Source organism: Platalea leucorodia, assembly GCF_965183815.1.
Source record: "Platalea leucorodia genome assembly, chromosome: 1".
NCBI lineage: Eukaryota > Metazoa > Chordata > Aves > Pelecaniformes > Threskiornithidae > Platalea > Platalea leucorodia.
Window position 1 is genome coordinate 91,071,379 of NC_138823.1, and position 72,089 is coordinate 91,143,467.

The following is a 72,089-nucleotide window of genomic DNA, read 5'->3' on the forward strand; positions in this document are numbered from 1 at the left end:
AGTTTGCAGGATACCGGGTGGCCAGGAGAGCTCTACGTTTGTGACAACTTAGAAAGCTGAAGGAACCTTACAGAAAGCTTCTCACATTTCTTCTTTTAAACCTTAAAAGTCATATCTACAGCAGAGGAATCGTAAGACACCACGCTCTAACCAGAGATGTTATGTTGGACCATTCCAGCAAGAAGAGTATTCACAGCGTGTCCTCACGCGGGCATTGTTTCAAGAGAGGTGTGTAGTGGGTCACATCCATGTTCCACCGGGTTCAACACCCACCCCAGGACACCTCCTCCTGCCTTGGGCCACCGAGCAAGCACAGCGGGGGCGGACTGTGCCGGGGTGATTTAACTAAATTCCTGCCTTCCTTTGGCAAAAGTCAGATCACTGACCCAATCAAGGATTTAACAGTATCTCTTAAGGAGACGGATAATTTGCCCTCAAAATTGGTAAATATCTCCTTATCAAAGGCTGCTTGCTTTAGATCTATAAAAGGAGGACTGCCACTGCGTATAGCACATATCACAGAGACCCTGAGAGGCCGAGTCCACTAATGGCTTTAAATGAGGCATAAGACTCGAGTTTGATCTCGGAGAACTGACAGTCACAACTAATTCCACATATAGTGCTCTGTGTGCTCAACACCCAGAAAGTCCAGGCTCTGCAAATTTCAACAGGCATTTTAAACTTAACAGGCAGCATGTGACATTTCATTAAGATTTTGGTGCTACTGCAGTTTTCAGCTGTTAGGAGGTTTATGAGGTATTACAAAACAGAAGCACATACATACATTTTGAAACTCAGCAGACCTAATCCTAGCCATGAATATGGATTTTCTTCTTCCTTATCTCCCTCTCTCACCAAAGGAAATGGAATCACAAAATTAATGTCACTGATACACTGAATAAAAAAAGAACAAAGCTGTTAATGAATGAGCTTATCTTAAAAATCAGATTGTGCAAATACTTTCTAGTCACCGAGTTGTTTTCTCTTGTTTTGCTATTGCTTTTTTTCAAAAATATTAGGGCTATAGTAAAGAAACAATAATCCAAAATACTCATTTAGAGAGGACATATGATAGTAACAGCAGACAAAGGGGTATTTCAAACAAGACTCTGTATGAAGCCCTGGAGATGTTCCTGTTTCTGTGGAGACTTGTTGCCCTTTTCATCACTGAAAACGCAGTAGAAATTTGCAGTCGCTCATATATACAAAAGCAAGTTTCTCCTTGCAAATCTGCAGGGAAACAGGATGGGCAAACGATGGGCTGAAGAAGAGGAAGCAGGAGATGGCATGCTCGTAAGGAAGCAGTACACAGTGCTTTTTAGGCTTCTTGTTACAGAGGACGAAAGAATCCAAACCCAAAGATGTCAGGCATCAGCAATAACAAACACAGACAGTATCCAGGGTATTAAAAAATATCCTCATTTACCCACTACTCCTGACAACATTTCTGTCGATCCCCGGGGTTTGCTGGAGTTGCTGCATGCTTGTTCTGCCTGGATGGCTGCCCAAAGACATTCAGTGTTGCAATTCTTTCTTTATCACAAAACCACGTTCCTTGCTGGTAACATTTTACAACTCTTATCACGCTGTTCAATCCAGCTACAGCTGTCCAACTCTTGTCTTCTCTAAACCAGAGGAGGTCAGAAAGGAAAAGAAAGAACATTCTATGTATCCATTGCAGTAAGCCAGTTTAGCAAATATAATCATTAAGCAGGGATTCAGTTTTATCAACCTGTAGGTTTAGCAAATCCCTCAGCATTTCAGCACAGCAGGAAAGAAGCGATTAGAATTCAATTTATTTCTCCTGAGTTTTTTAAATCATCATCGCTCTGGATTCCTACGGTGGGTTTTGGTGTGGGTTTGAATGGCAAGCTTCCCCCCCCCCCCCCCCCCCCCCCCGATTTAAGTATTCTCAGCTACGTACAATGCGCAATTAAGAACAGGAGTTTCAGAAACACAGGTTTCCACACTCAAGTGCTTGAAAACAGCTGCCTTGGAGTATTACAGAGCCTCTCCTAGTCAATATGCTTTCAAATTTCAAAATAAAACCCCAAAGCAAAGCTTATCACTTCAAATGTTCTTCAAGAATCGTGCAGACTAGCCCAGTATCAAGAAACAAACACGTAAGTATAAAGTCCACCTCTATTCAAGAAAGCATTTAATCATGTGTGACCGAATCCCTTCAGCTTCCTTAGATTTAATGCCTTAGTGCTTTGTCAGTTAGCATATTTTCCTGAATCATGTTCCAAATATTTCAATACATTCCTTAAGCAAATCTTCGAGAAACATCTGTGACCATTATTCCATATAATTTAAGCAAGAAATTATTCATTTGCAGTTCAATCAGCAAATTGTCCATGCTTGGGAACCGAGCTCCCTTTTATGCTCGTAGTCAGCCACACGCGTCTACCACATGGCACGCTGCTTTGAAAGTATTGTAAGATCCACCACCGTTCTTAAGTTCTTCACAGTGAGATCACACGCTTTACAATCACAACCTGAACTCAAGCCACCTTGCAGGGGAAGATTTTTTCAGATCTTGAGGCAGACCCAGATTTCTCTCAAGCAGATGCAAACCCCAGTGATTCAGACCTAGCCAGTGCATGCAGGCACCGATAGAGCAATGCTTCCAAAACCGATCAGCAGAGTGACGATACACATACATCTTTTTGTAATTCTCACGATAGGCAAGTAAATAACCTTCAGCATGAAACCACTCAGGTTTCTCATTTCTTTTATTTACACCATCCTGAAAACCAAGCCAGAAAGCTACAGACCCCTAACCTAATCCTACTATTTCTTTTTAAGTAAGTTGAGTGCAATAGCTGTACCAAATAGCCACTTCTTTTGTTGCCAGCTTCTCAGATCGAATAGGTTCAATAAATACTGTCTTTAGCTGTTTGGCCTTGCCAATGCCGTTAACTTCATTGTTTGGCCTGGGAGATGGCCACCTGCTTTTGTACATCCCGCCAACACACATGCAAATAAAACAAGTTTTTATTTTAAACAATATGTGACACATCTGCACACACCGAGAATTCAAGGCTTTGCTTTCTTTTTTGTCCCAACTTTTCCTGCTGAATTCCTGTTCAGCTTTTGACTGAGTCCTGAGCTTCAGTGATGATTCAGCACCCTAAAAAATTTCTGCACACCCATCAAGTTTTTCAGTTAGGTGGAAAACGGCACTTTTGAAACAGGCAGCTTCCCAGCTCAAAGGTGTTGAAGGAAAAGCAAGATCTGGAGTTTCACTGCCATTCTTGAGATACAATTTGACAGAAATGACGTGTGCAGGCACTGCGAAACATGCCCAGTAGACGTTTTTGCACATACAGATTTGAATTTTCAGGCTGCTGCCTAATCGTTTGCTCATTTCCAGGTGTCCTTCTCCTTCTGCACCCTTTCTTCACTCTTTCAAACCAGTTCAGGCCAAGTCTGTATGCTACCTTCAAGCTTCCAGGAGTGCTTAATGCAGCTCTTTTGAAAAAGACCTCCACTTGAACTTACAGACCCCTGATAAACTAAGAGCCCAGGCATCTGGCTGTTCCCTTTTGGGTGGACACCCCAGCCTGGAGGCACAGAGCAATGATGTGGCTCCTCACCTGAACCCCAGACGAGGTGACCTGCGGAGCAGCGAGTCCCACCCAAGAGCAGCAGGAGTCGGTTTGCAGGAGACAGCTCAGAGGGGGCGGCAACTCATCCCACATGAAATCCAGGGAGCAATACCTAGGCTTCACGCTACCGAGCTATCTCCGCACCTCATCGTCCCAGCACCATGAAGTACATGACCTTCCTGAGATACAAGAGCCCGAGGCCCTTTTACTAATCCTCTTGGCCTCTCTCTACTACATGTGAGCATGTGCTGTGTGCATACCCCTCCCCGAGCATGGAAACATGTCCCTGTGCTCATATGTATAGGGGCTCCATGCATGCCCAGGAGTCCCCATTTCATCCCCGTGCTTAGGTGCTTCAGTGTGGTACCGATGAGGAGCGAGAACAGACTTGTGTAGATCTGAAGGGGACTGTGGGATGGATAGGGAGGTAGGAAACATTTTCTTCTGGCTGTGGATTTTACCTAATCCCCTGGAATTGCCTCTGATGTTCAGGAACATGCTTAGCACAAAAAATACAAGAATTATTTAGAACTAAAACAAAGATGTATTGAAGCATAAATAAATGCTTGAAAAATGCATTTGCCGAACATTTATTAAGCACTAAATTTCACTGAACTTGGAAGGTAATTTTTTCCATTACAGATGCTCAGGGTAACTTAAGAGAAGTCTGTAAAATCGTTCAACTTGAGGATGAAGCAAGCAGCTTTGCTTGTTGACACGAGCATGCAAGAGGTAAAGTGACAAAGATAAAGCACACAACCGCCCCAGCTGTCAGGCCTACGGACAGCGTACAGCACCAGAAAGGTCACTAACACACCGTAAATCCATTGCAGCATTTCCAGACAATCTTGCCCTACTGAACCTCTTGCACAAAAACCTTTGCCTTCAGGGCCAGCAGATCCTTCGACAGCCTCCCAGATGATGCTGGGACTCACTTGCTGCCGCGTACCTTCTTCCTCCGCACCCCCTCCATCCACCCATAAAAAACTCTGGAAAAAACAAATCTCAAGCCGTGCTTTCTGTGCAACTAGGATAAAGAAGCATTTAAACCCCAATGTTTACTTGAGATGTGTTCACTTGACATGCGACTCTCCTGCAGTGCTCACGCAAGCACATCTCGTGCCAGCAGGCCACGTTCCCTGGGGGCAATTTAGCTGTGGATGGTGGGCACGGCCCCCTTCTATGACCGGGAGGAGGGAACATCCTCCGCTTCACGGCATCGCTGTGAGAAGATCCAGGGAACACAGAGGCTTGGAGCAGTTTACACAGTAGATTGGTGCCAAGAGCTTTTGATACCGGGACACCTACAGAAGAGCTCAAATCGTGTATGAATTGTTTGGGTTTGGTTTAGCCCTGTTGTGAATGTGACAAAACCAGTGCAACGTCAGCCATCTCTACTCCAGAAAAGCACGTGCAGTATTAGAAAGGTTGGCTGCCCAGGGCTCCAGCAATAATAACGTGACTGGGAAGGGGGTCTCAAGGGGAAGGGGGAGCAGGAGTGCCAGTCTGTACAATACATGCTTAAGTCAAGGCCAATAATCCCTTGCTTCCATAAGCAAAAAGTTTACTTAAAACTTTCACGTCATCCGATTAAAACAGAAAAAAGAAAAAAAAAATCTGTTGTGTGTCTGAGTAGTCATCAGCTATAATTCTGTACTCCAAGGTAATTAAAACATGAAAAACCTTTATACTATTTACCACAACCCACACTTAACACTTTGCCTTACAACTCTGAGAGTCGAATTTCAGCCACCCCCTCATAAAACACGGAGCAATTCACCCAAATTCCCTTCCCTGCTCTTCCTTTGATGGCAAAGTAACAGAGGTACCATAATTCACTTGATATCATTCTTTTCCTGGTAATGTTTTATTCAGACTGAGCTTCATTAATAAAGATGAAACTTTGGACTCACGATTGCTCCATGTTTACAAAACATCCAGGCTCCTTTACATCTTGGTTAAGCATGAACAATCACTGAACACACAATTTCCTAAAAAAATCCCGCATACCAAAATTGCATATTCTGAATTTTTAAAATTCACTAAATAAAATTTCACAGAGTGAACCCTAAAGTCTGTTTGCCAAGAAAGCACAAGCCAAAAATGGAAGTTGGGATCCTCGACGAAAAAAAACAAACCTGGACCCCAACACACACATCCTTCCCATTAAACAAGCAAATAAATACACATTCATACACAGTAATTTGCTCTGAAAATGCAGGTGCTTGAGTAATTACCCAAAAGTTTTAGCATAAATTTTGGTTGCTCAAACAGTACTGGAGTCACAGTAAGTTTCCTTCTTTTTTTTTTTTTTTTTTGGTGGAACTGGGCAGTGATTTCTTACTGGACACCAGAGAACAAAAACTAGCCCAGAACCTGATGATTTTGACACAAGTCCAAATGTGTTTCTCCACAGAGAAAGATTACAAAGACAAGGCTGTTTTTAAAAAAAATTAAATAAAAAAAAGTTAGAGGTGTATATATAGCAGTATCACTTTTTAATGCCAGGTATTGGACCAAAGAATGGGACAGACTGCACTGCATTTTTAAAGCAGTATGACTATCGACATACTTGAGAAACATTTTAACACTGTACATTACAACAAACTATTTAGTTCACTTCTACGCAAGTCAGCAAAAAGCTAGGTGATCCAACATGATATGGCAGCTGCAAATTTAAAATGATAGTCACAGTCTAAAGCCAGAACAAAAACATCTCCAGAACTCCTATTTATAAAAAGCAATGAACATACACACCGCACGCGCGTGCATGCGCACGCAGACAAAAATCTTGAGGTTTTACTTATTGCTCTTACACAAGGCTGTGAGCAGGCAAATGTCTCGATCAGAAATTAGGTCAAACATGCATTTCAGCAGGCACGAAAAGTACAGGAAATTCGTATTAACAAAACAATGTACTGTGTCACGTAATACAGGATGGTATTCTGCTAATGTAATACTTACGTCATTAATACCGGATAAACTCCAGGTCTGCCTGTTGTATAATGTGTTATGCAGTGTGGTATTTTAACCTAATTTCTGATTTCTCTTTCACACTGTACCCTCCACGTAGGGACAAAGAGGGGTGGTTTTCAAGACAGCCATTTTCTGCAACGCCAGAGAAACCTTGGCCTTAAGAGCTTCAGTCGGGCAGGTACGGCCAGAAGGAGGTTAACACTATCAGCACTGTATCTCCAGGACCTGTTCTTTGACTGCCTCATGTTTTTGTGCAGTCACTGACAACTCGGATAAACAAATGCAGAAGTTGGTGCAAAACGCATCAGCGCTGTTCTGGGAGCATCTTCCAGCTATGCTATACACTCCTGGTACACCCAGCAATTGCTACAGGGGATAAGGCAGTAGAGGGTTGAGTCCTGTATCTGGTCACTTCCTCAAGAGTCTTATAAAGGCAAGAATTTTTTTTGTGAACTGGCTTTCCTTCACATGATAAGCGGCCTAGCATGGATGTCAGTAGAAATCTGGCTACCTACTGGCAACAAGAGACTAGCGCGTTCACAAGACGCATGTTGGAATTCCTGCTGCTCCCTGCTGCAACCAAATTAAACATGCTGCAAAAGAGGTGTCCATGTAAGTACAATACTTGTAAGCCAGGTTCAAGGCAGACTGCCCATGGGCCTTGCATGAAAAAGGCATTGAATGTGTTATCTGAGGATTTTTTTTTTTGCTGTGCTATGCATACATATAGATAAAAATCAGCACAATGGTTCCTTTCCATACATGACCCACCACACACCATAACATAACAATTAAGCACCGTATATGCTATTCTTCAGTTAACAGGAATCAAGGAAGAAAATGGTGGGAGGGGAAGAAATCCAGCACAAAGTTAGAGGTATGTTCCTGATAGAAGTCCTAGCTGAGAATGTTTATTGTGAACCAGCAACTGGATTTTGTGACATAACCAGAAAACCACCGACGTCTACAGGGCCAACTTGGGCACTGCATCGTCAAAATTACGTTCTCTGGTGTTATAATATGGCATTGAGCAAGCTCTAATTAATTATTAGAAGGAGCAGCAGGTAGACAACAAGAGGTCACGCTTCAGGGAGGTTACGCTTTGTACTTGCAAAAAAGAACCAGTGCAAATCAATAGCTTTTTCTGTCTTACTAAAGGTCTGTCATGTGCCCCTTGATCCAATCCCTAAATCTCACACAAATTTCAGCTTTCAGACTTGCCAAATACCCAAATTCACACCGAGCTCTATTTTACTTACCAGCAGTACTACTCAAGCTAGTGGGAATGCTTAGAGCAAGGCGCTACTGCAATGAAGGTTCAGGAATTTGGCTCTTTCCAAGAAGTGAACTGCAAATGACTGGGGTTTCATGACCCTCACAGGCGGAGGGAGACAGTTCCTGTGGTTTTTTTTTAATCTGTCCTTACGACCACCAACATTTGTAAGACTGAAATGTGGGAAAAGGCTCTGTTATGCTCACCCAGACATTTTGACACCAGGACAGCCACAGTGGTTTAGGAGGGGCAGCCCACCCAGTAGAGGGTCAGGCTGGCCTGGGTTCTCCTCCCAGCTATGTCACTGCCTCTTACTAGATGACTGCACATAAGGGTCCTTGGTCTCAGCTGGGACGGTGAGGCTTCCTTAGAGCAACTCCTGTGTTACACCATCCATGGGTGCACAGTTGCATCTCCGAGGAAAGAGGGAGGCAAAACAGGTCTAAATTCTTTAAAAACAATTAAGAAAACCCAACCTCTAGAAAAAGAAGAACAATTTTCTATCACGTCCTTGCAGGAAGGAGTCCCAGGACTTCTCATGACCCACTTCTTCACTAATGGCTATGAAGGCCAGGTCATTGGGAAGCCCTGCTGCCAGATCAGAGGTAAAACAGCATGTCCAGTGTTTACTGTTCAAAGCCATCCTTTGTGTGAAGCCAGTTAGGCAGAAGTGTTTTGGCTGCATTTTTAGGTATTCCTCCTAGCCCACTTTGCTTCCCTGCTCGGAAGCTCCTTCAAATAAAAGATGCTGGAAGTGCCACTTCCCTGTAGCTGAAAAAATGAGGAAAAACAGAGAGGCAAAAAACACACACCACGGAACAAAACGATCGTTTGTAAAACGCTTCCTTTTAAAAACTATTGTACAACTCCCTAACTTGGTTTAATTAATGTGCAGTTTAAAACATATAAAATGCCTTACCAGCTAAATGATTTCTTGGTTTTACAAGTCCCCCTCCCTCCCCCCATTAAAAAATAATGCATGTGTGGACTGGTATTGAACACCTTGTACAGAGTTGCGCGCCAATTCTTCTTTAATTCTACATGGAGCAGTTTTGCTTTTAATCTACTGTGTTTAGAGAAGAGCTCATACCGTATACTTTACAGTATAACCAGCTACATAGATGACTTTAATCTCGTAACACGATTAAAAAAAAAAATCACTGTAACTTGCAGTCCTTTTGATAAATGATTATGGTGATGCATGCAGTCCTCCTCAGTGCCGTTGCCGCCAGACACGGGACGTGATTTTCTCCACACGCTGCCGAGAGGCCTGACGGCGCACTGCCGGGGGCCGCGGCCGGGCCAGCGCACCGCTGCCCCGGTGCACAGCGTTCTGCAGTCATTGGGCAAAGCTGCGGTGAATTGTCTTGCTCGATACCACCATCACCACCACCGACCCGACCCAGCCCGGTCCCCGGGGGAGCACACGCCCTCCCTGCCTCAGCCGCAGGAGATCACCGTGAAGCGCTTGGAGATGCACGACATGTTGTGGAGGACGATGCCCAGGAGAAAGACCAGGACGCAGGCCACCAGGATCACAGTGCAAACCCCTGACCAGGTGGAGCTTTTCACAACACCTCTCCGGTCCGGCTCCTCTGCTCCCCCCTCGCCGGGAAGGCCACCCTGCAGCGGCTGCTGCTCCGCCGGGATCGTCACCACCGCCAGGGACTTCTGCTGGCTGCCGGGCAGGAGGCGGCAGCCAATGTCTCCTGGCAGTAGAGCCCTCTCCTTGGAGAGGGGCAAGGGCAGCATGTAGCACCCGTTGCTGGGGAGTTTGATGAATACGGGGGTGTGCTCCGAGGTGTGGGGGATCGCAATGACGGCGATCACCTCGGGGTCATCGGGTAGCTGTGACACAGAGTACCCCGGTGGCAGCTTGGTGATCCCGCGGCACCAGGGGCACCGCAGGTCCTTCTGGCTGGTCCTCATCTGCTGCAGGCACACCGAGCAGCAAGTGTGCTTGCAGTCCAGGAGCTTGGGCCGCCGGCGGGGGCTGTAGTAGTTGAAGCAAATCTGGCACTCCAGCAGGGAGTCCTGGGACAGGGTCTCCATGGCGGCCGGTGCAGGGAGGCACGGCAGGCCTCGCGAGGAGCCTCACCCCGCAGCTGAGGGGCAGCGCCCGCCTTCCCGCCGCTTCTCCTCAGGGCAGCGCCCACCTTCCCGCCACTTCTTCTCCTCAGGGCAGCGCCAGGCGGCAGCTAGGGAGAGCACAGGAAAACCTCTGGCCTGAACCTTTCAGTACCTGAGACAAACAGAAAAATGTGAAGGAATAGGTTACTTACAGGAACCAGTGGGAACAAAAGAGCCCAGCTAAGGGGGAATGAAAGCTTGCGCTGACCTTGTAATCTGGCGGGAGAAATAAATTTGTGACCCTTAACAAGGAAGCATCTTCCCACTGGCTTCAGCAAACTGCCCAGCAGCAAACCTTCAGGTCAGCCATCACCAGATCTCCCCTTTTTTTTTTTCCAGCTATAAAATCCCAACCAACCCACCAGTCCACCACTAACAGTTATATTTATACCGTAACAGGGGAGGCTGTAGTTCGCTAAGCAGTTCCTTCAGCATCTACCTCCTGTCATATTTTCAGGACTTTTCAGCCCTTCCTGCACCTTAACAATTGTTCTCACTTAATCCTTTAAACCCCTAAGGATTTTTAGCTATTTGGCTCAACCACTAAGTCTGCATGAAAGGTGGTGGAGAGAAAAAATATGTTTAAACGGATGCATTTCCGCAGGCTCCTGAACTTGTGCATGAATGAGCAAGCAAGTAACTAGACTGAAACACCCACATTTGTGCACAGCGAAAAGGAACGGCATGGTTTTCAGTCAAATTAACTGTCTGCCTCGTTACACGAGCAGCTTGTTGAACACGGCCCTCTGAAACATACACCTTCTCACTGATGAAAACTTCACCCCAGACAAAAGGCTTTGTTTAGACCCAGGACCGTCAAATGCCACAGAGAACAATCTATTAATGCACTGAATTAAAGGCAAATTGTTACTAACCTTGTTCTAAACTATTCATTATAAAGGGATTCTTTGCATTTCCCTACTTATTTCTTATAGCCATGCAAAAAAAGGCAGCTGTGTTTACTTTCAGAGTGAGTTGTTTAGGTTTGTTTGATTTTGGTCACTCCAACACATGATAAATATGAACAGGTGACATTTTTACAACTTTTTGCATTGCCTTCCTTGCTGTATTTGAAGTATCAGCCTGAATTTGCATCCAGAGAATACGATAAAGAAAACCCAAAATATTTGCATGGTGACCTTTGATCTTCTCTTATTGCAATGTTATTTCCAAAACAGAGTTAGCACCTGAGGACCACAGCTGTCGGAAGACTTCTTCCTTTCTATACAATTATTTCTTGTTCTCTTCAGATCATAGCAACTAGGTTGCAATACACTAATCGATAGGTGACATCAGTAAAACAGATATAACGTAGTTCAAGAAGAGAAGGCAGGCATAGACGTGGGGTTTGCAATGCAGGACAGCCCTCTGGACCACACTGTCCCATAGCCTGCTTCTGGCAGTTACCAGTATTTGAACAGGGAAAACAAAATACACGTCATCTCTTCAGATGCTAACAAGTGATATCACCAACATTGGCAGAACTGGCCCTGCTGCCGATTTTGTAACAGCAGCAGATTTTGGCTCACAAGGCACTTCAACAAACATGCAGTGACAATCCTGACTCAGGAGGGAGCAGAGGCTGCAGTTATGAAAGCAGGAGCTTGTGAAATGCAAGCAATGGCTGCAGGGGAAACGGCACGTGCCAGCCGCCAGAACGGCACTTTCAGGATGCTTTGCATGAACGTGGCCCAGAGGCCACTGCTGGGAGAGACCCCACCAGCGTGAAGCCAGCACGAGTCCGTGCGGTGCCTGCTCTGCACCAGCGCCGTATTACATGCAGCATTAACAGATACTCCGTGTGCAGAGGGAGCCTAACGCCGCCACGCAGGGGGCTTTGCATTCACTGCCTGCATGCAGGCCACACTGGAAGAAAGTGGAAGAAAATCAGTGGAGGTTTTATCTTCTTTATCTTCTCCTTCCTGTTACCATCACCACGTCCCTATGGTACAGGCAGGCATAAAGACCACTGTCAGAAAGGGTCATTAAAAGACTGGCGCGCAGCTGAGAGAGAAAAATGGAAGAGAGCTATCTACAATGCTAGGCAATTCCTGCCCGAAAAACATTAAGAGGCAAAGGCCAGATTAGAAATGAGTTATTAGGAACTCAGGAAGGGACCATTGAAGTCATCGGTTCCAGTTTTCGGTGATTAGCCACAAGCAATCCAATGGTTTTATATTTTGCACAGAAGTATCCATACAAAATCTTCTTCTTAATCACACACTGCCCATGCCAAACTTGAGCTCAAACATTAAAAGATGCAACTCTGGTCTGCTGTATCTGCAAATCTATTTAAAAAATAGGTATAACAATACTTCAGTATTATGAGAAAAAGCCCCAATGCCTGGAAATTCAAATGGTAAGGCTTATGTTTAAAACCAGAGTGGAAGTAGTCCTTCCACAGATGTAAATCAGTATCTCTGCATAGAAGCTCTGCCCTTCACATTCTGGATGTCAATGAACTAACTGACTGGTGAAGTTCTCTGACCTCATTTAGCTGCCACCTACAACCATCTCTCTCCATTTACAGTGCTAAAGGTAAACCAGTTTCTATTCGTGAGAACTTGATTGGGATGAAGATCATTTTTCTGACCGCATATCCTTGTCCAGGAGTCACATACTAATGCACTATCAAGCCCCTCAACCCTGTCCCAGTGACATCCTTACAGTAGAAGATTAGTGCTAGGAGAGAATGAGCTGAGGTATTCGGAGCTGAAGAATATGCAAAAGTCACCTCCAGGCAAACAGCGCCCTAAGGAAAAAGAAGAAAATCCATCCCAACAAGAAGATCTCAGCTGGTCTGAACGCCAAGTAATGCTGGGAAGCATTTCTCCAGGAGGTCAAAGTTTTAAAGCGTTAGTGCAATCTATAGGAAGAAAATGGAAAAGAACGGAGCCAAATTAAAAGGTTAAGATAAGGCTTACCACCTATGTGACATACATTGTTCAGATATGTGCATATATATTTCAGAAGCTGTAAATATAGTGACAACCCCATTTTGATCTGGTGCTGAATCAAGGACACAGTCACTTCCAACTGTATGTCTTAAAGTTACACTTTTTTCCTTTTCTTTTTTTTTTTCCCCCTCCAAAACAACTATAAACATTGTTTCAAGTAACAAGGTTGCATTGTGCATACACCTATACCGAATTATGACATTTCTTACTTTCCTAAAATGTCTCAAATAATGATTAGAGGTGTATTTTGACAGATCAGGGGTAACAACCGGTAAGCAGAGAGGTTAGTATGATTCCTTCAGAACATGTCTAAAGACAGGTTAAAGAGTAGCCACAGCCATCTAACCCCTCAGCCTCTGCTGACACTGCCTTGTTCAAAGGTTGGATATCTAGCTTCATGGGTGCAATGTAACTTTATTCCCAGCCTTACTGAAAGCCCCACAACCCTCCTGCACTCTGCCACAGTTTAATTTGGGGATAAAAGAAAGTCAAGCCATCACCTACAGTCAGAATTAAACTGCGTAATATCTATTTGATTCATTTCACAGCACGTAGTTAGGAAGGAAAAAGCCACAGGAGTTCCTTCAGTACTCTTCTACCACTTCACTTAAATAACTATGCCAAGATTTAACACTGCAGCAGACCTCCTCTTGGACAGGAGACTGAACTCTAGTTTGTGCTCAATGCACCCCCATACCAGTTGGAAGAAGTACTGAGCTATCACAGGTGAACACCTCGCTCAAAGCTTGCTCAGACTGGACTCTTCTTGGCACTTTGAGCGCGAAGACCAAGGGGCAGCCGGGCTGCACGTGAAGGCACGGCTGACGTCAGCATCAGACAAAAACACTGTCATTATTTGCTCTCGTCACCCAGAGATGCCCAAGGGGGGTGAGGGGACTTTTGACAGGAAAACAGGGGGAAAAAACATCAGAAAAGACTCTCAGGGATATCTGTAGGTCTCCACAAAGAGACAGCATATATGGATGGATGGATGGATAGGGGCACACGTATGGAAGGGAGGGCTGGGGACTATGACAGTGAAACCATACACACCTACAGAGGCAACTGCGAGTAGCGACTCTGCCTGGCACAAACCTGACAGCAACTGGAAGCTCTTCAGGGCTGAGATCTAACTAGTAACACAAATAAAAACTAACTGGGTATGAAAATCCACAAGGTCCAAAACTCAAGTGTCAGAAAGGTGCAGCAGGAGCAAAGGAAGCAAAAACAGACAGGCCTTGCAAAGAAGCATCAGGAGACCTCTCTGCCTCCCCTGCACCGTCTTCCCCTTGCTGTGAGTCTGCCCAGCATCCACAGGGCTACCACCGGCCGGCAACACGAGAGATTCCAAGTGGTTACAGAGACCCAGGGAGGAACCTGCAAAGCTGATGACCCCTGCAGCAGAAGATCAAAGTACAGCCGGGTGGCTGAGAGCACGGCACAAAGGTCCTCCTTGCAGATTTGGGCTGCCCTCTGCACGAGCCAAGAGTTTTTAAGATTTGAGAAATGATCATGTGACTCAAGAGCAAGAAAGGTCTGGAGAATAAAACAGGTATTTCAGCTGCTTGTCAGTCACGCTATCTGTTCTGGTACCTTGTCGGAGGCCACAGCAGAGCCCCAAGCTCTCTTTTTTTGGGTGAGCAAGATGCCAGGAATGCCAAGGCATCAGCTTCCCACTCCCCAAGAAGGAGAAGGGGCATTTGTTGCTCTCTTGCAATTTGTAGCTTCCCAGCACAATGTAGGGAGGTGCTGCAGGAGGTGAACAGATGAAGGTTGCTGCAGCTAGTATAGCACAGCTACAGACAGCGAGAAGAAGAAAGCACAGGTTTGCTGCGGACAAAGCTCTGCACAAACCCTAACTATAAAGTGGTCCCCAACTGGCCAGGTCAGAAAAGACAGCTATTTTTGGAACCCAGTGCAAAGAAAGACTTTGAACATCCATGACGGGAGTTGAACAACAAGTCAGAGAACAAAGCAATGGCAAATCCTTGCCTGTTGACATAATATTTTTATTATCAGCCCCAGTGATACTAAGCAATGGAAACCACAGCCCTGAAGGGGTGTTGCCTCCACTGGAGGACTCAGAACTATCTTCACACATACTTCCTAACTTATTAGGGCCCAAAATTCTATTAACTTGAAAGCCCCCAAAAAATATACTTTAACGATGCCTGTGGAATCTAAGACAATTCACGAAGATTAAACATCATATCATATTTTTAAAGACTGGCTTTGGGGCATGCTGATGTAGTTAGCTGATCACTGAAAGAAAGCCTCAAAAATTTTGCACAGTATTTAGGCATGCACAGTATCATTTTCGCACAGTATTTATGCACTTATTTAGGCATGCTGTATGGCAAGGTTAATAAGAGACTTTGAGCAAGGCAGTGCACTGACGATACTTCACCCTTCTCAAGGAAGGTTCATTATGTAAACTCCCCAAACACATTACCAATTCTTTGACAGCATTACTGAGTATGTATGATTTATGATGAAGAAAGATCCATTAATTTCAGGTGCCCTTAGGCTGGAAAGGAGATGGGTGCAAGGGGAGGGGTACCATTCTCAAAAGGGGAACTAATTGCAAGAATCATCTGCCCACAGATACGGAAAGGAATGTGTGCTAGGGTCACTTCAAACTACCAGTGAGGAGGAAGGAACATATTTAATATTTGGAAGCATTTCTGCTACAAAATTCAGCATCCGTGTATGCTTTCAACAAATTCATGTTTGGACAAAACACACTGGGGCTGTCGCAAATGCCTGGGACGTACTACCTGATTTCCCCAGAATATCCTTCACTAAATTATCCTATTTATTTTTAGGCTGTTCTGTAGCACTAATTACCATAGTAACTGAGAACAGCACAACGATTAATTAATTTATTCATCACAACACCCTTGTTAAGAGAGAAGTATTATCATCATTATATCCTTTCATCATCTAAGAAAAGAAGTGCTGAGAGATGAAGCAGTTGGTCCAAGGTCACGCAAGCACCACCCAGACTGTCTCAAAGCTCCTGGACAACTTCAGCACAGCTCCACTTTTCACCTCATGAGCTACCATGCAGAGGCGACAGATTGCGGACAGATTCTTTTTTGCAACAGAGAATCAACAAAGCTCAGAAAACCACCCGTTTCTCCCCATCTCTTCCAGCTGGGAGCATCTCCATGGTATGCCTGAGATTTTTTGTGGCTTTCATTGAACATATGAGCTTTTCCACAGACCGTGAAAATCGTGAGAGCCTGTGATCCAAAAGTTAAAGTATCTCCGTGGACACAGTTCATCCACCATGTAGGTTACAACTGAGAGACTACATGCGTTTTGAGGGACATAAAGCTAACAGTAAGAAAACAAAGTTAATCCATTCTTCTCTCCAGAATTAAGTATTTTCCAGGCACCTTCCTCTAAGTCAGGCAGCCTACACTCACCATCCTTTCCATTTAGTTATTCACAACTGCACAGAAATATTGCAGAACAAAAGCATTTTAAATTGGCCAAATCCTTAGCCAGTGCAAGCTGGCACTGTCCCTTTAGCTTTAGCCCAGCCCTTGCCAAGATGAGAATCAGGTATACAGACTCCTGGGTGTATAAAGCCACAAAAAATAAAGCTGAGTGAAACTGTGATATATGAGCCTACAACATCCTATGAACCAGTGCCAAGGGATCCATGCTGATGGAGAACCTGCTCTGGATGATCTCAATGGCACAGATCAAAAAGGACAGCAGCTGTCCTGCCTCCCTGGCAGCTGAGCGATCGGGGGTGGATCATGAAAAAGGAGCCTAGTTGCAAGGTACCACCATCCCACAGCATTTACCTAAGAAATTGTCACCAGCTAGCCCTAGCAACAGGAGACAGAGGCAGAAAGTTCACCCACAGGAATGTAACTAGATGTAGAAGTTTACATTTTTGGAGCAAAAACAGATCAGATGAAAACACCAGCCTTTGGTGTTTATAGAAAACAGAGAGAAACTCACATGCCATTCGTTGTTCCATCTCACGTCGCCAACTGCACTGCTCCCTCCTTTTATCTGCAAACTTTGACACGTCCACATTCCCTGGCTCCAAAGACCTTATTTTGGTCAAATATGACCAGGATAAGCTGCACTTTGTTCCAACAGCAAACACTACTAATCACCTGCAACATGCCAGGTCAGCAAACGACGGGTACAGTTTCTTACTGCTGAGTCAAAACAGTACAGCTACGTTCATCCGACAGTTTCACGCGAGGTGCTTTACCAGTGAGAAACGCTATTTGAAATGGAAATATTCCACAGAAATGTGCCCATTTCAGACAGGCAGAGACAGAAAGCAGACAGCTTTCCTGCCCACCCAGCCCCTTGGCAGCCCTCTGTGCAGGTGGACCTGGAGCTCAGGCTATGGGAGCCTGACCTGCTCCTCACCAGCCCAACTCTGCCACATCTGTAGGTTTTCGACAAGGTCACTCGTCAAGCTGCCCCAGAGCTACGGTTCCCTAAATCTCCCAGGCTCCCTCCAGCCTGGCAGAGCACAGGGGACCCCCAGGTGCAGCTCTACCCTGCTAGGAGGAGTCTGAAAGTACTCCTCACCACTTCTGCCGTCCATAAGTCCTAGCGTTTCTCTTCCTGCATGAGGGGTGCACTGATAGGATGAGAGACCTGACTGTGGTCCTAAGACATCCCAAATCTGACAATTTCCCAGTACAGGATATTAAAAGGTTCCCTCCCGATTTGCAAAATCTCCACCATTCAAAGCATCCCAAAGGGACGGTGCTAATTTCTACAGCCCACTCTGAGCACAAGGCTTGCAGGGCCATTAGCACTTCTTCAGTTTTGTTGGCTGCTCTTAATTATGCCTGACTCACTCCTAAACCCCAGGGTGGGAGAAATTAAAAGCCAGGTTTTCCACTACCAAGTGAGAGACCCATTTGCCATTCAAGCTGACAACAGGAATGGGGGTGGGAGGGGTGGTGTGAAAAGAAATCTACCCCTCACCCCCTGAATAAAAGCAGCACCTCTAGATATTTATGACCAGGACACAAGTAGCATGTGGTTGGCAAAGACAGATTTAGAAGTTGCTTCCCTAACTTAAAGTGAGTCACTAAGGCCAAAATCCCGCAGCCTTACAGGAGGAGCTTTGCCCAAGCAAAGAGTAAACCTATGAGCATTAAACTCACTCTCAGTAACAGCTTTTAAATGCAATGCAACATCATCTTTCAAAGACATTTTCATTCATGGCAACATGACAGAATTCTGTGGCATTCAAAATGCTGAGAGGGAGAGAGGCATGAAGCACCTGATCACTTAAATGACAAATTTTGCCTTCCCATTACAGCCTTATGCTCCATCTGTCATTGATAGAATTTGCCTGAGACCTGAAGAGAAACTTAATTATGATTCTTCCCTCCCTCCCCTGAGGTTATGGTATTAGACTTACAAAATACACCATCAAAAAAAAAAAAAAAAAGTTAATTTTAAATAAAGCTCAAATGCAGATGTTTCTCACTGATACAGGTCAGTGGGTGATTGAGTGGGAATCAGCTTGAATTAGTGTATTAACACACCAATCTATAATTACAGGAGAGAGTGCTACAGCTCTCCAAGGTCATTGAGTGGGTTTTGATAAAACTAGGTCAAAACCTACCCGCCTGTGGGCCCAAACAGAGGAGGAGAGAAAGGAATCGATACTCGCACGTTCATACATTGCCTATACAATGCAAAACCTGGAAATTCAATTTCACGCTTACCTCAGGAAACATAAGTCCTTCAAATGAGAGTTTTAATTGTTGCAACCCTGCTCTGCGCTCCCACCTTGTACGCCCCGCCTGCTTAACGTGCTCTGCACTCTCCCAGCGTGGCTTCCTGAGGACGTGATTCAGAGAGCCACATCACTCAACAGGTACCTTCACACGGCCGCTCTCAAGGACTGGGATGGTTTGGGGTTTGTTTTCTTTGGGTGTGGGAAGGGGTTGTTTCTTTTTTTAATTCAGAAGGGAAAAAAAAAGGCAACCGACCTAGGGGAATCAAAATAATTCATCCTTTTACATTGAAATAGATGAGATTAAGAAACTGGAAAATATTTTTTTAGAAGCCACATAACAATAAGTAAGGAAATTCTCTTCTTTCATAGACCATGAAGAAGTAGAATAAGATTTGAAGGAGATTTGACCAGGGCAGGGGTGGGGGATTTTTTCATCTTTTTACCTTTTTCCTGAAATCTGCCAAGTGGGCAGCACAAGGGAGTAAAGTCCCCTGTTTATCAAGAGAAAAGGTGTAACAGATGTCCCAACACAGAAGAACCACTTCCAAGAACTTATCTTCACAAGAGAGTAGAAGGTAGCCAACTAATCTGCCTCCTCAAGGTCAACTATTATGTCGTTTCCTAATGCAGACAAATCGTGATCTTCATGCATTTTTGTCTCTGACAAGCGCTACAGCTACTCCAGGTCATGGCACTGGTCATTCTGGTTTGCAGACTACACCAAAAGGAACTGGAAACGGTCCAAAAGCTCCTTTTTTATTGGAAACTAATCATTCACCCTGTAACGCTCTGTCAGCTAGTAATATTAATGCCACCCTCACTTCCTGAATTTTGGGAACAGTCCAACTCTCACCGCGAATATGGATCACAAGCAGAGTTAGACCAAACCTGGACTGCATATATACTGATGATTTCCTATTTCATGATTTAACTGTCTGTCTTTACACCAGTAAAATCCTCCAAAAGAGATTTAGTGGGCTATACTGGATAAATAATTTCTTCCAATACTTTTCGAAACCACATGTTTCTACCTGTGACTATAAACACTCCACAAGCTCCAGTTCAGACAAGTTACGCCTATGACATTAGCCACGGAAGTTAACGGGATAACACATGCTCTCAAGATCAGTCACACATTTACATCCTTAACACAACCAACACAGAACCCGGTGTCAGCAGCTGCAGGCAGATTAAGGTAATCTCTAAGCGCAGATGCCTTTGCTTCCCCTGCACCACCCTGAACACATGCGACCTGAGGAAACACAACACAACCTTTCCAAACCAGCTGCAACTAAACCAACTGGTTGCACACCAGCTAACCAGACCAGCTCCACATCGTGGCTCGAAGACCCAGTACCACCTGGGAAAATTCCAGACAACAAACTGACACCAGGAAAGGCTCTCAGCTCTCTCCACGCCAATGGCCATGGGCACGCCCACGAGAGCAACAAGAAGACTCGCACGGATGGACTTCTAGGATAAAGCCTAGAACAGAGTGAGGGGATTTGCATTGAGTCTCTCCCTCATATGCACTAGCACAGTTTGCAGACAAAAGTAGTCTCACAGCTAAGCAATGCAGTGTTCTCAAGGGTGACGACCATAACTCAGGTTAGCACCACCACAACCCTCTCCGCTGGGCTGAGATAAATTACAGCTCTGGGAGACTGAGCGCAGAGCTGCAGAGCTGCTAGCCTCTCTGCTCCGGCAGCCACGCTGCAATGGGGACCGGCAATTGGCTGCTCAAATGCTCAGGCACAGGAAGATAAACTATTCTTGCCCATATTACATGAAATCTACTGTTGCTTTGCTTCACAGAGACGGTATTCAATTCTAAGAGCCACTCACCTTCTGTAGCTGCAAGAAGTTTATCAGACCTGCCAAGCTTTGTCAGGTTGTATTTCATTCTTTATAGTGAGTTTCAAAGTTCGGGCCAGACATCACCCATCATACTTCTGCCAGTCAAAGTCTGGCTGCTTAACATCCTGGTGTGAAAATACCCTCCATTTTGCAGCACTTAACTATCAGTATACAGCATTTTTGCTGTATGAAGTAGTGCAAATGCTCAGAAAGGACTGTGTTATGCTACATTAGAGCAAAAAAATCAAAATGAAGCAAACTGCTTTACCTCTTAATTTTGGGCCTAGTTCTGCAGTCCTTGCAATGTAACAGCAAAACAAACTCAGAAAAACTAACTAGCATAATATTGCTAATGCTCAAGACTTCACCACAATCCTGATAGTCCTCAGCTCACAGGATTATGGACAGTCAATTCAGTACTCAGTAAAAAGAAAGCTGCTAGCCCCATTTTTCTGAAGAAAAGCCTGAAAACATGAACTTCAGAAGCCCCAAATCCCAGTTCGGTAGAACCCCCTAAACTTCAGTTTGTGTCTTGCAAGCCAGTCTCGTGATTTCTGAATCTGAGTTAGAGCTAACTAAAGAAATGTAGTTTTGAGGTGAACAAATTCATTTGCAGGTTCAGATCAAATTAAGCAAATACTTTCTCCCTAGGCAAAAGTGGTCACTTCCATTAAAATGTCAGCTCATTTCAACTTTCATTTCCATTTGACTATTTTCTTTCAGAAGAAGAAATTTATAAAAAGGTAATGCAAAGGGCAAACAAAGCTTTTTGTACTGACTCTGCAACAATTTTTCCTCTGATGTGGTCAGCCACTGAGTGACTCGAGCCAGAAGTTTCTCTTACTCACATCACTCTACTGCTGAATGTGGAACACTGAAGTCTAGCAATACACCAAGATTTCTTTTTCTTTCCCAGTCTAGCAAAAGCAAATGAGATAAATACACTCCAACTATCAGCAGTAGTTTCATAGCAGCGTGTTCACAAAGACCATTATTCAGCTTTTCTTGGTTGTTGGCTTAAAAAAAAAAATAATCACAATGTGGGGCATTTTCAACAGACAGGTCATGTTTCATCATGTGATCGATGCCTGAAGAGGACTATGTGGTTGATAGGATTGCTGTTTTTTACAGATGTTTCTTGCCAAGGATCTAAAGGATCTTAATTTGAAAGGGCAGGTGGTTCAGGGCTATCTAAAAAAAGTCACATTCATCCCAAGGGTCTCAAGAGTACATCCCGAAGTCATTAATTGCTTTTGAAGACTTACATCAGATAAGCTTCACCACTTATTTCCAACATGTACTCCATGTAGCATCACACAGAATAGCAGTTGGAACCAAAGAGGTGGGACTGCTAAAAGAAAGGTAAAAAGGCCAAAAGTCTGTGTTGCCACTCTAGAAAGCGTCGCATTGGAAGAGATGATCTAAGAAGGCACGGTGTGCATACACACAGCTTTATGCATCTATGCAGGATTTGACCAGATTCCACTCACTTGAGGTCTTTATTCCATTTTCGTTATTTTATCTGTGTGCCTTACAGTGGTGCACTGAACACAGGCAACGTCAATGCACACAACCAAACCCATGCCAAGGAACCACACTGACTTATGCCCATTGACGATCTGGCCCACAGACAGAAAATCAATGTTACAAAACAGATTCAAAAATACCTCTTTTCTACTGCCAAAACAAGTTCTCGACTAGGATAAAAAAAATTTCAGCTCTGGACCCAGATTTGCATTGTGCCACAAACTACAACAGCCCTTGCTTTGCAGCCAAAACGTTTTCAGAATTATTTAGTTTACTGACATCATTGTTACTTTTTAGAGTTGGGTCAGTGTTTTCCTAACTTTTGTTTAAGTGACTTCACTGTCAGGTGTCTTTCACTTTAATGATTACTGCTTTAAAAAGCAAACAAACACTTTTTTATGAAAAGTAATTTTGGTCCTTTGCCAACCACAGAAACGATCAAAATACTGTACTAAATCAAGACGGAAAGAAAAAAATACTTCATATTTTGCCAAATAACTGCCTGGATTGGAAAAATCCTTTTCTATACTTTAAACCACTCCTTCGTACTGTGCTCTGTATTTTTTAAGCAGTGAAGCCTCTGCCAGTTTCTTTCACACTGAGTTTGCAGAACACCTGCCAGAGTGAGGTCTTTGCCAATAAACAGGGTCCTTAAGTGCTATGACAATCAAAAAAAATAACGTAACAATCAATACAAATAATTAGTACCGTTATTATTACTGTAACATCCATGGCTCTTTGGTCTGAGCTCTCATCTTCTAGAGCAGCTGCCTCCAGAAAAGAGAGCGCGAAGAGAGCAAGTGCCAGCAGGTGGCACTCCAGAATGTGAAGCATTAAGCACCAGGGCTTGCAGGACCAAGCAAGCCAGTTCTGCTTGGCTGTCCCACTAGCTTGCTTTAGCACCCATCAGGAGGTTTGGTTTGGTTTGGTTTAGGATGATCGCCTCCACTTTCCTACTGCCAAACAGCAGGGACAAATGCTGCCAGTCCCATCTTTTAGCACCGTAAGACTACCCTGGTGCCGGATGGGATGCATCAGCAAGGTGAGATACACCTTCCACAGTCATTTCTAAAAGAGAGTAGGGCACCAACAGACGCAAAGTGCTGAGCTTGCTTACTCCCTGACTGAGGGGAGAGCTCCCGCAGGGCAGGTAGAGCTGCTTTCCCACGTTGTGCATGGAGAGGTAACAGTGTCTTACAGCTTCCCACCACTCTCCTACGCCTCCAAACACCCAGCAAGCTGGGATATAGCTGAAATAATGCTGGCTTTTATTGCTTTAAGACAGCAGCAACAACAAAAAGCACACCCTAACGATTAGGAAACCAGTTTCCCTTCTGTTTATTTTTAGCTATGCCCTATACATACATAACAGCGACAATGTTCACCTGCATGGTTAGGAAGCATCGCTACAGACTCCCACCCTCCTCTGAGCCTTCTGCCTCGCCCCGACACTCGTGCTCCTCCTACAGCAAAGTTGGTCAAACCGGCACTTCTTCCAGTCAAACACTGACTGTCTAGTAGTCTCGTCAGCCAGAAGAAATAAATCCACCTCAAAGAGCTGTGGCTCACCTGGTCTTTCCAACTCTCATCCAACTGTGAGAGGAACTGCTTGCTTTGCTTGTGCTGGAAACCATCCCGATCCTTCAGTCTTCAAAATGAGGCCCTGGGAGGTACCCTTAAACCTAGGAAGACTGTACTATTCTCTTAGAAAATGAAAGGTTAAAGAAAAACTGTAGAAGCCAGTTGTTTTGTCCAACTCTAGGCATCAAGCATAGCAGTCAACATTTAGAGAGGTAATGAACTGGCTCAGTTGACAAAGATGCAATTCCCACATCATTCTCCTCTGGAAAACTTTATAGAGTTTAAAACACTGAAGGTCATACAACTGGGTGGAAAAAAAGCCTCCATTTTTATCAGAAGTCTTTATGAATTACATAAAAGCTATACAAATATGGAAAATAAGCAGCCCTCTTGCAAAAAGCAAAAGTATTTACTGCTTAAACTCTCCTTAAAGGCAAACCTGTACCATGGGATCCATCTGCTCAGGTGGAAACAGCAGAAAAGATCTGTCAGGAAGTAATTTCCTTTCCTTTCCTCTCCTGTACCTGTCAGCGGATCACTGGCATTTCCACCACCACCACCACCCCGAATTGACCCCAAATATAAACGACACAAAACTGGAAAAGTTTAAGGTCATCTCTGTGGATACGAGCAACACACAAACCAAACAAAACCAAGCAAAGTAATGTGCCCTTCTTGCAGAAAGGGGGTTCACAATCAATGCCACATGACATCCATTATATTTTAGGAAATTGATTTGTATCTAGAATTCCAAACTCATTTCCTCACAAGCAATAAACACATACCTTTTTTCTTGATGGTTCACTAACATCACCCACTGAAAGAGACACGATTCAGCTCAAGGTTTATGTAGTATATGCACTGCACAAACCTTTGCTCAGTACATGTTTTTAGAGCAAGCATCTTTTAATACACAAATATGGGCTGATGGCATGGAAAGAGGAATGGGGCAACTGTTCTTGCTTACTCTGCCTTCCTAGCTGCTATCCCAATGTGGATTTGGTTCATAAAATATTCACATGTGGAAAAGCAAGTCATGAAGCATAACCGTAACCCACACCAATCCTAGCATTGAGCAGCTATGGAGCGTGTAACTGTCTGGTGATCATTGTGAGACGTCAGAAATATTTCCAAGTTAGCAAGTTGCACAGTTGTTGCTGTAAGAACTTATTTGCATCTCTTATTTCCATGGATCTCACGGAACAGATGCATGGTCTCCCTGACATTCCCCCCACCTGATCGGGAAGCAGAACTAAGGGGTGCCCAGGCTTCGGTATTCTCCTCGCTATTCAGTACAACCAACTGCCTTCTTTAATGAGCAACCTCTCTTGATAGGAGACTGCAATTAGTGTGGACTCTCGAGAGCTTTAACGTTCCCAAGCAGCAAAATGTAGGCAAGTGCTGGTAACTGGGTTCAGAAAGACCTGCAAAATTCTCCACCACTGACTAGTCAACAGATATGGAAAGGGTCAATCCCTTTGTACGTTCTGAATTTAAATTTAGAAGAAAATATCATATATTTAACGGAGATGGGGGACCAAAGAGGGAAGGAACATTAGAACGAAAGCTTCTTGCTTTAAAGACAAGCAGTCTATCCACCTATATTCTTTTTTTAGCTTGATTTTCGCAAATGAGCTCAGATTTTGCAAGTAGACTTTCAGGCTCCTCAAAATAAGAGTGCAGGTGCAAAACACAGGTGCTCTAAATGTGAGTAGTACAACTATAAGTATACAGGCATAAGCTGAAGACCTTTTTTAAAAAAAAAAAATCATTAAATATTTTCCTGCCCTTATGTCTGATTGCATAACCCCTCTAAAGAAAGCAGTAAAGGTCACAGGCCTTTGCTGATGGAAAAATGCTATTATATATTGGTTTAAATTACACAAAAGATATGAGCACAAGTGCTAGAAAATGAGACCTTTAAAAGAGTGAACTGAAAAATGCCAACTCAGCACGATATCCTGCTTTAAAATTGCACATGTACATGTTACGGCCACCTTTGTGTCTCTCTTCATTTGAAAAAGCAACAGTTTTATAATCTTACTAAAGGACAAAGTTGTACATTCTTATCACTTCATTAAATTGCCAGTGCATGATCTTTAATTTTTTTGTTCTTGTTTCGTAACCATCCATTAACATAAAGAGATAAGAGTTTCTCCAATGGACCATATAGAGGAGTTTCAGCCAGCAGAGGAAGCAGTACCACAGGAATGTAACGCAAACATTGGAGAAAATGAGTCAGGTTCCTCAAAATATGAAGGCTTTTTTGCTGTAGCTCCTCCAAGGGCTACAACAGTAGAGTTCACATAGTTTTCACCAAACACCACCACTCATTTTTGGGTCATGCTGACTCCAAACAAGTGGATGTAAGAAAGGAAACATGCCACAAAATTGTAACCTTTCTTTAAAGAACTCCTCATTACTAAGATGAGACCATAAGCACCCCTCCATCTCACACCTTCTTGTGTCAGGGATGTGGCTGCATCAGAAGAGAGACCTGGACTGTAAATCAGGACTCCAGGAGGGAAGTCAGTGTGAGTTTTTTTCCCAAAACTATTTCTGAACATGGGCATAATATCTTCTTAAAATACACATTTCCTTATCAAAATCTTTTTCACCGGCTTACCTTGCTCTTTTGCAAGGATGTTCAGGAACACCAGTATGACAGCATGAATTCACTTATGTATGAAAATAATTATGAATTTAAATATTAGCAAAAAAAAATATCATAAGGACTTTGCAGGTGGATAAACAATTTCTTTAAAGCCTCATTTCTTTAAAGCTGCAAAAACCAGCCTGGGTCAAGTCCTGCAAGCATTTCTTTGTGCCAGTGACCCCTCCAGATGAAGCAGTTCCACTGAGCTGGGCAAAGCCTCTTTCACGATAACTCTTCTCTAGCGCAGATTTGGGCCAGATTTGCCCAGAAGTCCTTCCACTGGAGAAGAGGTCATCCCACAAGCAGTCCCACTTCCACCAAATGCCAATGTATGTGACATGCTCTGTTTGAGAGGAAAGCCTCACTCTTCTCGACCTTTAGATAAAGGAGGCTAAATCTCAAGACATTCAGCAAAAGCTTTCAAAAAAGGCAACCGCTGGATTTTTGAGACCACCTCAAAATCACCCTGACATGCCCTAGATTTCCTAATCTATTTTAAAATTCCCTTTCGACTGCTATTACTTGTGTTTTCTGTGGAAGTCACATGAACAGGGAGAGTGGCAGCTTGCAAGAGGTTGTAAGCTGGAAGGCAGAAGACATCATGAAATTGAGAGAATAAAAAGAACAAGTTTCTCTACACTTGAAGACTGTCGGGAGGGTCAGGGTTTTTTTCTGAAGGGGGGTTGCTAATTAGCCAACTGTAGCAGTCGCAACAGTGCCCGTGTAGAAACAGCTCACTGCTTATTAAAAGCAAATTTGGGAGCAATACAACTTCACTGAGTTCTCACCAATTTGCTATTACTGACCAGCTTCTGTCTTCTAGGCATGCTTAAACTTCATACGCTGCCACATTTTCCTGCTCCGCAGACTGACTATATATCAGCCTGTTCGATCAACACAACTCCAGTATTTCTATTGATTTCCATTTTAAGAAGGGAATCTACTTCAGAAAGTAAAATCCGAAGTGTACTTTATTCCCATTCCCAGTCTAGTTCCATTCCACACTTCAGAAATATTTGACAGACCGGCAAGAAAAGTCTCCTCAGGCAAATCAAATCACCATCTCATACTTGCTGTACTTTGAACTTAAAACAAATTCCAGTATCCTAGTATCACACTGATTATTGCAAGGCAAGCCCCTAAAAAAATTGGGGTTTTTTTATTTAAAATTTAAAATAAAATAAAATTTTATTTAAAAATTTTAAATAAAATTGATTTAAAATAAAAATTTAAAATAAAATTAGATTTAAAAATAAAATTTATTTAAAATTGATTTAAAATAAAATTAGACAAAAGTGAGTTTTATTGGAAATCTGGGGTTTCAAATGAACACCTTATGAAAGAAGCGAAATGAAGAGCTATGTCACCTGTACTAAGTGTTGCCTTTGTACTAAATAATGGAAATTTGGCAACCTAGTTCTCAGAACTGAAATGCTGCCCCTACCAACTCCAGGTACTTGCATATGGGATGACCCATGTTCCCATTCTCCAACACAGATTAGGTTTCCCAGCTAGATTACATCTCCCGTAACCACAATGGCAACTCAACATGAAAAGAGGAAATGGCAGGCAGCCATAAAGCCAAGCCCCAAGGAAAGAATGGGAAAACAAAGTATGCTAATTACAGTTCCCATGGGAGATGGTGCTAGCATTCCTAAACCTAACCCTTCAGTCCCATTTTTCAGTGAAAGGAGGTTTGGGGTTTTTTCCCCTCCATAAAATAAACCAATGAACTTTGACAAAATGAGGATGCAGACAAAACTTCCAGAAGGCAAGGCAGGACAAATCATCAAACCAGCTGTAAAACCAACTGAAGAGGCAAACAGCTTCACCCTTTTACTGCTCAGAAGCAGGGATTTTTCTGCTCCAGGAACATTCTTGAGGCTTCGTACCAATACATCCCCAATTCTATCCTTCACCACAAAAGTCTTGCCATTTTTAGTTTAAAAGAAAACTACTACACAGGACTGGATCTTTAAACCCTTATTCATCAAAACCCCTCAAGGCTTTAGCTAGGTTGCACCAGTGTGACAAAAAGACCTTGACCTACAGTCTTCACAGTGGTGCCCCAGCGCTTGACACAAGTGAAATGGAATTAAGAGGGGTTCACGGCTTCTGGATGCTGCAAGCACCCCAGTTCCTCACACTGCTAACATCTCGTCCTCGAATTAGAACATAACTGGGTCTGGGTTTAGCAATGGGACAAGAAGGCCAAAACACAGTACCCCATTAAAGGGGGGGTGGGGGGGTGGGGGAAGAGCAATCCCTTTCATAATCTCCAGATCCCAGTGTAAATTACTGCAACAACAACAAAAAAAAAAATCAAGAGAATTAGATACAATCTAGACTGATGAAAAACCTCATTATTTCAACACAATTCAATAATCTGGACTATCAGTAGTGCTGATTACCCGCTCTCTTCAATGGCCCCTTGTTGTTCTCCTTACTCTGAAAAAAAGCTATTCTGAGCTGCAAGACAACTGAAGGAGCAATGAGTTGAGCATGGGTCTGTCACAGGTCTGGGTCACCCACATAAGGGGCTGGCTTATAAATTGCAGCAATCTCTCCAAGAGGTGGTCAGTACTTACTTTCCTCAAGGGAGAACCTCAGGCAGAAAAAAAGTTTGGATTAACACCTTTAACATCTTTGCAGATAATCCCCCAACAGAGCCTCAACAGCAAGGATCTCTTCATGCAATGGCTGCCTCAAAGGTATCTGGGGAAGGTAACTAAGAAAGTAAGTCTGTCGACTGCAAGCTTAAGTTCTGAGCAAAGATTACACTGCCATCAGTAAAAAAATTAGGGGCTACTACTTAAGAAAAAGTTTAAAGATGCGTAGTTGCAACACTGCGTCTGTGATCTGCTATTTAGAAAACATCTCTATTAAGAGTTATGCACTGTAGACAAGCATTTGAACTATTAATACTGCCATTACTGGACGTCTCAGCTTTACCTGCATCAGGAAGATCTAAGCTGACCTAAATTTAGCTTCAAACACACATTCCATTGAAGTTAATCTTCGTGCCACAGGGTCAGGACTTCCCAAAGCCACGCACCAGAGGGGCAGACTCAGTGAATCCACACAAGAGCCTGGGTATGCTCATGACAGAAGGAAACTTTCATTCACTAAAGGTGAGTCTGACAAAATAATAATACTCTTTTCCTTCTCCCAGATGGAAGTTTTAAGTACAAGCAATTTCAGTAGCTCAGCAGAGCTCCGCCAATGCCTCCTGCTGAACCCATTCCACTTTGAAGTGCATAATTCAATATTCAGGTCAGAAAGGAAAAGTGAGTATGAGGGGAAGGCAGAGACCTGGGTTCCTGTTCCTGCTCCAATGAATGTTTAATTATTTTATATTAAAAATTCATTTGGAGAAGGGCTAGAATCCAGGCAGTCTAATGGGTTTACCTATGAAGAGAAAAAGATCCATGACCAAATGTCACCAGACAAAGGTGGGAGCTCAGTCACAGCTTCCTTTGGTCTCAGTATCACACCTAACTCAGAGAGAGCAACCACCAGCTCCTCGACTGCTTATGTCTCAGCAGAAGGCACCTAACTCCAGAAGGGAATAAAAAGGAGCAGTTCAGCATGTTTTCCTGGAACAGAAAGAGGGCTGCCGTCTTAAAAGACCTCCTCTTGATTCTCCCTTGTTGTAGCCAGCTCACGTCTCCTCATTTGGGATGCAGGCTTTTGCAAATCCCACTCTTGGGCCAACTTTTCTCCTGGCATTGCACAAGAAGCCTCGCTATCTGCATCCCATAGGATAGGGTGCCTGGAAGTTTGATACCACAGTACTTAAGGTCTTTTCTGGATCTACTCTGTTGAAAGTGTTCTTAAGTTGCTTTGGTGTTTCGAAAGCTTCGAGCTGTGTGACTGACGTTGCAAATGACAGCCAACCCAGCTGAGCTGAACGCTGAACACCAAGAGCTGCACGCTCCCATCCACTGTTCCTCCTCAACTGAAAGAAGTCGAGGGGCTGCAGGGGTTCAAATACCCAGACAGTCACATCTGAAGAGTCAGTCAGCATAAGGGAAAAATGGAGCTATTTAGAGGCATTTCACAACCAGAAGAAAAAAGTCAGCAAGTAAATTTAATACTTCTCAAAAACAGGGCAACCTAGCAGATTTTCTTGCCAGTAAAGGTAAGCCCTCCGAATAATCACGCTACCATGCAAAGGTTAAAAAGGCTGGGTGGAAGGAGCCGTCCTCTCCGCAGATACCAGGAGCTGCGTCTCCTGCGCAAACAGGAAGCCACCACGCAGGCTGTCCCTCTGGCCGGCTGCCGAGCCGGAGACGGGACTCGGGACCGGGACTTGCTGGGCTGCCCATCCAGCCAGGCACCACTAAGGCGACTGGCGTCACATCAGCTCGCGAATGGGATGCTGGAAAGCTCTGGTAAAAAACCCGCCCTAAGGGTGGCTGCCTCCCACTGGACACTGGGTGCAGCTTTTAAAAGCAAAGCATGTGCAACCATGCCTCCACCTCACCTGCAAACATGTGTCTGTCCACAGCGGATGTAACAAAAACTCATTTCAAAACAAGCTGCTCGATTTTTTTTTAGTTCTTTTTTTATGATTCCTCGTTCAGCGACTGGCAGCAGCATTGCCTTCAGCAGAAGCCGCATGTAAAGGACGACATCCCAGGCAGCTTTCACTGTGTGACATGAGGATAGACAGGAGAGGCATTTCCTTTACTTTCTAGAAGCAGGTGAGCTCCCACTGAATATTTAATTCAGACTCTATGCTATTCTCACCAATCACTTGAAAGTTAAATAATTATCCCGTTTAAAGAAACCTAGCAATTACATTTTGCATGCCCCCCCCAGCAGCTATTGCTGTTGTGACAATATTCATCTTGTCCATGATGACTATTATCTGCTGTATAAATATTGATGATCTGAGTAATTGCTGTTCTGTACATATGCTTCTCACAGATATAAATTTCTCTGCCTGAAGTAGGCTGCTGACAAAGTGCTTTCCTCCTTTGGCATGGCAATGAAACATTAGTGGAGGTGCCACTGAGAGTTTAGGCCGGGGGGGGGGGGGGAGGAAAAAAGCAGTGACTAAGAACAGCCTTTGGAGAGGGGGAATGAAGTGATGTTTGCCTGGACTGGGAAGACTGAATAGTCCCGAAGAACAGCAAGTTAGCTAAGCCGATATTCAGGAGGTTTAAGTTTAGCTTAGGCTGTGCCAACACCAGACACAGCTCAAAGGGAAAGAACAGCGCTGGACTCAACGCTGGCCACCACTGCTACGCAGGGCACACCATGCTCTTCGGACGTGTCCTGTGTGACGTGCAGGTTGTACCTACCCAGTGGCTCACTGATGACGGGGGTTACTTTTTCTGGATTAAAACCGAACCAGAAAAACAAGCCAGTCTTATACTGGAGGAAGAACACCAAGCTGAACATTAGGCTGAGACAGACTTCCCAATGCCACGCACACAGCCATCACGGCACACGAAAGCGAAGCCGGTCCTGAGGCACCCAACACCCTTTCATAGATACCACAGGCATACAACACAGCATCGCTTCGAACTCTTTTCACCGGTTAAATGCATTTGTCCAGCAGACTTTGTGACGAGTCAGACAGATAGTCCTCTGTCTTCCTGCAATTGGCAAAAATCACTAAAAACACCCCACTGCGTGCCCTGGCTCATCTGATCGTATTGCCCCACAGGCTGGCAGTACAAAGACCTGGTTTTGATAGACAGAGCCCTCCCGCAGGCACACGGCCCCACAGTTCCAGACTTGAATTTTGCCTCTGGACTTTAAACAGCCAACAGTATATAAGAGATGAAGGCTTTTCCTTAGCGGGCACCAACTTTCTAGGATATAAAACCTGAGAGTCTGAATCCCAATAAAATTACTTCTCTGGAATTAAGAGGTCAAGAGATGAAGGCTTTTTCAGCCTTGTAGAGTTTGGTGAGATTTAGACTGAGTTTCCTTGTAGCAATACTCTTTTTCTAAGGTCTTGTAGAAATACTCTTTTCTAAGTTTTTTTACAGTATCTGGAGACTAACACTGGACAAAGACATTTAAAAATTTTAAAAAATAACGTTCTCTTTTAACTTACATATGCTACAGAAATTAAGGGGAAACTAAAAAGCTGCTCGATTTACATCCGTTAGGGACGGACGGACTGCATTACTGAAGACTAGGGAGGGTACGGAGAGGATGCAGAAAGCAGCAGGAGAAAAGACACCGGACTCCCTACAGGAGCCGGAGGCCGGGGCTGGAGCAAGAGGAAACGGTGGGTAGGGACCGAGCGCGGGCAGGAAGCAAGGGCGAATACAGATAACGCGCGAGCAACGTTTGGAGTGCCCGGAGGTGGAGAGGGAGGAACTTTATGTTTGCAATAAGCAAAAGAAATAAGAGTCTGGAAGTCTTACTTTCTCTGTTGCCTTGTTCAAAAAATTACATAATAAGCCATTATACTTAATCACAGCAGCCACTAATTTGTATATATATACATATATTATATGCACATGAGCAGACTCAGTGAAAGTAGTTACTAAACACCGATACAACCGATCTTCCCCCTGCGACAGTGAGTGTTAAGCCATCCACTTGTTCAGCATGGCCCCCACCATACAATTAATTCCTCTCCTGCTTTCTGCAGCTTCTTTCCTTCCCCCATAAGTTATACTGTGCTTTGGGGTTAAATATGTTACAATCTCTAATGACAACTGCCGTACATCTCTGAATCTTGAAAGGAAGTTGCTTCCAGCAGAAAATTAAAGGTTGAACTCTTACCAGTAAGTAACTCTGAGCATGCTTAACTAATACTAAGTCACATAACATAGCATAATTAGTCCAACAGGTCTTTTAAAAAAAATCCACATGACCTCACTGTCAGTTACATTGAGTCATTTTGGAGACCAGTTGAAACAGAGCCCTGCATAATTCTCTAACATCAACAGCTCACTGCATCAATTGAAGTAGACTGGATCCTAACTACAATAACCAGGTAACCCCCACGCTCTCCGCGCCGTCTTTTTTTTTTTCCCTTCTGTTTTTAAGACAAGACACAATCTAGCAGCCCCCAGCAACCATCCAGTCTTACCTACATGGCCTCCCACAGTAACATTTCCCAGACCTACTTAGTTTGCCTGCAGATTAATTACAACACACACTATATGCACACGGAATGCTCTAGTGCTAATGCAAATTATTTTGCATGCAAACACAAAATGCAGATGGCCAATTCACAAGCACAACTGCCCAATTCACAAGCACAAACAGACTTAGTGCTCTCAAGCTTTTACATGCATATTAACTCGAATGCAATGAAACCTACCCGTAACTTTGAAAGTCCTGTTAAAACATCTCTAAAAGACATGACTCAAATCTTAAGTGTTCATATTCCTGAGTCACTAAAAAGTGAAATCAAATTTCCATCGAATAACACTCTATTTTCTAGGTAGTTATTAATCCCATGTTTCATTCTAAAATCACAGTCACTTAACTTTGCTAAAGCTATGCCAGTCTGACGTACCTTTTCCTGCACAGCAATGTCCATCTGGACTGTAAATAAATACAACCTCCATCCACCATAGCTGCACCGCCACATTTCCTTCGAGAGGACACAAAACTGCAGTATTACTAGTTCAGTGTGTTTTCATCAAGAGAGTAGCTAGTTTCATCACATCTGTGCCAAAGTCACTATGTCCAGCAAAAAAAGCGCTTTGCTGGGTGTGTATCCCGTTAAAAGTATCTCTCATGGAGATGTGAAAATGCAATTCCACTATGAAAACAAATACAGTGGAGTTAATGATTTCTTGCACTGGGCACATGGCCATCTATTTTCATTGCTTCCAAACATCCACTGCACTCTTAAGACCTAGGAAGCCGGCAACGTATGGACTGCAGGACCCTGCTTCTCTAGCTCTTTCTGATTTGCACCAGCTTTCCTGGGGACAGCAAGGGTTGCAAGATGGTGTTTGTGCCTCCCAGATGCCAAGCACCCTTTCTCAACAGGTAAGGGCAGGTGGATGCAACGTTTGCCTTCCTCTACCGGTCTGAGATCTGTAAGCGAGTCATGCAATCGCAAGCGAGGCACAGTGAAAGAAGGACTTGTGAACTGTGATGAAGGAGTGGTTAAATCACATGCATGCATCCTCAAAGTGGCGGGGAGACCTGTACAGATTTGGGAGGTGCAGCACACCTGCTAGCCTCTCTCTTTTCTAGAACAGAGCTATTCTGCAGCAGCCTTTCACAGGAAAGGCATTCACAGGAAGAGATTTTGCCAATACCTGGAGTTTTGTGCTTTACCGAGCTAGAAAATGCAGCCAAAAGACTGACGGAAAGTGTATGAGCACCATTCTAATCAAATTTATTTACACTATGTACTTCTGAAACAAAATACCAGGTACCAAGTACATCACCCAATAATTCAAAGAAACCTAATAAGCATTTGGAGATTCCAAGCAATCTCCTGAAACTGCTACTCCTACAAACCTCTTTCTTCTAGCTTTTTGGTTGCAGAACGCAAGGTGCCAGATATCTATCTTAACACAGGAGCTGATGAAATGGAGACATTTACAGAAACAGTAATACAATACAGTTCACAAACTGGTTGGCTTTCCAAGGAAACATGTTCAGCAGTTTCCTTTTATGTAGCACTAAAGAACTGCAACTTGTATTTCTTTTGCTTATGATTTTTGCAGCGGCCTAAGATGTTTTCTTCTTCAGCTAATGCCCAGGCGACTCCCAGTTTTCACTTCAAGCTCCAGAGTCTAAATGTGTGTATCGTGACACACGAGAATAACCCCCACTTTCCACGTGCACCACAACCAAATCATAGCTCTCTTCTCAGATGAAGCTGGTCTTCAAAAACTTTAAAAATGTATTAAAATAAGGCCAGCAATGAACGTGGGAGTGTCCTGAGGAAGAATAGTAGTGCTCGATCCTCTTTGTAATCATCTCCAAATGTTGAAAGTTTGGTGGTGTTTGGGTTTTTTTGCTTTTGCAGTAAAGCTCAGCTGGTTTAAACAATTCCCACTGTGTTCCCCAACATGGGAAAAAAGAGGAAGAGCTGATGCAAGATGTTGTTCCTTTCGGGCAGTTCGGTGCTTCCAGTGCTCTGGCTTCTGGGTTTCTGCCCACTTGGGAGGCTCCGAATGGAGAGCACCGATGGGATTCACTGGAGGTCACAAAGCCCTGCCAGGAATCAGATGCAGACAAGAAAGATGCACTAAAGAAGTAAAACAAACAAAACCTCAAACAAACTAACTGCTCCCTTCTCTCACCTTTTTTTTTTTTTCCTTCTTGTCTGCACATCAGTGGCAAAATCAGAAAAGTGGCAAGAACAGAAAATTAAATGTTTAATGTGGTCCTAGAGGTAGTTATTTAACCCACAATTTCCCAACAGCTTTAAAAAGTACTGTCAAGGATTTTCCTCTCTTGGAAGAGACATGTTTATTTAACACAAAAGCTCAGCATTTCTGTCACATGTGACATTACTGAAACATTCAAAGATCGTTTCATCCATCTAGAAGACTGCATGCATTTCTCGCATCCTCTCCACTGCATAAGCAAGCCATGCTGAAAAAAACAGGATCTGCACATTACCCTCTTTGATTTGATTTGCGAAAGGAGAAGCTGCTACATCTCAAGAGCGTGCAGCATATCCCACCAGTGACTGCAGACCCTCTGAAAGCAGTCATTGGCTTTTGCTCAGGCCCGTGCATCACGAACGAAATGGAGATGAGAGGCTCCCGAACGGTGATGCAGGGACAGCGAGGCGGCAGGCAGGCCAGGCTGCTCCAAGAAGCGCACAGCACGCTTCGGAGCTAGGAGCTGCCACCACCTGTGGTACTAAAAAAAAAAGCTAGTGAACTAACAGAAAAGTAATTGGGCATGGCTATCCAATACCCTAGACTGGTTTTAAATCAATACAACTGTGCTGTAGTTAGAAAAGGATAACCAAGGGCAAGAAAGTGGAGAATCAAGCCATTTATGTACCACCAGAATACAAAGCAGAGTAACTTGCAAAGTTACTGCAAGTTGCTAAAAGCATCTTCTTCATTAAAGTAAATTTTCATAAATCACTGATTTTCACTAGCTTCTTTTTTTTTGGTAAGTCGAAAATATCCCTATATTTTGTTTTTCACTCCATACATACATGTATCAGTGTACATACAAAACTTTTTCTTCAACCACTTATTTTTCTTATTTTGCCACTAAGAGAAACATAGAAGAAAGAAGGTGAAAGAAGTGAGCAGACAAGAGTATTCTTTTTACATTTTGCTTTTAAATGAAAAAATGGGTAAAATACATTTTTTCATGGAAGTTTTTGGGTTTTTGGAAAAGGCATTTTCCATTTGAACTAATTCAGTCAGCTGAACATGTGACAAATACTGAGAATAAATAGTTTGATTTCACCTATAAAAAAAGAGGATTTTTCTATACAAAGGAAGCTAATCATCGGTTCTAAACTGATGTTCAGAGGATATGAAAACCAGATCTCTGCACTCTTCCTACCCTGGCCCTGCAGTACGCTGCTGATCCACAGTGACACCAGCACCGCAGAGCATCCGAGCCTCTGTGCAGAGCGTGCAACGGCCGCCTTTGTTTCCATTTGAGAGTGCACGACACAATTAGCATTTTCCAGCTTCCCTTCCCCACTGCCAGTGTGGAAGGCAACAAATAAAGAGTACTAATGGAGGTTTGAGCAGCAGGCCTCATAAATTACACACACACACACACACATCCTTTCTGTTTGATCCCAGTCTTCCACAGGTCTCTAATAAGAATCACGAACACCGTCTACTAATCATCTCATCAGTAATGCAAATTACCATCTTGGCCTCTCATGAAGTGCCTCTCCAGCTTAAAAAATGTACCCTCAGATTGCACAGCCCTGGGTGCAAAAGCTGCCATGGCCCTCTGAAATAACCTCGGGGTGACAACGCTACGTATGTCACGCTTCCCGGCAGCGGGCAGCAGCCCGCTGAGCACAGCCACGCGTCGGGAGGCTTAGAGATCCCCCAGCTACCGTAACGGCTCACGAGCACTTCTGTCCCTGGCTCCGCACGCAGGAAACAGCCAGACACTGCAAATGCAGGGATCTCACGGAGGAGGCGTTGTTCGGCTACAGCAACGCACCTTCAAGGCCTCCTAAAATGAAACACTGAGTAAGCAACACAGCAGAACGGCTACAGCTGTAGATGGGCACTTAAAAAAATACAAAGAGGACCCTGGTTCAGTCCCCCCCCAGGCCATCAGTCCCTGTCCCAGGGATGCCACCACCGTGGTGCCGGTCTCCAGCCCTGTCCCTGGCTGGACCTCAGCTCACGCTTGCAGCCGTGACCCCAGTCCTGTCTCTGTCTCTGTCTCCTGCTGTTGGATGGACCCTAGCCCCGGTGCATCACTTGCCCTGCCTGGGGCTGCCAATGGACCCTGTTAGAGCACTCCGAAATCAAATGATGAGGAAGGCATTCTTCTGTGAAACACCGCTACCGCCCTGCCAGCAAAGTGTGGATCGCAAGAGCTTCCAAAATAAAAGGAAATGTATCTGTATTAGCCCCTTCCCCTCGGCATCAGGCCCATATTGCCAGCTCTCGTAACATTTACAGGGAAACTGGCATACAGAACAGCGCAGCAAACGGAAGGAAATCCTGCGAGAAACAAGTCAAAAAATACCAAACAGGCCTTGATCCCACAAAAGCAAAGACAAGCTATACCTGGACAAGCAACTTGTAGCTGTAGTCACTGGTGCTAACAGGTCTACTGCGGCAGAAGGAAGAAAACAGGCTCCCAAGCATCTGCAAAATAGCATCATTCAGGTTTACTTTTAAATAATTATATTTGGAAAGTATTGCTAGGAAAAAAAAAGCTTAAGGAATTGAAGTGTTCCAAATAACAACGCCAGCACTTCAGCACCCTTGGTCCTGCTGTGACCACGCATGCGCGCGCGCGTTGCTGAGCACAGCCCAGCCGCCAGCAGCTCCCTTCCTCGCTGGAGGGAGAATTGCTGGGCTTCCAGTGCCACTCTCAGCAAATTTTTACCTTCTAAGCAGCAAGTGTTTGTATAATAGAAATCCTCCTATCAGCATTACCAGCTGTGCCCAAAGCACAGCAGCCACAAGCACGTACGCTGCAAAACCTCAATGTTTGCATGTGAGTAAAGAGTGCACTTCTGGAAAGGCAGAGAGGATATTTTCAGAGTAAATGCCGCAAAGATTTCAGGTCCTTTAGGATGTCAAAAGGCCATCGTAATCTGCTGCTCACCTTCAGCGCTTACTGCTTGCTCAGCCAAGACGCCTCCGTAACTCACAGAGATCGCAACCACATCTCACAAGCCTGTTTTACCACCTGCGAGGACACCACCTTTGAGAACATAAGAAACTTTTCCTCTCGCAGCAGTCCTGAAGCTCTTTGGTGCACTGCCCGCCCTAATGTCAGCTTGAAGCCACTAAAATACCAACCAACACCAGGGCAGGAAACGCAGCAAGAGGAACCAACTTCCAAACGTCACCATGCGGCCGCTGCCCCAGGGAGATAAGCAGGGGAAAAGGGGGGAGCTCGTCACGGCCCAATCGGACCCCAGAAATCCTCTGGAGGTATGAGAGAAGTGGAAGGCACCAAGCTTGAAAATAGGCATGCTAAAGCACTCAGGCAGAAGACCGCCTACACCCCAAATTTCTCACTCTTAGAAACAGAGCAGCCCTCCAAGCCCCTGAGCGTACCTCCTCTTACGCAACTTCACCTGCAGCTGATGCGAGCAGAAGGCTCGTCTGCTGAAGATGCTAGGGCTTCGTAAGACTGGGAGTTTAATTAAGAGCCCACTCCTGAACAGCAACATCTTGAAAGGTGTCTCCTTCTCAGCTTCTGACTTGGGAGAAAGCAGGAGGAAGCAAGAGAAAAGGCTGATGCTTTCTCCTCTTAACTAAACCACCTACACATGTACTTTCTCAAAATATGCCCAGTTAGAGCAAGTCATGTTTGGGTTAAGGAGACTGTGGAGAGAAGTTCTCAATCCCAGAGGAACGAAAGGCTAAGGAAAAATACTACAAAGAAAACAGTGTTTTTGTTAAAGCCTGAAGAAAAACAAAACTGGATGGAGAGTGTTTTGGTCCAATCCTCGATGAAACATACCCCAGCAAAATACCTGCCCATGAGAAAACATCACTCAGCACACAAACATCTGGGCGATATTTGCAAGATGGCACTCGTTACAAGTTAGCTATTCACCGCCTCTGGTTCACCAATATCCATTATGCCTAAAATCGCAATCATTATTTTCCCACTGTCATAGCCTTCCCTTTTTCTTTGCAGACCACCTAAATATACTACTTCTGCTTAGAGGAAAGCGTTTGACCACAGTGGCTATCAGTACCGCACAAAGACGCTCCAGGCACGCAAGCCAGCCTACCAAAATTATTGAACAACATTTAGGAAAGCCATCAAATAAAAAATGAACTGCTGTCTCATGAAGAGCCTACAAGCACGCTTCACTGCATACTTGCTGGACCTTCACTGCATACCGCAGGGTTCAAAAGCCAGACCCGTGAGGCAAAGGGAGCTGTACCAGTGACAACAGCCCCGCAACAGACCCAGCCGGGGCAGAAGCAGCCCCAATGGGTGCAGGCACACGTGCAGCCTCCACCCCTGCTCATGAACGACATGTGTCTGCACCTGATGTTCAGTGCAGACACCCCCCGGGGCCAGGAAGGCGCTCCTCCTAGCAGCGACAAGAGTAATAACAAGGAAAACAAGAAGGCAGGGTGCAAGCTGAAGCTCAAGAAAGCTCCCATTGCATGGCAGGCCACCCATTTAGGGGTGCTACTCACAGACCGAGTGGGGGGCTTCGTCAGCTGAAAAAGGATCTTCCCCAGGTTAGGGGCAAGCGGGCATCAGTGCTAGATGGCTGGCATGCAGCGTGGAGGAAACAGACCCACGCTGCCAGTCACCACAAGCCAAATGGCTCCAGCATCCTCACTCCTCTCTGTGGGGATGAAGGGCACACAGGGGAAATTACAAGTCCAGCACCTAGGTACCCCTCACAAGTTTGGGCATCTCAACAAGTAAAGAGGTAAATCTGGAGCTGCTTCCAAGAGACTCTTTTGTTCCTCTAGCTGCACTGGGCCACTATTTCAGATCTGATTTACTGTCTAGACACAGCATGCTACCACACAGTGCAGCTGCAGAAGACTGAGAGCACCAGAGTGTGGAAAACAGGCTGGCCCAGGCTTTTTTCTTTTTCTTTCTTTAAAAACAATACATTGTGCAGTGTACATCAACATCCTCAGAAAATATGCTCGCTCTGTCCTGCACCTCAGAAGCTGGCTGCTGAAAAAAGCCAGAAGGCAATTAAAACATGGATTCTGTTAAGTTTCACTTCCCTCTGCAATTTTATAATCGTCTCATCCATCAATTTTGAAAGAATATTAATACTGGCATCAGCTGGCTCTCCACCACTTCTGCTGAGCCAGCTTTTTCAAAGCCCTGTCCCTGCCTCTCAGCATCCGACTACAGATGCTGCGAGGAACTGGAGAGGGGGAGGCAGAACGAGGGTGGAGAGGCCAGCCGGGCACACCCAGCACAGGGGCCACCCCACAGAGGAGCCGCTTCTTTCCCAGGGAAGCTACAGCAACTTAAGGTGCCTGAAGATCTGCCCAAATACGCTTACACACACACACAAAGACCAAGGTTGTGTCAGGGTTTAACTGAAGCCTACTCAAACTCAGACCAAACGCTAGGCATGCAGGCTCGCTGCCACCTTCCAGGCAGGAGATGGCAAGGCCAGTGATGTGCAATCTTTTTTTGATTTGCAAAACCTTTTTTTTTTTGTCCTTCTGAAAGATGCGTAGATCTCTCCATTGATACAAGCCGTTTCTCCCAGTTAGCTTTCACAGATTCACATCCTTGGCCCCCCAAGTATCTCTAGACCAGAGCTGAAAACCAGTCCCATGCTCCTTTCAGTAGCTCTCTCCTTTTCAAATATGTAAGTTCAGTACCCAAATACCAGCTCTTGGAGTTACTCACACACAGTGGTGATGCAGGGAGAATTGGTTGGTGCAAGTTTTTAGCATTTGGCTTATTAATTATTTTGTGAAGGTGTACAAGCCGTTGAGTCATCCAAAACTTGTTAAGATACACTGTCATTATCTTATGAATCTAGTTTGACATGGTTTATATTTATCATGGCCGTGATTTATATCACAAACTCCCAAGAACACACGTCTGACTTTAAAATCATTGTCATCCCGACTGCTTCACTGCAGGTCAGCCTGGTCTGTTCCAAGACCAGATTTTGTTGGCAACTCTATTTTCTTTGCTGGTATCATCCACTTTTCCTCATCTAGTTTAATGAAACAAAAAAAGCCCAAAGTAAAGAAAGCCAATTGTTACACTTATTTAAGTATAATCAGAAATTTCTGCTTCCTCCTCTCTTACTGAAGCGTGAGGTTTATACTAACCGCCCTCCCCTCCTCTGAAGAAAGCTGTAGGAAGAAACTCACTGTGAAGTGGTCAGAAGACTGACATGCAGGCCAAAAGCATCTATTGGCTTGCTGTGGCTACAGACATCACTTCCCCGGGAAGCGGCCGAGTTGCACCAACTTGCATTTCAGCTGGAAGCCCAGCCTCTAGAACCTGCACACTCTTGCTTGCGCTATCATGTTTCTATTCATTCCCAGAAAACAAAAAAGCACAAGCAGCCAGTCTTCCTCACTCTTCTATGAACGGATGTAATTTCAATCTCATATTCAACCCCATAAAATGGCACGTCCACCTAGGCTTAATTGTAGAAGGTAGGTGGGATCAAGCAAGACCGTGTACAACAAAACACTGAGAAACAGGGCAGAACGCAGCTTATTCTTTAAGTGTAACCTATTTTTATGGAGTTGAGCTAAAGCGGCCTTTTACCCATTGCCTTATCTCAGAGGATGCCCAGAGTAATGGCTCTAGACTAAAAGTACGGAGGATGAAATGCTTCAATCAAAGCTATTGGGCCGGCCTTTATCTACAGTTTGAACATGCAAAAATTACGTATCTAAATTGGAATCAAGATTGCACACAACCCCACCTGGGTATCTAGATCTGCAACCTCTTAAAAATGATAGGTGGCACCCGTAGTAACAAAAGATGGGCATGGGCTAGAGCGATGGTACCAGAAAGCAAGGGGAGAAGCAGGTGGCATTTGTTAGGGATGCACAGGAACAGAGGGGAAGGAGGGGGAAGTGGGGAGGGTGAGTTTAAGGGCGTGAGAAACTAGGCTGCCCCAGAGGGAAGAGCAGGACAGACACAGGCAATTCAGAGAGGACTCAGGAAGCACCACAGCTCTACCCAACCCATCCTTAAATGGGATCTGAGGGTATCCTGGCTGTGGGCTGCAAAACCCTCCCAACACAGCAGCAGATGGCCTGCTGAGCATGGCACCCCACTCTGGCAACTCATAGCCAAACAGTGCTTTTAAGCAGGCTGTTATCTCATGGCTTAGAAATTAATGCTACAGCCCAAAGGTCTGTGCCCTCTGGATGACCTGGGTCACTGCAGATTCACGTGACAGGACTAATTTTTGTTTATCTCCCCCTTTTCCCTTTGTACAGTTACAAAATTATGCTTAAACACAGCTATGTTACATTTTTAATATAAAGACTGCAAAATTGAGCGCTCCAAAATTAAGAGGTATCATAATGAAGGCTGCCCATACAACCTCCATCCAGCTCCTGTATACACCTGCACTGATTCTGCCTCCAATTCAATGACCACAAGTCATTTGAGCCCTGGAAATCAACTGCTTTGGGAAAAAGATAGGGTTGTGTGATAAAAGCAATGGCTGTCTCTCAGACCCTGCCTCACCCAGCGGAGGTCAGGAAGATTAGCGAACGAGGCAACGCAGGAAGAAAAAGAGACAACCACCTTGCTTGAGGAAGCCGGACATACCACCTGCAGGCAGGAATTACCTCTTTCTCGGCTCTGCAGTCTCTGTAAGATGCTCAGCAAGTCCCTGAAACCAGTTTTTCTTCAGGTGATCCCTAACGGGACAGTCCCCACCCTCTGCAAAGCCAAGATATCTAGGGCTAACCTGCCAGAGGGCTGAGACTTAGAGCTGACGTCAATTGTCCTTGTGCTTCCAGCAGATGAACTGCTACATCATGCCAGGTATTCTGGGGTGAGTGAAAAATAAAATCATCCCCAAGTATCTCTTTGAGGCAGCCAAAATTGAAGGCATTTCAATCATTTGAGCTTTATTTGCTCTTTGCCTCCATTCCTCAGCTATGCAAACAAAGACAGTACCTGCACCCAACGTTGCAAGAGTAAGAACTTCCCCGCCTGCAAAGCCCCCAGGAAGGAATTAGCAGCACTGCTCAGTTCAAGGTTTGGGTGGGGTGTAAAATAAATAGATGAGGAGACACGTGCAGAAAGTAAATGTGGGAAAGAGAAAATGAATTATGCAGTAATTACCTATCCACTGAAAGAGGGACACTGTGAAAGGGAAAAAATGATGCAATTATAGAATTAAAGGTTGTCTCATAATGCAGATGCAAAGGGAAGCTATGCAACCCTGGCACTTCCGTGCTTTTGCCCGCCCGATTTTGTAACCCCATTGTTCTCCTAATGTCATTATTTTGTAAGTAATTTAAATGCAACATAATTATGAGCTCATGTGTTTATATCTTTTCATCATTAATACCGTGTGGAACAACTGGCAGACTCTGCTCCCAGCGTGATTGATGCCTCCAGCAGATGGCTGTGAATGATTCTTTTTCTTCCACCTTTATCCAAGGTAAAGAGCAGGGAGGAGAGAGGGAGGCTTTATATTTAAACTTCAATTCCATGCACAAACATTTGGGGATTTTGGGGTTGTATCAGAGGAGGAAACCAAGCCCAATATCAATCAATTGCCCTGAAATGAATCAGATGTGAAGAGCGGAGGCACTGAGCAGCTGATGTGCTTTGCCCAAGGTCAGAAGGAAAGCTCCCAAGGCCTGGATCCGAAATGACAGCCTCTGCCCAAGCCACTGAATCCCTCCTACCTCCCACATTAAAACCTGTTTAAGTATAATTATTGCTGTTAACTGCAGGTCAGGGAAGAAGCCGATCACCTCCAGGCTGTGTTTGCTGGTGAAGGCAGCCAATGAGCAACTTCTGAGAGTGTGTCATAGAAAATACAACTGCAAGCAAACGTTACAGTTGTACGTGTTCACCCTGGATGGTAATTGTTATATTGGGTTTTTTAACTGAATTACCCTGTGCGCCTCGGACTTCAGGCAAATTGCCAACGCGTTTCTCGGAGTCAGACGAGTCTGGCTCACCCTGCTTCATGAGGGAAAGCAGCTGCAATAGCAACAACCTAAATTGTTTTATTTGCGGATGATATTAGCTGGCAAGAGGCAGTGTGTCTGACAGCACGCTCGCTGTGTAGGCTTCATGCTTTGTAAAAAGTCTTATTTGTCTTTGTATGGCCCCATTTGTAAACACACACACACACCCCCTTTCTTTTAAGTAGTATTTTTACCTTGTCTAACTGGTGCTGGCAGCTACTGCCACAAGCTTTACAGGCTTTTTTCATTCTAACAAAGCAAGCTTCGCTTCCATCTTTCCCCATCCTCAGAGAGCAGAGCCTGCAAAACCCGGAGCTACCAAGTCCCTGAGGTGCAGCCAGTCAGAGCCTGCAGTGTCCCAGGCACTCGGGCCACACCAGCTCTCTCCAGTGCACATCTTTTGGAAAAGCTCTGCTGTGGAAAAGTCCATCGTGGTGGTGGAAGCATTGCAGTCCTTCCCTCTTGGCATGCAACCCACTTAGTTTGGATTAAAACCTGAGAGAAAGCACTACACCATAACTAAATGTATACAGTTAGCACGATACAGTTAGCGAGAACAGGCAGAAATGTTACAGCAGCAACGTTTCACCCCACAACTGCCTGTTTCAGGATTTCTCACACCAAAGCTCAGGCAGCCGGCACTGTCAGAGGAGGGACCTGCACAGGGTGTCTGGTCCGAGCCCAAGAGCCCCTTCTTAGCTACCGCAGGCACCTACCGTGCCACGCTGCCAGGGGTACGAATTGGTGCCGTGGAGGGGAAAGGAAGGGAAGCAAGAGACGTTCTCCTTCACTAAATGCCACATCTCTAATAGTGTAGAGACTTACGCTGGGATGCCAGAGGTGCCCAGCCCCGTCTCCGGCAGGCAGAGTTTGTGTGGGGGGAGAGGGAACAGCGTCCTCCTTTGCCCTGTTGGCACGGCTTGGTGCTCCACATCCTCGTAACCCGTGATGGGGAGCCAGCTACACAGTTCCTCCCTTCATCTCACCTTGACAGATGCATCTGATCTTAGCTGCATCGCAGCCTGTCTGAAAAGGAGTGGCATATGGGTGTTCGAGACTCAGCTCGGCCCTCTAGGGTGACATTTAACATTGTGACATTAGAGAGTGACACTGGCAATCTCTAAAGAGCCACGCTCTAGGCCCCAGGACAACAAGCATATCTTGTCTGAAGACCAGCAGCAACAGAGAGGGTAGCAAAACATGCACTGGCTGAGGAATTAATTGCATGTGCATCCCACATATGCTCCTTGACACCCTCACGCTCCTATTTCTTATGCCGCTGCCTGAACAGATGCCTGTCTTTTCCCTCAGTCCAGGTCTGGAAGAAATGTGCCCAGCACAGCTATACTGAAAAGATGTCTAGCACAGGCACAGCCTGGGTGAGGGTAAGACTGCTTTTTCTAGGATAGTTTTGCTCAGATTTCTGAGGCAGACCACCCAAGACACCCACGCCAGACCAGCTGCACGTACACCGGGGCACTTAGCAATACCGAAGGACACCCCTGACACCTCCCAGCACTGCATCAGCCCAAGCACACTCCTGCCTAAAGTAACCGTGGGGAGGGGGCTGCACGGGAATCGGAGACCGTATTCACTCACGGAAGCTATTTTGGGAAAAACGTATGGCGCCGAATGTCATCTTCTCATCACTGTCAAATTATCACTGAATTCAACAGGATGACGCCAGTGAACACCCAGATAATCACGCTGCCATTGCACACGTGCAGTTTGCACACACGCGCACCTCTGCATCAGTCCTGTCCAGGCTACATGTTCCCGTCCGCTCCAATGCTCACCTCCGTTCAGCCCAAGGTGTCCTGGAGGTCAAGGAAAGCAGGCTCCAAGCTATGGCTGTCAGCCTGCCAGCCTTCCTAAATCTCAAGTGGCTTTAGCTTGACAAACGAAAGGGCAGCCACGCCGCGAGGAGGCGTAACAAACGGGCCCTGTCTGCTGGAGATCCGTGTCCTCTGCCCTCCTGCCCCTCCATCGTGGCCACTGCAGCTCCTTCCAGCGTTACCCCACGCCCACCCCTGCCCTGGAGACCAGGCACACCTCGCCAGGCGGCCAGGGCTACGAAGGTGCCGCGTTTGACCACCACACACGCGATGCCTGGGCGGGCAGCTGCTACCCAGAATGGAGAATAACTGAAAACAGTCTCCTTTTCTTCAGGGAGAACACTGCTTCAAAGCTTTCCCAGCCAGCCACTAATCTTAACAAAAACAAGTGGGAAATTAATGATCTTCAAGACTGCCAACCATTGGTGCAATCTGGTTGAAACCGGCCAAACGCAAAGGGCAGGAGACAGACAGCACTCGTTTCCTGGGGAAACTAAGTTAAAATGAAATAAAATAAAACCAGATTAAAACTAGGGTGCGTTTGATTAGTGGCGTTTCCACGTTCTGCTACGTCCCAGGCAACGATGTCTCGGCCAAGCAAGCGTGGGTGCTGCACAGCACACACCGCAGTTCAGCTCTGCAACGGCCCAGCTTTTGTGCATCAGGAGCAGGAAGGGGCAAATTCCAACCTCCTCCTCGACACCTGAAGGTGACTCTGAAGGGGGAATTTCTGCAGCAGGAAGACAGGGAGGGCAAAGCCATTTGCATCTGAAAGGGGTGAAATGCCTGGCCAGGGCTGAAGGACCATCACTGGCTCTAAGTGTGGAAGCTGCTGGGGCTCCTCTCTCCTTCACAAGCCCCAGCCCTGGAGGTGATCTCATCCCAGAGATGTCAGCATCTCCCTCTTCGCCATCCCCAGCGTCCCTCAGCCCAGGCTGCTGGCGCTCGGCCGCCTGCACCAAATGGGCACCTTTGAGGCAGGGGTCGACTCTGCTGCGGTGGGACCAGCAACTGCTGAGCCCTCGCCAGCCCAGGATTTGGGGAGCTGCTGCACGATTAGCTTGTGCTGATGAGGGCTGGAAGAGTTTCCTCTAATGCCGCTGGGTTTGACAGACCGTGCTACACAGGTACATCGGTTCCAAGGGCTCCTCTGCTCCCTTCGCAAAGCCCAGCACAACAGCAGAAAACCTATTTATGTAGAAAATAGCATCAGCGAAGCAAGCAGGCAACCCTGGACAGACTCAGAAACAGCTGTGGAATTTCTCTGGAAGAGCTCCTTACTGTAAAGAGGAGGCAAGTCCAGCCTTCCGTCTCGCTCCCAGCCCACCCACCCACTGGATAGAGGCAAATCGTAAGAACAGGAGAGAATTTAAGGCATGCCAGGATCCCAGGCTCTGGGAATTAGTTTCCCACATTCTCCACAAAAAGAGAGCACTCACGCCCAAAATCTACCACCTTGAACTCAGATTGCACGCCATTTAGTCAGCTGAATAACCACGCTCAAGCCAGTGGAATTACTTGCCTGAACAACTGCTACTTGATGCATGGAAGGGCTGCAGAATTGGCTGGCAAATAAATACAGGTATACAGAAGGCAATGTAAGACCACCCTTTTAAAAGGCCAGTGCCCTAGGCCAGGTCCCAAAGTCAATGGCCATGTGGTCAAAACCACAAATCACCGGGTCTTTGGTAGTCACGCCAACTGATCAGGGCATCATCTAGGTCACATGCATCGCTCTAGACCTGTATCCTCCAGGCATCATCAACTGATTGAGTCACAGTCTGAAAAATATTTCACCGACTTAGAAAATTAAATTCTGCTTGAAAAGATGGCTTGAGCATTTAAGAGTATAAGCTTCATTAGCTTCCAGCAAGACTTCAGGTCCCCAGTGCAAACTAATCCTCCATTAAACTCCAGCAGAGAAACACCGCTGCTCCCGCTCTGTAGGTGTTGGTCCTAAGTAAGGTCAACTCTTCCATACTGAACCCAGACACGATACGGCATTTGTTCTCAGCACCATGCAAGTAAAAAAGGCGTGCAGTTCACACCCTGGCAGCCCTGAGCTGAGCATGTGTGTATTCATCTTTAATTTCACTGGGACAACATGCATGACTAAAGTTAAAAGTGTGCTGAAGCCTCTGTCAGACTGTGGCTGATGGAGCTCCTGCTCCAGTTCATCGAGGGGTCAAGGTGAGAAGCCTGAACTGGAGCCAGAAACAGGTACAAAAAAAACATACCCAGAGATTTTGGCAAAGCTGGAAGCCCAAGTGAGTCACTTGGGGAAGGGTGACCAGCGCCCAGAAGCATCTCCCTGCCGGTTCCCCACACGCTCTTGCTAAGCCATAGCGTATCTTTGGATGAGCGGCTCGTTCTGAGTTATTGCATTTGCATGTAAAACTTAAACACACTATGTTAAGGCTGAAATAATATTTATTGTCCTGCTGGCATTTCTAATCTGGATATTCCAGTGCTCCCAAGGAGCCTTTGTAACACGCGTATAAAACTTCCATCAGGTGTGGCCCAACCGACTTCCCTCCCCCCAGACAAGCAGCAGCAAACAAACATCTTTTTCATTTGTCTTCACATACCTGGCAAGCCGTCCAAACCCTCTGACAGACCTTACAGGTTTGAACCAGAGGTTTGGGCTTTTTAACCGTACTGCCAACAGAAGCGTGTGCGCAGTGGGAATTTTCCACAGAGCCCCATCCTGAGAGCCACGGACACACCAGTGCCACCAGTGCCACCCACAGCAACAGCACAAGGCTGTCCCGGCTCCACAGTCCTCGGCCAGGGCTACTTTTACCCTTCGCCTTTCATGCAATTAAGAAGAAGCTGACATCCAGTCGGGCAGCGTTGCATAGCCAAGAACAGCGGTTCCAGCAGAAGGTTTTTTTCCTAAATTGCTGCTATCATCATCCCATGAGCTCTGCCTTAGTTCAGACTCAGTGGGCATTTCGAAAAAGCCTGTGACCCCAGCCTGGATACAGAAAGGCTAAAAACAAGACCTTCATATACATCAGAAGTTGGAAGGTTACAAATATTTTCCAACGGCCTCAATCAGACCCCAGACTGAAGCAAATCTGTATCAAAATAAAGTATCATCTCTGAAACGTACTATTAAAAAAAAAGCCAAACAAGCAAACCATGCACCATATCGGTGAGAAGGAGGAAAAGAGTTTCAGCGAGGAAACGAGAACAGAGGAATTACTATGTTTACAGTTCGATTAATGGGACCTTATCAAAAGCCTGTTTGCTTGCCCTTTTTTCTTTTTTTTAAGACACGAACTGCACAAACCCACGCCCCCCGGCCCCCCAGCTCACAGCCCGCTGCGCCCATCTTCAGCGCCTCCGCGGCCGAGCGGAGGCAGAGCGCGGCTCCGAGGGCGTCCCGCCGGCGGACGGCGTGCCGGGACAGGGACAAAGCGCCCGGGGGGCGGACGTCGGCCGGCTTCCCAAAACCCCGGTTCTGCAGCTCCCCGACCTCGGCCGGGAGGCAGCGCCGAACGCCGGCGCAAAACTCCGAAGGCTGCCGCTCCGCAGAGCGGGGACCCCGCCGGGGCGGGGGGCTGCACCCCTCCTCTTGGCTGGCCAAAAAATCAAAGCCGTTTTCCAAAATCCCAGCGAGCGAGATGCCTACCGCTTAATGACACCACCGAGTTACCGCAGATCTTCTCCGCTCACTGCCAGCATGGGGGGGTGGGGGTAAAATCCACCAAAAAAAAAAAAAAAAAACCCACAAAACAACAACCCGAACCCAACACCAGACCCCCAGCAGAAACAAAGGACCCCCACCAAACCCCCGCCCGTAAGTTATCTGGCTTTACTTGCTCACGCAGCACCGGGACAACCCTCCTCCGCTCGAGCAACGCCGATGCCACGGGGGCGCAGCCCCGCCGGGTTTCCAAGCGCCCTGGGCGCCCCGCCACCCCCCCGGGAGGCGGCGGCGGCCCCCCGCACGTTTCGGCGCTCACCCGCACCTCGCACCGCGCCGGGCCTCGCCCTCCCCGCGGGGGGACGGGCGCCGCGGCGGGGGAGCGCCGGGAAGCGGCGGCGGCGGCGGCGGAGCCCCGCTCTGCCCTGCGCGGCGGGGCCGGGCCGGGCCGGGCCGGGGGTTACCGAGCCCGCCTCTCCCCCTCGCCCGGGCGGGAAGGAGGAGGGAGGCGCGGCGGGGGGCATCCGCGCCCGCGGCGGCCCCGCTCCCCGCCGGGAAGGGGCGGAGGGAGAGGCGCCGCCGCCGCCGCCGTACCTACCGCACACCGGCACCGCGGGGGCCGGCCGGGAGGGAGGGAGGGAGGGAGGGAGGGAGGGAGGGGGCGCCCACTGACCTTGCCGCCATCCGCCGCCGCGCCTGCCCGCGGGGTGGCAGCCCCGCGCCCGCCGCCGCAGCCGGCGCCGCCCCCCGTCCGTCCGTCCGTCCGTCCCCCCCCGGGTGCGGGGCCGAGGCGGGGCCGAGGCGGCGGGGAGTGCCGGAGCCGCCCCGGACCCCGGTGCGCCCCACCCCACCCCACCCCACCCACTCGTGGCCGCGGCGGGGGACCGGGAGCGCGGCTGCCCGGCGGAGAGCGGCGGGGCCGGGGCCCCCCCGCTGCCCCGGGCGGGGAGAGGCGGCAGCGCGGGGAGCCCCGCTCGCCCCCGCGGGCACCCCCGGCCCCGCCGGCGGGGAGAGGGGAGCTGCGGCGCCCGGGGGCTGCTCAGCGCTGGGGAAGGGCGCTGCGGTTTTAAAACGCAGCTGGTTCTGCCCCCGGGCACCGGGCGAACGGTGGCCGCGCCCCGGCCCGTCCTCCCCGGCGCGGCTGGCGGAGCAGCGCCCGGCCCGGGGGCGCACGGGGCTGTGGCAGACCCCGTGCGGGGCCGGTTCTCAGCCTCCCGGGGCTGGTGCCGGCAGCCTCGGAGACCTCCAGTCCCGGCTGGAGGCTTAGGGCTGCATCGCTGCTGCACATGGGAGTCAGTCGTAGGCGCATGTGGCAGGGTGTCTTGCCGTAGCAGACCCGGGGCTGGGCGGGGGAATAAGGCCTCCCTTTGATTCATTGCACCAAGGCCTATGTCTGCTACAGAGGACAGAACCACGGACTCGTTTCTGCGCTGCCTGCAGAGAAAACAATCCTATTAACATTAGCTGTGGAAGAGAAAATGCATATGTACCTCCTAGTGTCTCGCATGGGATCGGTAATGGCAAGCAGCAAGAGCTACAAATGGCAAGGGCAGACAAGTGTCTTTCCCCTTCTCATTGCCTTGTCTTCCTGCAGAGCCAGGGTTGTTTTGGGGCGAACCGTTGCAAGAGGTGTGACAGCACACCTGCAGGCTGTCCGGGTGCTGGTTTTGGTTAGAACAGCCCTCTCCTCCCTAGCTCCTACAGCTCCACACTGAAGGCACTGACTCTGGAGGAGTAAAAACCTCCGTAATCAGCAAAAGAAATAATTTTCACAAAGGTCTGCTTGGTTTTTCGCCCTTCCTTCTCTCCCTCTCCTCTGCAGCGGGGCCAGTTGCAGAGCAGGGTCTCCGGCAGTCCGGGCTCACCACTGGGGAGAGCCTGTAGTGCATTCACGAGTACGACTCCGGGTTCTGCCATAAATATTTAAAACTCGATTACCACTCTCAGAATGAACGTTCAAAGCAGATTTTCACATCCCATTTCTTGGTTCAAACTTTCCTAATCAAATAATTGAGATAAGTCAGGAGAAGCCGAACAGGCCAAATTCAGCCGCCAGTTTGGGCCTGGTTCCCCCCTCACGTCTGCCTCCAAAGTATTAGTCACTACCATCCCTGACCTCTCAAGATGTATTTTACACCACAAACATAATTTTAGCACATGCAGCTGACTCTCGCTTCTCCGCGGAGAGGCCAGAAGGACCGTGCGAAAGATTTCCCTGCTCCCCCCTTCCCCCCCACCGCCTGCCTGACTCATCTGAAGAGCAAACGCCGGAGTTGCTTCTCTCCAGGCTTCCCTTGGCTGGGCCGGGCTTGGGGGCCGCCTGCCATCCCCCGCTGCGCTCCGCTCTCGGGGACGGGCCGTGACCCACGGCACCTGCCGTGGCCCACGCCTTCCCGCCCCGGCCACTCAAGACTCTCCAGGCTTTGTTCAGAAAAAGCCTTTGAGATGCCGGGGGGGGGGTGGGTGTGTGTGTGTGCAGGGTTGTTTTTACAATTTAAGGAGATCCTTACGCCAAATTCACATCGAGTATTTGTGTAACATCCTGTTTTTGAAGTGACGCGCCAAGTTTGGGAGGCACAGCTCCTTACGTGCCTCTGTGCGCCAAGTCCCTACCGTTCCCTGGACCAGTTCCCCCCTTTCCTCCTCAGAAAACAAGTGGCAGCTAATGCCCACGAGCACTGCTGCGGTACCAGATCTCCATGGACACAAGAGAGGAAAATTCATTACAGAACGGAAACAAATGCCCCTCCGACTAAGCGCCAGCCAGCAGTGCTGCAAACGATGTCCGCCAAAGAGGCCAGGGACTACACAGATGTAGAGAAAGATAACCTGCTCGCTGAGACGGATCCCGCAAGGCAGTGTTGAAGAGCATTGGCACGGTGGCTTTGTTAATTATGTTGCTATTGTTGCTGCTGTGGTTTTACCATTGTAGCAGAGTTTAGATAGCCCAGCTGAGAGCAAGGCACCCCCATACACCCCATCCGGGTTAAGTGGGCAGCAAAGAATTAAGTATTATTTCTGCTCCTGCATGCAAATACAAGGTCCTGATCCTGGAGGGGCTCACGCGCACGCTTAGATTTTAGCATCTGACTCCCTCTACTGAACGGATTAAAGTTAACGTGTGCGCACAGCTGCCGGCAGAAGCGCTGCCGGAGAGGTGCTAGAGAGAAGGGGAAGGGGAAAGGAAGCGTAATTACTCCCAGGAGGATTCGTGCATCGCCGCTGCTGTCCCCCAGGCTGCACCTGTTATGAGAAGAAGTCTTTAAATCTCTGGGGAAGAAAGCTTGAAAAGTTCCCAGCAATAGGCTTGAAATAAAGGAAGGGAAATAGATTTCAGCTTCAGATTGCTCCTCGTGGTTTATTTCGATAAAACTGTTTTCACCAGGCCGCGGATTTGCAAAAGGTAGCAAGTTCTTTGGCACTGCCCTTTTCAGTGCCGGCCTGATAGAAACGGCGTAAAAAGGCTCGTCCAGCGCCCGGGGCGTGGAAGGGCAGACGGAAGGACAGCCCTGTGCTCTGCACTGCCAAGGCAGCTGTGCTCTGCTGCCCTTTGCCGTTCTCTCACTGGTTTGGTTGGATCAAGGGCCCTTTTTTTTTCCATCTGGATTTTTCTAACATTTTTTATAAGCACGTCATACATAACAGTCAATTAGGGCAAATTGCTTTCAGACACGTTCGTACAGCACAGCTCGTACAGGGGAGGTGGGGTCCCCCATCATTCACAGGGATAATAGGAGTAATCCCTAAAAGTGCTGGGATAGCACTGGGATACCACAACAACGGTAACTAACTCCTGGTTTCTCCGTTGTGATCACCTAAGGGACCTCTAATAGGCAATATATTTATAAGATCTCAGTGTGAAACTTTCAGCTCCAGGAGAGAGTAACCAAATAATCATAAAAGCAAATTGGAGCTTGCGAGCGTTTTAAAAATAATCAGCACATGGGGGATCCATTCCTTTTCGTTTCTGAGCCCACAGTGGAGACTTAAATCACATTCCCAAGGTTTATTCTGTCACTAAGAGGCCTAGGAACTTTTTTTAGCCTAGTTTCCTAGAGAAACAAAGTTTATATCATCCTGCTGTCTGCCTATCTTCCTGTCTTCCTGTTTTCCTTCAGCTGCTTTTGAAACCGTTGGCCAAGCTGTCAGAGGGGGAGAAATCGGGGACAATAATGTCCCTACTTTTTTTTTTTTTCCTTTTTAAAATTACTAATGGGGCAGAGGAAAGAAACTTCTTTGACCCCCTCCAAGCAAGAGGCAAGGAGAGCTCAGCTCTCCTGCATTTAGTCCGGCAGCCAGCGAGCACACGTGCGTGAGACAGCAGTACCTAACCCAACTTCATAATATCCCCTGCTCACGTAACATCTTTCAGCAGAAAAAAATGAAGACTTCTACAGTCTCAGACGTCTGGGACCAATGGGAAAAAATTACATTCACCATTAAAATTGCTACTGAGTCAGGGCCTGTCAAACTTCACGCCTTGCACAAAAGCTTCGCTGAAGGGTGTTGCCTAGAACTGCAAGGCAAAAGTACAGCCCGTAGAGATTAAAAAAGGCATCTATCGGTGAAAACAGGTTCAAGCCCCACTGATCACAGGTAGTTGTCGCTCCTCGTATTGATATCCTGTGATGAAATTATGATGGCTCATCAAAATCTGACAGGCCTGTACACATTCCCTTGTTCTCTTCCATAAAACACTGTTTTATTGCATGCTTTAAAATATTCAGCAGAGTGAGTATTTTTACAGATTGCTAACCTGAAAATGGGCACGTAAAAAGGCCACGTATTTGTGGTAACTCAGTTTAATAAATTGCTTCAAACCCCCAGTCTCCCTCTCAAAAAAAAATCTCTAGGTAGGAGAGCCTTCGCCCCTGTGCTAACATTAAAGGCTTCAAGCAGGAGAAGATGGTCAACGTGCTTACCACAGAAGAGCAACAAATTCCGTGTTCACCTGTATGCCATTCAGCCCACTTTTTGTCCTTGGGTGGGGTACAGAAATTTGACCAATAATTTTCTCCTGTGGTAGTTTGTAAATGCTCATCTATTAACTATCACCTTAAAAACGAAGGTGCATTGGCATCGTTAGGTACAAAACGTAGGGAGGTTGCTCCTTCAGCGTGGGCCAGCTGCCTTTACAACCGAAGGGGAGATGTCCCAGGAGGTGATTCAGAGCAGGAATAGGCTCGGATACTCTGAGTCACCTCCTGCCTGGGCTAATCTCCCTCGACAGACAAGATAGGGGAAAAAGCTTCCTGCATTGAAGTTTAGTGCTCAAAGATAGGCAGCGCAAAGAGCCCCCTGAGGCTCCCAATCCAGGAGAGCGCTTGGGCGTGCTGATACATCCCTGTGCCTCCCTTAAAGTGGTGGCCCAGCCTAAACCAGTCTCAGGGAGCCACCTCGAAGGAGCCACAAACCCTGCATCCCCACCAACCGCGGTCCCACCTACGGCGCTGCCTCACCGCCGGCCTCTGGGCAGCCTGCGCAGAGGTGCCTGCGACGCGCCAGGTCCCTGGCACACCGGGCGAGCGGCACCCCGGCCGCCAGCCCGCCTCGGCACAGCACGGCTGAGGTGGGAAGGGACCTCTGGAGATCTTCCTGGCCAGCCCCCTGCTTAAAGCAGGATCAGCAACAGCAGGGCGCTCAGGGCCGTCTCCTGCTGGGTTTTGGTGGGTTTTGAACATTTACTGCCAGTGCAGAGTGCTGGATAAACACACCAGGGGTGCTACCGCCGCGGTTATTCTCTGTACGGCCCTGGATGTTGTCTCTGCTGCTGCAGTTGTCAAGAAATGAAAGAGGAAATAAAGGTGTTTATGAGCTCTGGCGATTACCTGCAGGGTTGCACGTTTATCTCCCCTTACCCCATCGCAAGGCAACGTTTAGAAAAATACACTGATATGAATCAAATCTTGATCCTTTGGCTTTTACCGCACATCAGGACAGAGTCATACCTGTATCTTCTCAATAATTAATAGTTCACTGTACGTGAAACAAAAGAGTAAACATCTATGTGAAAAATATTCTCGCAGCAGTGAATTTCAATTACCGAAACTTGATTATTTAAAAAAAACCAAAAAACCAAAGGCAACTCTTCTGTTGCTGGGCATTAACTATATTGAAAGTCCATTAGTTAGACAGCCCCTCATTCATCCATGTTAATTCACTCTCCTCCTCTGAAGTAGCTGAGTTTTAACAGAATTACAGTCCTCATATACAAACACAACACAAATAAATGGCATGCAGATATTTCATCATAATTTACTAAGTGCAACAACTACTTCATTCACTGTTCAGGACTTGCATGCTAGAGCATCGCGATGGCCCTTTGCCACCAGCTCACTACAGAGTAACTACAGATAGTGCTATCGCTGACAAAAAGCTCTTTTAAAAATAAAGTTGAGGTTGCAGACGCAAGCATTCAAAATTAGAAAACGCCCAAATTAAGGCTGATTGTGCAAGTCCCTCCTGACATAATCATACGCTTCAATTATGTGAGCGCGTGCTGCTTTTCACAGCATCCTGGGCTCCCCTTCAGCTGCGTGGGATCTCGGCAGCACAACCCTGTCATCCCGCTCCCCGCTGCCGACCTCCCCCGTCACCTCCCCCTGTGCCACCACCCCAGCTCCATGTCCCAGGCTCCCCGTGCCTTCACCCCTGGTGGGCCACTTTCCACTCTTCAGCACAAGCTCCCCAGTTTTCCTTGCCAGGCTGTTGTCCACATTTCACCCCAGAAGTTTCCAGCTCCCGTTTCCCACCCCAACTCCCAGACCAGGTTTCTTACAGCGGGGCCCAAATATCTTCTACGCCCCAAGTCCCCATCCTCAATCTTTCTCTCTAGGCTGCATTAGTCTACCTATTAATGCCACCTCCACAAATAAAGCCCAGGACCCTTCCTCCTCACCGTTTGGGGTCCAGGACGTGAATGATGCAGAGCACAAGTCTCCGCGGCCGTGCCAGGAGGCACCCCGAAGAGCATTACCAGAAACCTCCTGCTCAGTCCCTGCAGCCATAGACCACAGCATGGTCTCCCCAAACAGAAGCATCAAAGAGTTCAGCAGCCAAACTTACAAGCCTCTACCAGCTGTGTGCAAACAACTGCGATTTTCCCTGGGCTTATAACTTGGCCGAATCTGCGTATTTTTCACAGGAGCCGCAAAAGACGCATGCATGAAACTAGATTTTCCACATACCGTTATCACTGCCTGATCGTGGTTTCCCTTTCCAAAGTGCAGTGGCACTACGTCTTCCACAGGAAGCTGTTCTGGGAAAAAAATTCCTAGAAAGAGCTGAACAGCCAGAAACATCCCTCCAGAATCAGACTGAGTAGTCATCTGGCACAGAAAACCCTAGCCCAAAAGGTTAAGGTTTCAACAAGTTACAGAACATGCAAAAAAAAGTGGTGCAACTCAACTCAGACACTAATTAAGGCAAACTGAATAGGAGAAAGGTTATTTTCTCTAGCCTAGCACAAGTACCACATATATTACCCTTAGGGTAGTATGAGTCCACAGTTCACATTACAGGCCTTGAGAAGATGAAATCGCGCTGTGTAAACACTCTAAACGTAGTTCATTAGGACCAAACAACCCAGCTGGTTCAAGGTGTTTTACTCTTCTTGATTGGTGTTATAAAAGCTATGGTTACCGCAGGCAGAACACCCGGCCCGTGTCCAACAACGAAAGTCCAGCGGTCACCCAGACAGGTCCCGCCATGTACTTTAGCGAAGAAAATACAGCGAGGCGTGGAAGTCTATGTTTATGCAGACTTGTTTGCTTGACTTGTTTATACTACACATTTGCAAACCACTGGGTTATCTTGCCAGCTCTTACCTGCGCGAGAAGCTACACTGAAGCATCCTCAGCTGAGTAGCTTTACTCACATAGTTAACTGTTAACAGGATCGGGACCAAGGGCTGGAATTTCAGCGTCAAATCTGTAGCACGCATAGAAAAACAAGCACGCTGGGATGTTTCTGTGCTCAGCGCTAGCATGGCAGCGAATGCGCTTCAGCCTGACACTTCCTGCAACTGCCAGCATTTATAATTAACAGTACAGCTGCAGATTCACCACCATTTAAAATGAATTAAGTAAGAAAGCTCTTTAGGAAATCCCATGGATTGCCTGAGATAGACGGTATGGCTAGTTAAGTACACAAATATGAAGTAAATATGGTTCTTTATTGGGGCCTCTGAAAACGAGGGCACCCCATCTATGCCTCAGCAGAGGGGATGGCATTGCTGGTGGCTGGGAAGTGCATGAAAAACAACGCTGCCCCTGCGAGAGGTGCCTGATCGGACTGCCCTGGCTGAGGCAAGCATTGCACGGCAGTCTGTCACCCAGGGCCTCATCCTGCAGTCCTCACACCCCTGGAAGAAACCTGGGGGATTTCAGGAGCATCTAATTTGAAGACTATTCACGCAAGCAACTTTCTTCAGGACCAGGCCCACCAAGGCAAGGGCATTCAAACCCATGTCAGCATGTATAGAGTCCGGTGGACTGCAGTTGCTGCTGTATGTCCTTAGGGGCTTTCCCCCTCCTGCCCTGCTGAAAACAAGATGATGCTGAGAGCATTTCAGACCTCGCTGGCTAGAAAGCCATTGCGGCTGCAGTGGTGCTGACGCCCTTGCTGGTAGGGGTCCTAACTCTGGGGCCACCACTGACGCAGCAGAGCTGTATCCGCTCTGCCACGGCGGTGGGAGAGCTCTCTAAAACACTCTGTCTTTTCCTAGCCTCGCTCGGTTAGTAGGTGTTTTTCCAAACAACCTGCTTATGGTCCAAGAGGGAATAAGCTTCTTATTAAGCTGATAGATCCATCTCATTAATACTTACTCTCCTAGAGCTCCAGTCAAGTGTGTTCATGTTTTCTAGCACAACGCCACTTATATCACATTTAAGATTGCTGCCGGAAAATATGTATGGAGGTTCCTAGTTCAGACCTCTGGGCACTGAGACTTGCCTGACCCATGTGTCTAATGTCAGCCCTGTGACATGTCAGCTCTTATACATGCCTGTGATTCAAAAAGAGTTGTGTTTAAAACCCCTTGTTCACATCTCCCTTAAAGGAGCACAGACCTCCTTAGAGATCTGGCTGAAGAGCAGGGAGATGTGGCTGAAGGGCAAAAAGTTGCCCAAGCCTCACTTCTGAAGTCAGATGGGACTTACTTACCCCTTAAATCACTAGGAAGCTTTCAGAAGATTCACTGTATCACTGTCTAGACTGACAAAAATTACCTGTGGGAAAAGCCTTTCTTTTAAACACCCTTTTGGGCTTGGAAAAGGCCTCCCCTGGCTCAGGGGAAGAAAGAAAAGGATTAAAGGCCTTATCTTACCTTTCTCAACTTCCCAACTTTCCCACTGATTGAATTGCTCAGCAAATCAAATTCTCTGAAGAGGCCAAAGGGTACGGGGGGGGGGTTGTGAGTCTTACTGGTGTGAGCCTTGCAGGGCCACACCAATTCCCATTAAAACGAGTGGAGGGGTTTCCATTGACTACAATAGGATTTGAATGGTCCCAGAAAGCAGTTGCTAAATATCTCTTAGAGCTGACATCCCAGCCCATCTGTCTGCAAGGAGCCAATGGCAAGGAGAGATGTGAAGGAAGGAGTAGATTACGTCTCTCCTCTTTGCAAGGAAGGTTAGCCTGATTCTCACTTATTTCATCCCAATTTCGGCATTAATAATGGACCAACCGGCAACAGGAGCTCACGGGAACCTACATGCGAGTTGTAACAAAGCTGCCAGGTTTCCACCAGGGAGGCTGGGGAGAAGCTGCCCAAGGCAGAAGGGGGCTTCGGAGAGCGCTTTGTTTAAAGTTGAAGTGCTCGAGACTGTTTTGCACATTCATCATCCTCAAAGAGAAGCGCTTGGCTGCCCTCCATGGAGGGAGGGGAGTGCACAGCAATTGGACCCTCAGCAGCTGCCAGGGAAAAAGAATCCAGAAGGAACATGAATAAATAAAATACATTTTGCTAGTCCTAATATTACACTGCTTTCTTCATGCTCTCCCTCTAACATTTTAATTCCCTTCCAACCATTTTCTGTTTCTCTGCCAGCCTCTGTCTATCGTTTTCCATGTTTCTTTTATTATTTTTTCTTCATATTTCTTTCCTCTTTTTTTTTTTTTTGCAGAGCAACATCCTCTGCCCTCTCATTCTCCCTTTCCCATGGTGTCTTCACATGTTCTCTCCATATTCTGCATCACCTTGTCCATTTTTCGGTTTTTCTCATAGGTTGTTCTCTCCCTGACTCTCTCCCTTTAAATCCTAGGCTGCTATTTTCACCTTATCTACATGTCTTTCCTGTCCATTGCTTAATTTTCTACTCATTTCTCTCTTTCAGTCTTCTTTTAAAACCATTCTGACATAGCTCCACAATACTTTACAGACCTCTGAGCCTCTTTTATCTCATTCTTTTCTCCACAAATGTTTTCTTTCATCATCATCTTCCCAACTTTTAACAAAGAAAAGCCTTTGACTTCAAACGATTGCATATGCTCAAATGGCAGAGATGCAACTAGCATTTTCTGGAAGTCCCTCCCCAGCTGCTTGCCACCGACCCAAGGGCAGGAACCCAGCTAAGGAGACACGGATCCACACAGGGAGAGGTCCTTTATGGGAGAAGTGACAGCAACATACCTCCACGCTTAGGTCGCATATGCCCAAACCTTACAGTGAATACGGCTGTTACTGGGTAAGTTGCAACTATAGCAGTGAACACACGCTAGGAAATTCATTGCTAAAGGACTATGAATTTGGCTGAAAGCTGCAGACTCTGGCTCTTTCAAATTACATGACACTGGTGCCTAAAGAAAAATGTGGCAAATGAACATGAAGAAAATATTTATAGGCAGAGCTTTCCAAAGCAGGGTTCACCTATGTGTGGCAGAGTGACAGATGATAGAAGACAGATTTTCTACTCCACATGATAGACTATAGCAGGCGTAGAAAAATCCAGTGGTCTGCAGGCTCTGAATTCAGGATCAGCATCTTTTAGGCCAATGTCCAAACATAATCACAAGAGAGAGATCAACTTCACTGAACCCTTCCCCTGCTTGGGATTTCACTTTTCCTACTCATCATAGCTGTCTTAAGTAAATTGGGCTGCTCTCAGGGTAGTCTCAGGGGAGACTCATTGGCCCAGGTAGTTTCAATCTATCTTGTTCGCTGTGGCTTTATCGAGGTCAAATCAAGCAGCATCATTCTCAATACTAGGATTTTACTTTTTGCTTTTCACCTCACGCCCCATAATTCCTTCCCTGCTGCTGTGAAGTATATTATTTGGCCTGAACTCTTGTAACCACCTTCCTCATCTTTGACGTGTTATAAATACAGCACCCTGCTCCAGCCAGATCTAGTCCCAGCCGGCTTGCTTTACCCTTTATTTTACGACGAAAACTTCTCTGACGTGCGACGGTGGCTCCAGGAGACTGCCAGGCAGCTTTGGGGGAAACGCTCAAATAAACGAGGAGGACCAAGCTGTAAATCTGAGGTAAGGAGGGAGCCTGCCTCTGGTCCCTTGTTCCTGCTGCTCTCAGTGCTGCCAATCTTTGCCCTGCATTGGATTATTTTTGAGCTGTGAAAACAGCTGCAGTTGCAAGTTGCTGCTTGCCAGAGCCTAATATTTCTCCTACCTGTCCAGACATCCCATATAACAAGAAAGTGCTGATGGCAGCATGACAAACCTCTCTCTGGAGCTGATGCTATGTAGTCACGTCTGCAGCTGAAGCACCATCGCAGCCGCACCAGCGGGTTGGTTCTTGTTGACGCTATGTTTTAAGGCATTCGGGGGGGGGGGGGGGGGGGGGGAGTGCAATGGTGTTACCACAGCGTGAAAAATGCAAGTAAAAAAGAGAGAATATTTAAAAAGCGGGGTTATTCTGGCTGGCTGTGCGGTGTGGTCTTTTTCTGCTGAGTACAGGTAGTGCACGACTTCATTTCATTCAGCCACCTGTAGCGAAAGGTGTGCTATGGCATTGGGCTCTCCATATGGACCCACCAGTATTTTCTACAGGTCTCTCACACACTGCTAACCACTTCTGGGATGTAGGGGGTTTTTTTGTTGAGTGATATCAGAGGGAGAGTCTCGTTTTATGGCCCTGGTGATAACAGCCCTGGCTACTATTCATCCACAGAGGTTTCTGTATACTTATCAAGATCGATAAACAGTGGCAGTCACTCCCCAGTGATGCATCCACGCCTGCAGAGACTGCTCAGGATGTGGAAGCTGACAAATCTCTGTTTATCTGCTGATGGCTTAACTACTCTTATCCCCAGTGTGCCTCTTTCGGGAAACATCCAGCAGTGTAGTCACACTGGCCAGGGATTTAATTGCTTCTAAACCTTCATCTTTAATGTTGCAACACTGCAGCAGCCGCAGATGATTTTATTTTAAAACAAAACCGATTTCATTTGATCTCATCACCACTGTCTTCTCTAGGTAACGTCCCAGCAGCCTGGCCAGGTTTCTCTGTGACTACAAGGAGGACAAGTTTCACTCACTAAACAGTCCTCAGCGTCTCTCCTAGCCTCCTCCCTCGGGGCAACCACGGGATAGCCTGGGATGTGGCTGCAATGTTCCCTCTTGGAGCTGATAGCAATCATGGTCTTTGTCTCCCTATCCTCTCCCACCTCTCTGAGTCATTAGGATTCACTCCCGGTCCTTTGTCTCCTTACTTGGGTGTCATTTGACTGGAATCCTGTTCCTTGACCCTTAATGGCCTAGGTCTTCGCTTGGCCCTTTGTCCTAACTTGTCCTTTGCTTGCCCAGCTGGCGTCCCTGAGGAGCTGCATGGAGATGGGCTGTGGTGGTGATGACCTGCTAAGCTGAGGATTTTCTCTGCACTTAGACACAAGTGGGGAGCAATGCAGCAAAGACAAACGCTCCCCATTGCCATACTCTGCTTTACCCCATTTCTCACCTTCCCTCCGCTCAGCAGCTTCCCGACCCCAGCAGCTGGTCGTGGGTCAGAATGGGTGATTTTCTCCAAAACTGAAGCCAAGCCCACCTACCTTGGAGGGCAACCATCATAACAGAAATGTCAATAGTTAGCACTCCCACTTCTACCAAAATCCAAGAATTCGGATGGAAGAAAAAAAACCAAAAAAACAAACAACAAAACAGTGTTGTATTCTGCACATAAACAAAGGGCATACTAAGCAATCGCCTGCCTGTAAAGCAGATTTAAATATCTGCGTTTTTGAGGGAAGTGTTTGGTACCAGCATTGGCTTGCACTAGTAGAACTGCAGGCCAATGCGCATTCATCACTCTAATTTTATACAGCTGCATTATTTTCACAGTTTATGGTGGCACCATCTCATTTATGAAGTACACACAGCAGTTACACATATGGCTGTATTATTTTCAGCACTTCAAGTGCAATTAGTAATTTCACCGAGCTAACACTGTCAAAACTATAGCAGCAGTAGACAACCGTATTGCAGCTGTCCAAAATTTAGAGAGCCCTATATATGTTTATGCGATAAATACATAGCGGTTTCTGTGCTTGAGTTTGGGCCACTGGTTCTAAAATGTTACCAGATATATCAGGTGAAATTCCCTATCACCGGCTCCTTTTCGGTGACGGTGGCTCCAGTTCTTCACTTATACTTGGGATGATTATACCATGATCATGGGTCAAAGAAACACTGCTTCTTCCCTGCCCAGAGCCATCACGAGACAAAACACCAATCTGAGCAACCAGGTCTCGTATTCGTAGACCAGGGGATGAAACTGGCCTTTTGAGACATCTCTGTCCATAATGCTTCTTTTCAGTCATTTGCCAGTACTGTAAATGACTCTCCAAATTAAGGATCAGTTTCCTAGGGAAAGAGGAACGCTGCTAAGTGGGCAGGCTGGGCAGAAGGAGAAAAATGATACAAATTTAATGGGTGATAGTGCTTACCAAAAAACATGCCAGTTCGCATGTCACTGATTTATTCCTAGTGCAGTAGTCATTAGGGAGGGTAAAACCGCAGCGATAATGAGAGGCATTATCTAGCGCTGAGAGGACAGATTTGAAACTCTGCTGTAGTCAACTTCAGTGCTGACTTTCACCAGCATTTGCATGCTAGCAAATTTAGCAAAGAAGTGGCTGCTATTCAAAGTTGTGAGAAAGAGCAGTTGTCCTTGGTTCCTCCCAAGCGCCTGAAGCGCTTCTGAAAGCCTGACCTTTCATGCAGGTGTCGAGCAGTAGGAAACTGTGAAAATTAACTTTTCAGTGCTACAGTTTCACAATATGCAAACCAGAGAGAATAAAAGCTACCTCCTGGTGCATTCGAAAACTTGTTTATAGTCTTCTAAGCTTTCAACCCCTGCATGGAAGGTACCGCTGGGGCGTGAAGCATAGTGAGGTTTCCCTCAGCTCCCGTGACTGGTTCTGGGTCCATGGGAAGATTAAGTGGCCTCCAGGCCCCAAATCCAAATGAACAGGTGTTTCTAGCAGTCCTGTCTTCCTCCTTACTCCACAAAAGAATGGATCTATCCTTATCACCGTCCCCCTACGCTTGGCCAAATATAAATGTGGTAAAATAGTAGGGGCAGGAACTGAAGGCCTGTGGCGGGACTCTGCTGCCTTTGGGCGCGTTTCCCTTCACATCCTGACAGAGCCTGGCACGGAGTCAGCCTCTGACACATAGGGGAAAGTACAGCTTTTTTGCTCTACTTTTTTGGCAGTTGTCATTAGTTTGGCTCACTTTCCCTTGCAATAATGTCGACAAACACATTGCTCACGGTACTCGGGCAGTAGCGCTTCAGCGGGCCCATTCGGGCAATTTATGTTTCAGTATTTACAGGCAGCAATGGGCTGAGCAGGAATTGGTATTTAAAACCTTCCAGAACACGCTATTCTCTTTTTCATAACTTCAGGTGGAAACTTGCAGCGCAGGGCTAAACCCCTTCCCCGTGTTCCTCCAGCCACGTCGTCTCTGCGCAGGGTTGGCATTTCACTCTCTCACTTCTGATTTCATCTTCCCTTCGCCTGTCTTCTCTGGCCTTTCCTGAGTGTTTTCAGGACAGTTTTCACCAGGTTTTCCTTCTGTGGTTTTTCAACATTTGTCTTACCTCATCAAGAGCAATTGCTTCGTGCCAATTTGATTTTTTTTAAATAATGAATATGTTTTGACTTGAGACAGAGTAGGAACATTGCCCCTCACAGACCTTGCACCTGAAAGTTCACATCCCCAGTTTTACAGTCAAAAGAAAGGTATTAAACCCCTGCACTACGCTAGGGTATGTGGCTTTCTAGGCTTAAATTAGTCTGTTTCCTTCCTGTTCTGCTTATTGTCTCATTTCCTTAAATCTAATTTGAGCTTGTTATTGAGTTTTAGCCTCAGACAATACATCAGTAGTGTCCGTAATACCATCGATCCAGCAGGAAAAGAGGTGGTAGCAAAAGAGGAAAGATTTTCATTACTGTCACAAGAGAGAAATACAAATTACTATTTTCTGATGGGAGACAAGGAGGAACAACAGTGGACAGGACAGCCATGGAGCAGACCGCATATTTCTTCCAGAGGGAGCCTTACCTGTTGCTCCAGCCTCCAAGCAAGTCTCATATAAACCCCATAGAAATAATGACCTGGATTCATGGAGTTTTCATCAATTCTCTCTTGTAGTTGAGCATGTTTAAAGATCCCTTGTAAAAGGAGAACAGAAGCTGAGAGTGCTTTTTTCAGGAGTTGGGGAAATTAGACAACAGCCACTTCTCTACCTTAACAAACATTTGAGGAGGTTTCTGGTATTCATCCTGTTTGGATCCCACTGAACATGTTACTTAAATAGAGTACCTTTACTTTTTTTTTTGTTAAAAAAAAAAAAAAAAAGTGGATTAGACATTTCTGTTCCTAATCCACCAGAGCACAGGTTTCAAAGGCAAATGTGATCTTGCCTTTCCACGCTCAGGCATTTATTTGCTCTGAGAGAAGCCTTTGAGTGTAAATACCAAGGCTACTGCAAATGTTCTTGATTCAAAACCACTTTAAAGCCAGCAGCTTTCTGGCTCCCTTATATCTGGTCCACGATTAAAGAAATTTTTTGTTGAATGCTTGCCCCTGGCTCCCTTTTAGCAAGTTAAGAGACTTGTGTCCAATGAAAAACGTTGTTATAGGAGTGGCTGGCTACTCAGTGTTAGCTGGGCTTTGCCCAAGCCTCCAATGACTTGAGCATAGTTTTCTGTGTCTGCAAGTACACACGTTTGATATCTAACTACGTGATCTGCAAGAAGGTGCTGTGGCTCTGATTTTATGCCCGCGCTTGAGCATAGATTTAATATTAAACTGCAGGCACCCTACTTGATACTCGCATTTAATTGCACCTGAACTGTCAAAACGCAGCCTTTGATCATGGGCAAGTTTCAAGCCCTTGCTTGCAATTAAGGAAGATGTTACAGGAAGCATCAGGCTGCATTTGGAGTGGGAGTGAAGGAAGTCAAAGAACACAGGTGCTGTAGCAGCAACAAACATCTGGGCTCCACCCTTCCAACTTCAATAAACTATGGATACACATTGCCACGAAATGATGCTGGTTCAGCGTAGCCTACAATCAGATGTGGGGTGTTACAGGATACCACCTTATTCAGTATCAGACTCAGTCAAACGTCACTCCCTGAGATGCAATTTATTAGCAGCATTTCACAACTCAAATGTCAATTTAGCACAGAGCAAGCCTTGCCTCTCCCTAGCTCTTGCAGCCTTTCACTACAATCGAAATAACCCAGAAGCAGAGGTGGGGCCTGGCTGCGTGATAGAGGGTCTCCCATTTTCTTAGCTCCCTTGTGGGGATGGCCCTGGCCATCGCACCTGGCGTAGCTGCACCTCAGCTCATACGGTGGACCATTACCAGATGATTACTAGAGCAGCCAGCCCAGCTCGCCCCAGCCTCACAGGGCATCTCCGGGGCTTGCTTCCGCACGCTGGTGCGGGTTCATCTGAGGAGTTTGGGTTAGATGCAGGTGGATCCCAGCCACTTTTGCATCGCTTGCCCCAAGGCGATGCCTGCTGCACCGCAGAACCTGGGGAGTTGCCTCTGTCTGCAAATCACCCAGCCGACCCGAGCCAAAGCCCGCTGGCTTCAGCACGAGCAGTACCGGGTCCTCAGTAGCCAATTTAAAAAAAGAAGTAGCAACAAAATAAAATAAGCATGGGGCTTCTGTGCCAGCAGAGGCCAGGGAGCTCGCCAGAGGAGCTGCCTCAAGGAGCTCTGCACAGACAGATCAATCATGGTACTTTACACCTACAGCCAAATCTTCCTCCGGGTTTCCCTGGCCCAGCCTCAATTCACTTTAATAGTGGCTGGGCTGGTATAAATGAGAAGAGAATTCGGCCTTTGCTGTCAATTGCATTTTTCATCTACAAGGTATTTTACGGACACTAAGTAATGAGCTCACACTAAGGCCTGTAAGGTGTTATCACGCTATCTCTTTAGAGGAGCCAAAAAGGCTAAATGACTTGCCCAAGGCCAAAGACTGTCGAGGAGGCCTGAGTATTTATGAGTAACGTTTTGTCCCAATGACAGGGTCTCAGCTCATTCTCACAGTGTCTTTACTCACAAATTCTGCATGAAGAGACAGCATTTCCGCTCTTATTTGGCCCCGTTTTCTGTGCATGGTTCCTTCTGGAAAGCTCTGAACCCAGGGCTCCAGGTCCAAGTAGCTGCTAGGAGAAAGCTTTAAAAAAAGCCAAAAACCTATTATTGTGTCTTTAAAAGTCAGAGCTTGCTGAAGAGACTGATAAAATGCTCAGCAACAATAAAACAATTTATTATTATTCTTGCCAGAAGAAACAGCATTATCTCAGGGCCTTGGTAAAATGATTAGGAAAATATGCATAGTGTTTTTTTCTAGCCTAGACTGTACTACAATAAGATACAACTTACTGTCCCTTCTGCCTGTTTAGCGAGAGAGGAATGTCCTCCTCCTTTGTTCTTCAGGGGTAAAAAAAAAATCATTCTTGATACTTTTTATTATTACTGTTTGGCCTGGCTCATTTACACCTCAGGAAATCAATGGAGACACCACTAAGGAATGTAAGCTTGCCACACACCCAACTGTGAATTTATGAGTCGAGTCGGTAAAGGACTGTTTCCCCCCCCTCTACCAACCCCGCCATCCCCGTCTGCCTGGTCCCTGCCTCACGCTGGCAATAAACATGTTCCCAGACCCAATGCACGCCATGGGGTTTATCAGCTCCCCCAAAACTAGCGTGATGCCCCAGCTGACTGCCCTTTCCCACAGGAGCCCCAAAGCACAAAATGCACATACAAGCAAAGGCATGGTACGTACCATACTAAAACACGTCCAGGCTTGTGCGTCTTCCTGAGTCACGTGGACGCTCGTGACTTTTGGGGTCCGGGGGTCCCTGTCCTCGGCATGCACCTCCTGGGCCATGCAGCCACCGTTACGCAAGCCATGCAGCAGACAAGGAGCAAAGCACCAGCAGCAGCCAACAACAACATCATTAGCTTATAAACCTTGATAAACAGAGATGAACAGCTTTTTATGGCAGGTGAAGTATGTAATAGTAGCCATCTCATGTTTTGTGGTGATAAATGGTATCTCCGATACCAACATTATGGCTTTCCAGGGGCAACCTGCATCAATCGAGAATAAACGTGCCTTTCTGCTGCGGCAGGGTCAGTCCTCCCGGGAAGGGAGCCCGCTCGGCTGTGCCAGCAGGGCTGCCCCCGGTGCCCCCTCCCCTCCTGCCAGACCTTCGCACACCAGCAATCGGAACAATAGCAGTAATTCACCTCTAGCCCGAGATCCAAGAGCATAAAAGTCACGAGTAACATCGTCATCGCCTAACGTGCCTGGCTAACAGCAGTAGTGCCTCGGAGGAGGGGAGGGAAGCAGCGGTGGGGTGGCATCGAGAAGAGCAGGGAGGGATGTCTGGGGAGAGGAGCGGCCACGGGGTCTCCATGCCAGCCTCAGCGCAGCAAGCCAGCAGGCTGCCGACACCGGCACCGCTCCTGGGAGAACCAGCATCCCAGCTGCACCGCCTTCCGGGAAGCTGGCACATGGGAAAAAATCCCCTGGGTGGGGCAGTGGGACAAGGTTTCCTTTTTCTAGTGATCCCGAGAAACTCTTCCCTTTCAGGGAGGCTGAGGCAAGGTGCCCACAGGGGCCACCGTGTGCTACCAAAACACCTTGGTGCTGCAGGGTTTCCCATAGTGGATTTGGTTAAAGGCCCTTGCTCTCTTCTGTTGCCCTAAGGGAGAAACGTTACCAAAAACTCTGGTGCTTTATACATCAAAGGATGTCAGGGAATTTTTTTTCTTAAATTGCTGAGTAAAATTAAGCTAGACATTTTCATAAAAGAGTATCAATTTAAAATCCACTTTGGAGTTGAGTGAAGAAGCTAGGATCCAAAGAGAGGCTTAAATAAAAGCTCCACTGAAAAAAAAAAGAAAAAAAAAAAGAAGATATATACAGACTATTAGTTCCTCAGGCATTTGTTTTCACTTTTGAGATCCTTCATGAGCTACTCTGATGTTCAGCTTCCGACTCATGTGGTCGTTCTCAGGAAATTAAACACCATACCCCCAAATTTTTCTTTACATGAACATAAGGCGTGCCTGTAAATCTAAGCTGTCTTCACATTTCTTAGTGAGCATATTGCATCTCCTACAATTATCTAAATAAAATGTGCGTAACGGTAAGCTAAATTGGCTCTTACACCATTAACTGGGGTTTTCTCTGGTTCTCTGTTAGGGACGACCACGTCACAGATGAAAAGCCAGGGGTTTTGAGATGTACAGCGTGAGGGATTCATTAGTTCCCAAGCATCTGATCGGACCCGTCTTTAAATAAAAGGCCAGTTTTTCAAAGAGAGGATCCTCAGCACTTCCTAAAGTTGCTCAAGCCTCTTTTACAGTGTCTTAGACCAAGCCCATTGACACAGAACTACCCATGGCCATGTGAAATCGTAGTATACGTGTCCAGCTGAAGGACTAATTTTTTTCAACTATCAAACCACACACACGACCACAAAAAGAATCCAGAAAAAAACAGGTTTGACCGAATAGGATGAAAGACATACAGAGGGTTGAAAATACAAATTCTATACAAACAATAAATGTCTACAAAAATATACATAAAAGCAAAAATACCCGTAACGCTTGTGGTTCTTTTCTCAAACCCAAGAAGCACTACAAAGGAAAATATTTTAAAATTTGCCCTTTTGTCCTAGGGCCTGAGGGTAAAACTAGCTAGTCAGTGGTTAGGAAACGAAGCTAAATTTCATTGACTAACCCCCAAATTAATTAAAAGCAAACATGCAAAAAGATCCGCAAAAACATATGCATCACATTCAACTCTTTCACATTCTCTTCATTCGCAATCAATCATGTCATTACTAAAAACACCAGAAAAAGATTTTTTTTTTTAATTAATTTTTAACTAATTTAAAAAAAAAAATCTTCTCAGATAGTGGTGCCTGCTCAAAAATAATGTTCATTGTGGTGCTTACATCGTGGCTGCACAAGGCGGTTTCCTGAGAGAACGGCTTTGAGTTGCCGCCTGTCCCCAGCAGGACAGGACAGGACACAGCGTATTACTGTCGGGACGCACCAGGCTGCGTACAACGCGTCAAGACTGCTCCCCAGTCTCCGGATCAGCTCAGGCAGAAAACAAAAACTAGTTTAAAGCAGCTTTAAACTAGTTGCTCCCAGATCCCACTCTGGTAGTCATCAGTCTGCTGGGTCCACCTTGATCCCAAAAGCAAGTAGGTCGCCATCCTCCGATTCGTAACCGCAGAGGGTCACCTTATTCCAATAACCTGGGAGGGAAACCTGGAGAGCAGAGCTTTGTAAGGTATATGGGTTTGCATACAGCAAAAGTGCCCACCACGCTCTATGAAAGGACATTTTGAGGTAGCAAATATTACGTATGCATGCATCATACATGCTAAATTACTGCGGGTTTAAGTCCTGAATTTTTATCTATACAAGGGAACTAATGTGGACTGAAGAGATGAACTGCAGAGGCACACAATAAAGTGCATCTCCATCCATGCCATTTTTCACACTCCTTTCTGCACAGCCTTTACGTTCATCTCTTCCCCCCGCCAGAAAACCTCCTTCTAACACACCCAAAACTCCAGCAGTTTCAAAGAAGCAGGTTCAGCCTGGCAGAGAAATGCGAGAGTGAGAATTGAGGTCTGAACCTGAAACTCCCTGAGCTCAGGCTGTAGCAGGGCTTTGATCCAGAAACCCCTCTGGTAAATCTCTCAGTAGCAATTCTTTCAATTCCCATATTGTTTGGGGGCCAAGGAAGGGACACTGCTATCTGTCAGGAAACCAAACCATGGAGTCCTCTTTTGAGATGGGATTTCTTCTCTCTCATACGGTGATAAATGGCCAGTCCTCTCGTACAGCTGCCCTACCTCTTTCTCTGCTTTCTGAAATAGGAATTCTTGTTTGGGGGGGTGGGGTGGGGTGTCTATAAAAATGTCAAACCAAGGAACCAACTCCTTCCCCATGCAGGTGAGGCAAGTTTTCTGGTACTTGGATGTTACTTAATTCAGATCACAGTTGATGATGGGCATGTTCTTGAACACAGTTCACTTCTTCAAAGCATGGTTGAATAACGCAGCGTATACTCTCTGGGGCTCACAGATACTTCTGGAAGTCCTCTGTAGCCTGGAATTGGCTTAAGACAGACATTAGGCTTAATTGGAAAGCCAAATTTAGTCCAACATCTTAAATACAACTACCTTGTCCTAAGCTGTGGCTTTAATCGACTTGAAACGCATTATTATGGAAGACAGCAGTGCCAAACTAAACAGCCATTTTTCTCCCCTACAAAGCAGAAATCAACCTTAAGCTGAACCTTGCCAATCATGGTACACTATTAACACAGGCAATTATCGATAATCACAGTAATTACTAATAAAACATTATCAAGGGTAACGGAAGGGGTAATTGCTACCTTTCATTTAAGAAGGTCCAAGATCACAGCAAGATACGATCAAGGACAGCACTGCAGCAACTCCCTGCTCCCTTCCTTATGTGACGGTGCCCCTTAGGAGACCCCA

The 72,089-nt window shown here is 46.4% G+C and overlaps 1 protein-coding gene across 5 annotated transcripts; it reads right to left on the bottom strand.

The window, feature by feature from the left end:
- Positions 1 to 5,473: 5,473 nt before the first annotated feature.
- Positions 5,474 to 38,767, bottom strand: RNF152 (ring finger protein 152). 5 transcript variants are annotated; one of them, XM_082305558.1, is made up of 4 exons: positions 38,540 to 38,767; positions 37,993 to 38,073; positions 37,305 to 37,426; positions 5,474 to 10,102 (listed from the first exon to the last, which is right to left on the bottom strand). In XM_082305558.1, exon 4 carries the CDS (start codon positions 9,910 to 9,912, stop codon positions 9,301 to 9,303), a length of 612 nt encoding a protein of 203 aa, XP_082161684.1. In that variant the 5' UTR covers positions 9,913 to 10,102; positions 37,305 to 37,426; positions 37,993 to 38,073; positions 38,540 to 38,767; the 3' UTR covers positions 5,474 to 9,300. The 5 variants fall into 5 exon arrangements, 4 of the variants coding, with proteins under 4 accessions (XP_082161684.1, XP_082161683.1, XP_082161685.1 ...); XR_014227557.1 differs by lacking the exon at positions 5,474 to 10,102 and adding an exon at positions 33,936 to 35,467; XM_082305557.1 differs by lacking the exon at positions 37,305 to 37,426.
- Between the last annotated feature and the right edge of the window lie 33,322 nt (positions 38,768 to 72,089).

Coding starts and splice junctions, on each gene's coding strand:
- RNF152 (XM_082305559.1), bottom strand. CDS start 9,912: ATGGAGACCCTGTCCCAGGACTCCCTGCTGGAGTGCCAGATTTGCTTC.